Source organism: Xenopus laevis, chromosome 1L (genome assembly GCF_017654675.1).
Source record: "Xenopus laevis strain J_2021 chromosome 1L, Xenopus_laevis_v10.1, whole genome shotgun sequence".
NCBI lineage: Eukaryota > Metazoa > Chordata > Amphibia > Anura > Pipidae > Xenopus > Xenopus laevis.
In genome coordinates this window covers 18,684,405-18,744,559 of record NC_054371.1, presented here as the reverse complement: position 1 = coordinate 18,744,559, position 60,155 = coordinate 18,684,405, and the positions used below count along the sequence as shown (strand labels likewise).

General features: G+C 39.9%; 2 protein-coding genes across 5 annotated transcripts; one reads left to right on the top strand and one right to left on the bottom strand.

The window, feature by feature from the left end:
- The first annotated feature begins 4,707 nt into the window (after positions 1-4,707).
- rmnd5a.L (required for meiotic nuclear division 5 homolog A L homeolog) lies at positions 4,708-19,440 on the top strand. Of its 2 annotated transcripts, none has more exon segments than NM_001092807.1 (9): positions 4,708-5,093; positions 9,993-10,135; positions 12,198-12,332; positions 13,189-13,289; positions 14,246-14,412; positions 15,529-15,694; positions 15,775-15,877; positions 16,833-16,987; positions 18,664-19,440. In NM_001092807.1, coding segments are annotated over 9 exon segments (1,176 nt in total). In that variant the 5' UTR covers positions 4,708-4,951; the 3' UTR covers positions 18,728-19,440.
- A 6,365-nt stretch (positions 19,441-25,805) lies between these two features.
- Positions 25,806-57,076, bottom strand: cd8a.L (CD8a molecule L homeolog). Of its 3 annotated transcripts, XM_018252655.2 has the most exons (7): positions 56,959-57,076; positions 56,132-56,258; positions 53,502-53,858; positions 46,522-46,623; positions 37,657-37,773; positions 27,800-27,833; positions 25,806-26,178 (listed from the first exon to the last, which is right to left on the bottom strand). In XM_018252655.2, exons 2-7 carry the CDS (start codon positions 56,175-56,177, stop codon positions 26,127-26,129), a joined length of 708 nt encoding a protein of 235 aa, XP_018108144.1. In that variant the 5' UTR covers positions 56,178-56,258; positions 56,959-57,076; the 3' UTR covers positions 25,806-26,126.
- Between the last annotated feature and the right edge of the window lie 3,079 nt (positions 57,077-60,155).

Genomic DNA, 60,155 nt, shown 5'->3' with positions numbered 1-60,155 from the left:
ATTATTTCCCAGTGTTGATAAATGAGGCTGCACCTCACATGTTCTGATTCACAAAACAGCAGCCTGAAGTTTCAGATAGTTGTTCAAATAGCCTGTATCAGAGTAAAATAAAATTGCCCAAACAAAACGAAATAAGTTTTGGTTCTACTGCAATAAAACTGCCTCTAAATAACTTTCCCTTCCATTTTGGGGTTTATTACCCGATATTAAAAGTGGAACATTGTAACAAGTTATTTAATGCATGTAGTTATATTGTACAACGCAGCAGACCAGGTTGGCATTTTTTAAATGTATGTTAATGATAATTGTTACGGGCCAGTATTTTACTGGTATGGCTGGTAAAAATGAAGCTTGATGCCAATGTAATTTATAGGGTAAAAAGGCAAAAATATAGGAAGGTTGATCTTTTTTTCCAGAAAAGTTAACAACCCTAATCTATCGATCAATGTTTTGTCCAAGGAAAACCTGCTCAACCTGATTCTGGGGAAGAAAAAAAAACATCTCAGGGCAAAAATGTCGGCTTTGGCCACACCTTGACCATACCTCTCAACATATGAGTTATCAAATGAAGCAAAATTAGACCACGCCCATTTAAACGAGAAACAGCCCGGGTAGACCCCCCTCCCTCCTAGCCTAGCTGCCAGCACTTTCCCCCACCTGGGGCATTGGGTTTTTTTGGTAAAGGGTTTGTTTCTCCTTTAAGCTGGAAAAAACTACCGACCTATCGACCATCCTCCCATGTTCTTACAAATCCCCACCCTTTTTTGGGTCAGTCATGCAGAACTGTCCTGCAAAAAATGAGGCCATTGGCAGGGAGGCCTTGACAACACCTTATTATGCCTAACTGTACCCACTGCCCAGTTATGTCTGACCTCCTCCAGGGGTATGAATATAGGCGACTGCCAGAAAATACAGAAGAATTGACATGTCTGGGGATGGCACTTACATAAATTTATTTCAAAGTGCTGCATTATTTTTCAGTGCTACAACATCCTGAAATCAATACCCAACTGTGTACATGGCAACAGAATTTGGGCTGCTACTAATTATTCCCCAATGGTACTTGCAGCAGCGTAGCTTTCTGAAGTGCTTTTTAGACTGTCAGGTCTGAAGGCTAGGGTGAGGCTTCAGATAAATGCTTTTTTTTGTTGCTCTAGATACCCCTGGAATTATAAATAAATAAAATATTTATCTATGCCCAAGGATCAGTGTCCACAAGAGGAAAGACGTCCCATAGAATTTACAATTAAATGTGGGTTCCACACGTTCCACATAGCTTTAGGACAATGACACATGTATGTATATTTTATTTGTATAGCACTGTACAGCAAAACAATAAATTAGTAGTAACAAACAAGGGGTCATTGAAATAAAAAGTAACAATAAGTGCATGATTAGAAATACAATTCACATAAATATAAAATATAATTACAATACAGATTAAGTGCTCAGTGTGAAGGAAACAAAAGGCTAGAGGACCCTACCCCGTAGGGCTTACAGTCTAAATGGGAGGGTAACATACAGACACAATTCAGAGCTGCAGGTTACAGTTTGTTACACTGTTATATAAGTGCCAGTTCTCAGTTCAGGTGTTATCCAGGTGCTCCCAGAGGTAGTCTTTGAGTTTATTTTAAAAACACTGAAGGAGGATTCTCTCCTGAGTGATTCAGGAATGGCATTCCAAATATAAGGAGTCGGAAGAGAGAAGGGTTTGATACAGGAAACAGTAGCAGTAGTGGGGGGTACAACCAAGCAGTTGCTCTGAGAGGAGCGGAGGTTTCAGCCAGGAACATATAGAGAGACAAGAGATGAGATGTAGTTAGGTGCAGAGAAATTAAGGGCTTTGAAGGTTATGAGGAGGAGTTTATAAGTTATTCTTTGTTTTATAGGAAGCCATGATAAGGACTTCAGCAGCGGAGAGGCCTGTACCCTTTTGGATGAGAGGAGGATAATTCTGGCCGTGTTTAATACAGACTGTAGAGGGGAGAGATGGGAGTTAGGGAGGCCAGTTAGTAGAAGGTTACAGTAATCTAGTCTGGATAGGATGAGAGCATGCATGAGCTTCTTGGCTGTTGCAGGTGAAAGGAAGGGACTGATTTTGGCAATATTGCCTAACAAAAAGTGACAGGTTTTGACAGTGGTGTTAATATGATCAGAGAAGGAGAGAGAGGAGTCAAAGATTACCTCCATACAGCGTGCTGAGTTGACAGGATTAATGAGCGGGCCATAAGGCTAAGGCCACACTAGGCGATTTGACTCGCGGCGACTTTTCGCCTAGTGTGGCCTTAGCCTTAATAGAGATAGTAAATAGGGGAGTAGGACCAGGCTTAGGTGGAAATATGATTAGTTCAGTTTTTGTTAGGTTGAGTTTGAGGTGGTGCTGGTTCATCCAATTTGAGATAGCCAGGAGGCAGTTAGAGATTTGAGCCTCTGTTTCAGCTGTTAATGAAGGGGTGGATAAATATATTTGGGTAGCATCAGCATACAGATGATAATTAAAGCCATATGAACGGATGAGATCTCCCAAAGACAGAGTGTACAGGGAGAACAACAGCGGACCAAGTACAGAGCCTTGCAGCACCCCCACATTAAGTGGAACTGGAGATGAGGTTTTGACACATGAGACATTTTATCTCCCACAGTAGCGACAAAACATCCTGTGTTTATTCCCCTTACAGAGATTATACATCATTCACATCAGTCACTGGCCAGTGGTTCATCCATTCATTTGTTTAGCGTATTTTAAGTAGGGCCCTGCTGCATTACACCATGATATTTTTATTATATTTTTTTATTATATCAGTGCAGAATTCTGCTGGAGTAGCACTATTAACTGATGCGTTTTGAAAAAAAACATGTTTTCCGATGACAGGATCCCTTTAAGGCTAAGCCTCCATCACCTACTGTGCCTCCTTGCCCCTAAGCCTATCCCAATCTCACCTTAACACTACAGCCCCCTTTTCGGCTACCCTGTAGGGCAACCTTACTACACCAAAGCTGCGACACTATCTCCCAACCCTACCTGTTGGACGGGCAGGAGGGGAACACTGACTACCTGTGTAGTCACGAGGTATGACTGGTTTCCAGCACTTTCTCTCCTTCTATTTAAAGGCTAAACCCTTTTCCTTAAACTACAATACCCATAATGCCAAGCTTGCTACCCCACTGTCTTTCCTACTCATACCTCAGTCATGACCCTCTCCGCTCCACCTGTCCCAGGGTCACACCACTGGCTTCTTCTTCTGTTCCAAATTGAGTGCTGTTGCGCCCATTGATGCCGGGGAACCCTGGAGCTCCTGCCACCTCCTGACCAGGCAGTATATTCAGGGTTCCCTTTGCCCCAGCATTAATATACACAGCACTCGTGCGCCTAAAGAATCAGGCACAGACGTCACTCTCCCAATTGCAGCCAATTTGTGACAAACTGCAGTTGTGTTAACTTTTGGCAAATTGCTCCAGGCACAGCACAATTGTGTCAAACACATTGCCCATGTACAACTGCAATGATGCCAGAATTCTGGGAAACCATGTAGCGTTATTGAAAAAATAAACATGGCGTAAGGGTGCCAACAGAGTAAAGAGAAATTTAGTATAAGGAGACTCTTTCACAATGCAATATACGGGGGATGAGGCCTCTGGGCTAATAGTAAGACTGCTTCTACTATAATGCAAGATGCGGTCATCAAAACCTTGTATACTTTTATTGTATCCCCCTATTTATGATATTGGCCTCAAGCAGTATTTTTTCAAGCCAGAGTTGCCTAGTGCAGCATTTTACTGGCAGTGATAAACCCTAAATAGGGCTAGAAATGCCATATTTTATATTCTGAACTTATTGAACCAGCCTAAAGATCATTCAGCTTTATAGTTTATATAAGTGAGGAGGTTCCCATCTTGGATTTTGTTAGGAGTGTCAGTGGCACTGCACATGCTCAGTGTGGTTTGAGCAGCTAAGCTTATGGGTCATTGCAAATCATCAAGCTGAAAATGAGGGTTGAACTCCACGAGGCGATTAAGTGTGATGCGCAGCGAGGCGACCAAACGGATACGACAAGTCGGAGGCTGATCTAAGGTTGTAATGATGTTTACTGGCCTCACACATTGGCACCAACACTGAACTCCCCTTTAAACCACATACAAATCTTTCCAGAACGTCAAAACAAGACATTGTCTGAGGTAATCAGGGACACTATAGTGTTTATATTAAAGTACTAAATGTTTTTCATACCGTATCACTATAATGACTATAATTAAAGTATGAGGCAAATTAAGCAAAACAACACGTCACTAGTTTTTAACCATTGCCTTCTGCTTCTTTGCATATTTAGTGCATTTTCCTAGGCCACGCCCAGCAACAACTGCAAAGGACCCGGATGTAAAAAAAAAAAATACTCAGACGCGCAATGATCACTGAGAGCAAGAGGGAAGCTGAAGTGATGTCACGAGTTGGAGCATACCAAACTGATCGGGGGGAAGTCTTGGCAGATAATGTTTAGTGTTTATTGCGACTAATGACAAATGTCGGCATTTAGTAAGCCGGCGAAGGCTAATAATTATTGCATAACCTTGTCAATGAGGAAAACTGACGGGACAGCAAAGCTTGTGGCGATTTGTAGATTACATGATTGTGTTAATCCTCCTGCTGTACAATGTGGTACCGTCTGATAAGAGCAAGTCAACATTGAGCCCCGTTAATAAGAATAAAAACAAGCCGTGACGAGCGAGAGTTGTGAGAGAGTGTGGATTTAGTGAGCCGGGACAAAGCCGACGTCCGACAGGAGGAAAGTACAAGAGCCTGAGAGGGAGAGCCGAAGTAGAGCGCGGGGGCCGTGCGGCCCGAGCCGAGGAGCTGTTACTGCTGCTGTCTGAGGAAGAGGAGGCTGCGGAGCTCCCCCGCCCCGTTACACCGGGCCCCGCTCCCTCCTCCTCGTACCCACCCCCCTTCCCCGCCATGGATCAGTGCGGCACGGTGGAGCGGGAGCTGGAGAAGGTGCTGCACAAGTTCGGGGGGTACGGGCAGCTCTGCGAGCGCAGTTTAGAGGAGCTCATCGACTACGCGGGGGGTCTGAGGAGAGAGATTCTACAGGCTGCCGGTGAGACTCCGACTGAGACCTAGGGAACGTCTGCCAATACTACTAATGTTACCGGCACATTCTCTTCATGCCCCTCCCCCCCATATCTACCCAGAAATGGATCAGTCCTGTGTCTGTTTAGCAATGGCCCTTTATTTGGCTTCTGTCAAAGTAGATACACAGGGAGGCTCACCAGGACCTCCAGCTCTTGCACAATCACTGGAGGGCCCCAAACATCAATGGCCTCAGCTGTCTGGCTTCCTGAGCTGTAGTTTAATGACTGGGGGCAGGCCCGGACTGGCAATCTGTGGGTTCTGGCAAATGCCAGAGGGGCTGCTATAAGGTGCCATAGCAAGTCAGTATTTAGTGGGCTAGTGGGGGGGGTTGTTTGGGCCTCTGTGTGGGCTTATTGGGCCTCTGTGTACCTGAAATGCCAGGGCCTCTTTTAATTCTCAGTCCGGACCTGACTGGGGCCCCCAAATATCAATGGCCTTTAGCTGTCTGGCATCCAGAGCTGTTGTTTAATGACCTGGGGGCCCCAAACCTACACCAATGGCCTTGAGCTGTCTGACTTCCTGAGCTGTAGTTTGACTGGAGGGCCCCAAACCTCAATGGCCTTGAGCTGTCTGGCTTCCAGAGCTGTTGTTTAATGACCTGGGGGCCTCAAACCTACACCAATTACATAAGCTGTCTGACTTTCCGAGCTGTAGTTTAATGACCGGGGAGGGACCAAACCTTTACCAATGGCCTCAGCTGCCTGGCTTTTAGAGCTGTAGTTTATAATGACTGGAGGGCAGCCAGCTGGATGTTTCTTTTTTATGTACATGTTTCCAGTTAGATTTGGGACTTCCATTGTTACTAGGGCCCTTCATCTAAAGCTGCTCAGACACTGGAGGTGGGTGATATTGGGCTGATTGTTGGGCCCAGATCACAACCAAAGTGAAGACCACATTAATGAGACGATGAGGCCTTTGCTCAGACAATGTCCAATCTATATTTTCGGGTAGATATCAGTCGGAGAAGCCTGTTGGAAGGCCCAAGGCAGTGGGTAGAACTCAGTGAAGATACAGTCACCCCCGGGGCATAAAGTCCTAGAGAGAGACAAGCATGTGGCCCCTAAAAGGCCAGTTTTGTGCTTTTTATTGGGTCTTTCAGAGACTTGATTGTAAACAGGATTAGTTGCTCATATGGCAGAGGAACAAGGGAGTATTGAATTATAATTGTGGGACCACTGGCTAAACATGATTCTGAAAGTTGTGCCTACAGAATATGGGGGTAAGTAGTTATGGGAATATGGCTGACGTCAAAATGTTACATTACTCAATAGCATTTCCAAGATTTTAGAGCATTCTTTGTCCTTGTGTAGATGGAATGGGATTTTAAAGGGCTTGAGCTGGGGCGTTTTTATTTATAGACCAGGTGAAAAGTGGTGGTAGCTGAATTGCTATTGACATTTTATGAGTATGTAAAGTTGAAATATTGACAACATTTTAAAAAGTTCAACCAGTTTTTTCAAACACCTTCAGATAAGCATATATATTCTTTATATTGTATACAACAGCTCCATGCAACCAAACATTTGCCTTCTTATTCTCTCCCAGAGACACAGACAGATATACCCAAATACTGGGCATATTCCAGTTTCTGTATAATGGTTGAGTATTTACTATACAGGTATGGGACCTGTTATCCCAATGCTTAGGACCTGGGGTTGTCTGGATAACTGATCGTTACATAATTTGGATCTTCATACCTTAAGTCTACTAGAAAATGATGTGAACATTAAATAATCCCAATAGGCTGGTTTTGCTTCCAATAAGGGTTAATTATATCTTAGTTGGGATCAAGTACAGGCTACTGTTTTATTATTACAGAGAAAAAAGGAAATCATTTAAAAAAAAAAATTGGATTAAATGGAGTCAATGGAAGACAACCTTTCCGTAATTTGAAGCTTTCTGGATAACTGATCCCATACCTGTACTACAATCATCACTCTTGTGCAGCCTCGGACACCAGCAAGAAGCCCGACTGACTTAAGAGGGGGCACAGGGATCACCTTGTTCCACACAAAGGGCTGTTTTAAATACAGGTATGGGATCAGTTTCCGAAAACCAGTTATCCAGAATGTTTCCAATTACGGAAAGGTCGTCTCCCATAGACTCCATTTTATCCAAATAATCCAATTTTTTAAAATGATTTCCTTTTTCTCTGTAATAATAAAACAGCAGCTTGTACTTGATCCCAACTAAGATATAATTAATCCTTATTGGAAGCAGAACCAGCCTATTGGGTTTATTTAATGTTTGTTTACATGATTTTCTAGTAGACTTAAGGTATGAAGATCCAAATTACAGAAAGATCCGTTAGCCGGAAAGCCCCAGGTCCCGAGCATTCTAGATAATAGGTCCCATACCTGTATAAAATTTAAATGCTACACATTATAGATTCAGGTTAAAGGACAAGGTTATCCAACCAGAGACTCATGGGCCAGCTGTGGCTCTCAAAGGGATTTCGATGGTCTGTGGGCTGCTCAAGAGCTTATCACTTTGTTATAATGTGTGGCCTCAAACATGTGGCACCGATATGGGATCTGTTATCCGGAAACCCATTATCCAGAAAGCTCCGAATTACGGAAAGGCCCTCTCCCATAGACTCCATTATAATCAAATAATCCAAATTTTTAAAATTAATTTATTTTTTCTCTGTAATAATAAAACAGTAGCTTGTACTTGATTCCAACAAAGGGTAGGACTACACGGATGTTTTCAGCGCTATCCGACGCGCTCTGGCAAATCACCTGCGACGGAAATCAGGTAAGTGTATGCATTGTCGGATAAAGTCGCAGCGTTGATCCAACGCGACATGACTGTCGGATGCAGATGCAGCGTCGCATCGGATCAACGCTGCGACTTCATCCGACAATGCATTCACTTACCTTATTTCTGTAGCAGGCGATTTGTCGCTGCGTATCGGATCGCCGAAAACGACTGTGTAGTCCTACCCTTAGATATAATTAATCCTTATTGGAAGCAAAACCAGCCTATTGGGTTTATTTAATGTTTACATGATTTTCTAGCAGACTTAAGGTATGAAGATCCAAATTACAGAAATATCTGTTATCTGGAAACCCCCAGGTCAAGTACATTCTGGATAACAGGTCCCATACCCATGCAACCCTCTTCTCCTGACCATTGAATAAACACATCCAGGTCCTTGTTTATCTCCCTCTCTATTTATGGCTTAAACCCTTTAATTTGTTGTTTGTCGCAGGGCTGACCCTCACTATTTATGGCTCTTGGATCTTGAACTAAATGATGACATGCCCATGCTAACACTTCTCTCTCTGTTTATTCAGAGCATAATTTATTCTTTATATTTCTTTATATTTACTTTATCCAAAAACTAAAGCGTGATCACGATGCCCCCCAAATACAGCGCAATTGCCTCCCACAACACAGAACAGTCATTAAAATAAAATGTATTAAACATCCGTAGTTCTCCATGATACATACTTATACACATTTAGCAAAGCCCGGTATTAGAGCTTTATGGTGACTCTCAAATTTGGTGTGGCCGCTTTCAAGAGAGCTCGTACTGCTGCAGTTCTAGATTCATTCCCGTTTGCTAAAATTAGAATATCCTATTGTTTTGTTCTTGTAGGTTAAAGGCCCTGGGTAAATATCTTGGCAGCTGTTCTGTAACACGTCGGTTGTAAGCCATAATAGAATGTACATATGTGATGTTTATGGCAACAGTCTTAGTTAAAGGATAAGTAAATCTTTAAAATATGTGAATGTAAAATTGATGAGGGGGCTATTCTAAGATATTTTGCAATGTACATTCATTATTTATTTTGTTTTTATTCCAAGATATTAAGGGATAGATGTTCTGTCAACATGAATAAACTTAGTTACAACAGCGCCGCCTGCTGGTCAGTTTTCCACCAGTCTGACCACCAAGTAGTCAAGGAAGTTGTCAGGAGAAAGAAAGAGGCTGCTCTGATGTTCTTCTGCTTAGGAAAACAAATTAGAAACCTTTGTCAGATATTTCCTAAGCAGAAGAACATCAGAGCAGCCTCTTTCTTTATTGTTGTAACTAAGTTTATTCATGTTGACAGAACATCTATCCCTTAATATCTTGGAATAAAAACAAAATAAATAATGAATGTACATTGCAAAATATCTTAGAATAGCCCCCCTCATCAATTTTACATTTACTTGTTTTAAAGGTTTACTTATCCTTTAATAAGACGTATTTTTCTACTTTACAGGCCGCTTTTCTAGGAGAGATTTAAAAAATACAATCTCAATAATTTCTCCGAAACATGCTATTCAATAAAAAAATATATATTTTATTCACATCAGTGGTTAAAAAACATGTATAGTAATCCCTCTAACGCCTAACGCGTTTCATGCTTACCCAGCACTTAGTCATAGGCAGAATCGGATTCTGCCTATGACTAAGTGCTGGGTAAGCATGAAAGGCGTTAGAGGGATTACTATACATGTTTTTTAACCACTGATGTGAATAAAATATATATTTTTTTTATTGAATAGCATGTTTCGGAGAAATTATTGAGATTGTGGCTTTACCTCTTTTTGGTCACTAGAGGTCTCCAACATGCTCACTAATAGTATTTACTGTTTCTGCTCCCAATTTGATTGAAATAGAGATTTAAAAAATGTCTGCAAACTCATAATAGAAATCAAATGTAATAAAAGTGTAGTTTTAGCATTATTTACATATTCTTAGACATGGCAGGGTGTTATTACATACAGTATTTGGACTTCCTATCACTGTCATTAGAAGTTAGAGTTTTAGGGTGATGGCAGATGGGACTGAATCTTGTCTGGCATAAGCAGCAAATCCTCCAAAAATATTCGATGCAGTAGAAGGCATTTTTTAAATTTATTTTACTAGAACAAGATGGCGAGTTATCCGGGACATTATCTCTCGTGCTGACACAGTGCTGTAAACGGATAAAAGATACGGTTCAGAAACTGGCGTCTGATCATAAAGACATTCACAGCAGCGTTTCCCGAGTGGGGAAAGCCATTGATAAGGTAAGGGCACTGTGGATTCCTAGAATGGTGTCTTCCCTGGGGCTTGTGGTAACATCACAACTGGCTCTTTAAGATGATTTGGACCAAGTGGTCAGGGCACTCCATAAGGTAAAAAAAAATAAAAAATTGTCTCCAAGGCCCCCCCCCATACAAAAAACATTGGTGCCCCAGAGAATATTTTTTTTAAAAAAAAAACATTGGTGGAAGTGGCCTATAGAGTATTAAAATAATACATTGGTGGCCAGCGGTTTAATAAAGTTAAAAAAAAAAAAATTGTGTTCAGTAGAACTGAACTTGCGGCTTTGGAACTTCAGCTTCATCTCCTTTCGTGGCTTTGGGTCTTTTCACGGCTTTGAGACTTCAGCTTCTTTCGTGGCTTTGGGTCTTTTAGCGGCTTCAGCTCCTTTCATGACTTTGGCTCCTTTCGTGACTTCGGGTCTTTTCACGGCTTCAGGACTTCGACTTCGGCTCCTTTTGTGACTTCGGCTCCTTTTGTGACTTCGGCTCCTTTTGTGACTTCGGCTCCTTTTGTGACTTCGGCTCCTTTTGTGACTTCGGCTCCTTTTGTGACTTCGGCTCCTTTTGTGACTTCGGCTCCTTTTGTGACTTCGGCTCCTTTTGTGACTTTGGCTCCTTTTGTGACTTTGGCTCCTTTTGTGACTTTGGCTCCTTTTGTGACTTTGGCTCCTTTTGTGACTTTGGCTCCTTTTGTGACTTTGGCTCCTTTTGTGACTTTGGCTCCTTTTGTGACTTTGGCTCCTTTTGTGACTTTGGCTCCTTTTGTGACTTTGGCTCCTTTTGTGACTTTGGCTCCTTTGTGCTTGCTCCTTTTGTGACTTTGGCTCCTTTTGTGACGTTGGCTCCTTTTGTGACGTTGGCTCCTTTTGTGACGTTGGCTCCTTTTGTGACGTTGGCTCCTTTTGTGACGTTGGCTCCTTTTGTGACGTTGGCTCCTTTTGTGACGTTGGCTCCTTTTGTGACGTTGGCTCCTTTGTGACGTTGGCTCCTTTTGTGACGTTGGCTCCTTTTGTGACGTTGGCTCCTTTTGTGACGTTGGCTCCTTTTGTGACGTTGGCTCCTTTTGTGACGTTGGCTCCTTTTGTGACGTTGGCTCCTTTTGTGACGTTGGCTCCTTTTGTGACGTTGGCTCCTTTTGTGACGTTGGCTCCTTTTGTGACGTTGGCTCCTTTTGTGACGTTGGCTCCTTTTGTGACGTTGGCTCCTTTTGTGACGTTGGCTCCTTTTGTGACGTTGGCTCCTTTTGTGACGTTGGCTCCTTTTGTGACTTCGGCTCCTTTTGTGACTTCGGCTCCTTTTGTGACTTCGGCTCCTTTTGTGACTTCGGCTCCTTTTGTGACTTCGGCTCCTTTTGTGACTTCGGCTCCTTTTGTGACTTCGGCTCCTTTTGTGACTTCGGCTCCTTTTGTGACTTCGGCTCCTTTTGTGACTTCGGCTCCTTTTGTGACTTCGGCTCCTTTCGTGACTTCAGGTCTTTTCACGGCTTCAGGTCTTTTCACGGCTTCAGGACTTCGACTTCGGCTCCTTTCGTGACTTCGGCTCCTTTCGCGACTTCGGGTCTTTTCACGGCTTCAGGACTTCGACTTCGGCTCCTTTCGCGACTTCGGCTCCTTTCGTGACTTTACCTGCTTTCGTGACTTTGGCTCCTTTTGCGGCTTTAGGACTTCAACTTTCTTGACTTTGGTTCATTTTGCTGCCTCTGGATTTCAACTTCGGCTCCTTTCATGGTTTCGGGACTTTTCACGGCTTCAGGACTTCGACTTTGGCTCCTTTCTTGGTTTCCGGTCTTTTCACGGCTTCGGGACTTCGGCAGGTTTGGCACGGCTTCGGCACTGTCAAGGGGGGCTGGCTATTTTGAAAATTGCAGCTGGGTCCTCCTTTAGACCCGGGCCTGGTACAACATTACCCCTTGTGCCCCCCCTAATGACATCCCTTCCTTTAGCCATGAGCTTTCCAATGCCTTCTGCCAGTACCCTACAAGGGCTAACCCCACTATAAACTATGCTTTCCTCTTATTTTGGTTATTGCATCTTGTGTGTTTCAGAATTTTGATGCTGACATTAGCAGCGTGGGGATTGATGGCTGTTGGCAAACAGACAGCCAGCGAATTCTCAGCGAGGTGATGGTGGAGCACTTCTTCAGACAAGGAATGCTGGATGTGGCTGAGGAACTTTGTCAGGTACACAAAGCAAAACTTACAACCCATGTTTTGCTAATTAAAGGGCCGGTAATACCAGCAAATACAAATGAGGTTTTTTTTTTGTTTTTTTTTTAGAATAGCAACACCTATGGTTTAGGATTAATTTGCCTAATTAAATACTTCTATTTATTAACAGTGAAATAGATTCAGCATATTCATGAAGCAAGATATCACTGAAAACACTGGGAAAATGGTATTTGTTTTCTCTTACCGCCTTGGGGGATTCAAGAACCACAGGTTTAAGCTCCTCCCTCCAGGAGGCAGGACACTGATAGCAAAAAAGCAGGACTCCTCCTTCTCCCTCCTCTATATTCCTCCTGCTTAACTCCCACACTTCAATTTTTCAGTGTCTTGCATCCAAGGAGGAAGGGCTTGGTCTATAGGTGGCCCCACGTAAGTCACCTACAGTCTACAGTCACCTGGGGTGAGACCAAAGTCAGGGCTAATCCTATAATCCAAGGTTAACCCATTGGATGCCTCTTCTGGGGTCTGTAAGACTTGCTCACAAGCTGACCACCCAACAACTATGGCCCTTGACCACAACGAGGGTGCAAATGTATTATGAGCTTTCTAGAGCTGCCATATTTTGTGTAGGATTCTGTGGTCACTTGCACGTTTGGGCTAGCAATAGGGTTGCCACCTTGCTGGTAAAAATGATGGTTGATCCCAATGTTATTAATAGGGAAAAAAGATAAATTATATAGGAAGGACAGATTTTTTTTTTCCAGAAAAGGTGGTAACCCTAGCTAGCATTGGTAGCAGAGTGCTGTAAAAGAGACATGTTTGTAAATATCCTTTTATCTAATATAATGCCGACTCTTTCTTCTTTCTACAGGAAGCCAGCCTTTCTATAGACGCAAGCCAAAAAGAGCCGTTTGTCGAATTAAACAGAATATTAGAGGCTTTAAAGGTCCGAGTACTTCGGCCAGCACTAGAGTGAGTTTTGAGTTGTGTTTTACTGTACAATAGACAGGACTTGTGATTTGGTCTGATATCTATGTTCCTATCCATGTCCTAGAGGTCTTTCTCGGTTACCTTTTTTAATATCGGAAGAAATTTAGGATTTGGCTTTTTTCAACCAGATTTAACTATGTAAAGCAAAACCAACAACGCCACTGGACTTTTCAAAGCATATAATAAATCTGAATCTGTAAGATGACTGCTCTGGTAAAACATCTGTAAAAAATTTTAAAAGCCTTTCTTAGAAAACAAAACAATGTGGAGGGAATTGCTATTCCTTTAAGCAGGAAAGTTCTGACTTAAAGGGTTTCTGTCATGATTTTTATGATGTAGTTTTTATTTCTAAATTACACTTTTAACACTGCAAATAATTCATTCTACAATATAAAATGTCATTCCTGAACCAGCAAGTGTATTTTTTTTAATTTATAATATTTGTGTGTAGGCAGCCATTTCAGGTCATTTTGCCTGGTCATGTTCTTTCAGAAAGAGCCAGCACTTTAGGATTGAACTGCTTTCTGTCAGGCTGTTGTTTCTCCTACTCAATGTAACTGAATGTGTCTCAGTGGGACATGGGTTTTTACTATTGAGTGTTGTTCTTAGATCTACCAGGCAGCTGTTATCTTGTGTTAGGGAGCTACTATCTGGTTACCTTCCCATTGTTCTGTTGTTAGGCTGCTGGGGGGAAAAGGGAGGGGGTGATATCACTCCAACTTGCAGTAAAGAGTGACTGAAGTTAAGCAGAGCACAAGTCACATGACTGGGGGCAGCTGGGAAACTGACAATATATCTAGCCCCATGTCAGATTTCAAAATTAAATATAAAAAAATCTGTTTGCTCTGAGCAGCACTATTGACTGATGCATTTTGAAAAAATTTTTTTTTTCCCCGTGACAGTATCCCTTTAAATGTAATTTTGCTCTTTCACTTTAGGTGGGCCGTATCCAACAGAGAGATGCTGATGGCTCAGAACAGCTCGTTGGAATTCAAACTGCACAGATTATATTTCATTAGTTTATTGATGGGAGGAACAGTCAACCAGCAGGAAGCACTGCAGTATGCCAAAAACTTTCAGCCCTTTGCGGAAAACCATCAAAAAGGTACTCCCAAGCAAATTACTGCATTTCAAACTCATACCTGCATATCATGCACCAGTGCAGAAACCCTTTGCAACCAATAAGATATTTTATTTTAAACAACCAGTGAATGCAAAATTCTATAGTGAATGTTTCAGTGAAGCTACAGATACTAATTTGTAGTTCCTATTTCACTAACATTTAATAACAATTAAAACATGCTGATGATTGGCTTAAAAGGAGAACTAAAGCCTAACTAAAGAAGTAGGTAGAAATGTTCTACATTGTTTTGTGCTTCTTTACCAGCCCAAGGCAACCACAGCCCTTTAGACACAGAAATATATGTGTCTCCAAAGATGCCCCAGTAGCTCCCCATCTTCTTTTCTGCTGATTCACTGCACATGCTCTGTGCTGCTGTCACTTACTGAGCTTAGGGACCCACTCACAATATACAGTACATATAGAATAGAAATGTCACAATATAAGGCTGATTAGTAATTAATACAGATAATTAGTACATGGCATCACAGAAACCAGAATCAGAATTTAATAATCAGCAAACCTGTAGCATCAGCTTATATTACAGGGGAAGCTCATTTTCTGCTGGATAATTAGTGACGAGCCCTAAGCTTAGCTTCTCAACAGCTGCTCAGAGCCCACTGAGCATGTGAGTGTCACAGACACTTTCCAAGATGGTGACCCCCTGTGACAAGTTTGAAGTCCTGGATCATTGCTGCTATTCACAAGCTGAAACTTTAGCCTCGTGCAATAAGTTCAGTATATAAAATATGGCATATTTATTTTTAGGGTTTAGTTCTCCTTTAACTGTTCCAGAGCATTAAATACGAGTTTAGGCAGATGAAGCAATAAGTTCAGTATATAAAATAAGGCATTTTTAGCCACATTCATTTTTGAGTTTAGTTCTCCTTGCAGCAGGCACCTGTATTATGGCATTGCTGCAGTTCCGGAGATACTGTACCTGTGGAACATATATTTCGGCAATATGAAGATATTTTATAGCAGTAAAATAAACTTAGTTTACTATATTGTTCTGATGTATGAGTCTAGGTCTGATGCAGCTTATTTAGTATGAGTCTTTTTAGCTTCTAATGCATACGTGTTATTATATTTCTGTTTTAGATATACAGGTCCTTATGGGAAGCCTTGTGTACCTACGGCAGGGCATCGAGAACTCTCCGTATGTTCATCTTCTGGATGCAAACCAGTGGGCAGATATCTGTGACATCTTTACTCGGGATGCTTGTTCCCTGCTCGGTCTCTCGGTAGAATCACCTCTCAGTGTTAGGTAACCGCACACAGCATTTGCTTCTCTGGACTGTTACTTTTGACTTCAGTTTACTGATTTTCTATGATTTTTCCCTGCAGCTTTTCCGCAGGATGTGTGGCGCTCCCTGCCCTCATTAACATCAAGGCAGTAATAGAACAAAGGCAGTGCACGGGCGTGTGGAACCAGAAAGATGAATTACCTGTGAGTGTCATTTTCTTGTAAAGCTTCAGAGGATTTGCTTACACAGGTTGTATTGTACAGAATACTGTAACCATCAACATGTTGATGTGATCCATTGCGTAGCTGGATGTGTTATCAGAGAAGCTATTGTATTCATTTATATATATATATTTTTTTTTTTTTACAACCCTTCCATATCTGCCTGGTACTGTATAAATTAATATTTCCTGGTTGGCAGTTGGAGGTGGCATTTTGAAGTCAAACCTGAGTTGTCTAAACTTAGATAGGGCAGGTGTAGGAGTTGGCAAGGATCCTACCTATCCTTATGATGTGGCTAAACAGAATCATTTGATAAATATACCTTTTTAAACCTATAGCTGGGCACAAGTGCGGTTAGTTACATGTATCAGGTAGGCCCTGTGCCTATTGAAGTCTAAATGATCTTTTACAAAAGTAGGGTTTCAGCAATAAAACAGGGCAGGATTGTTGTTTATAATGGGCATCAGATAGGATCTATGACAGATGTTCTTTTATAATGATAGCTAGAAACTCAGCCATAAAGCAGGACAGGACTGCTGCTTACACTGAGGATCAGATAGAATCTGCAGCCACTGGGACAGAATGCTCTGTTATACAGATAGCTAGAATCTCAGATGCCATAAAGCAGGGCAGGGCTGCTGCTTACAATGGGGATCAGATAGGATCTGTGCAGCCACTGGGACAGAATGCTCTGTTATACAGATAGCTAGAATCTCAGCTGCCATAAAGCAGGACAGGACTGCTGCTTACAATGGGGATCAGATAGGATCTGTGCAGCCACTGGAACAGAATGCTCTGTTATACAGATAGCTAGAATCTCAGCTGCAATATAGCAGGGTCGCAGCCCCATCGGATGTTGAAGCTGGTTATCTTGTGCCATTTATTTCGAAGCTGAATTTGGCTACAGATGACCAGTATTAATGTTTTTCATTCCTAGATTGAAGTGGACCTTGGCAAAAAATGCTGGTATCATTCAATATTTGCCTGCCCTATACTCCGTCAGCAAACCACAGAGAACAATCCTCCTATGAAACTTGTTTGCGGACACATTATATCCAGAGACGCGCTGAATAAAATGTTTAATGGCAGCAAGTAAGTCTGTTTTTTTATTCTTTCGCAAGATTCACTTTTGTATCTGTTCCTTATTCCAAAGTGGCAATTGGACAAGACAGTAGCAATAGAAATAACTTAAAAAACCTTTAAAAACTTGTATGTTGAATGTATATTGTAAAGCTACTTAGAATTAGGTTTCCGGGGGGGGGAAACAGGAGACCTATGGGATAAAGCTCCTCCTCCAGGAGGCAGAAGACTTGATTGACAGATGAAAGAGGGCGTGCCCCGGCTTTACTCCTAGCACTTCCTCTTTTACCCGAGTTTTACAAGTGTCCTGTCCACAGGAGGATGAACCTGCTGGTAGAGTCCTGCAGCGGGTTGGGTACCGGCGGGTTACCTTCAAAAACCTGTGGAACCCTGCGGGTTTCGGGAGCGGGTATAGACGCGGGTCGGCGGTTTTCTGGGTTTGCGGGTCTTCTCAATAGCGAGTTTTTCTCCTTTTTTTCTGATCACACTTCCAATGATGTCACTTCCAGTTTACGACAGCACTTCCTGTTTTACTCCTTCCCCCCCGATCATGCCAACTAATGACGTCACTTCCGGTTTACAATGACAGCATTTACTGTTTCTTGATGGTTGCGGATGGGGTTGCGGATAAGGTACTTGCGGGTCCAGGTAAGTATGCGGGTTGGGTTCGGACTCAACCTGCTGGTCTCTAGTGAGACCCAACAAAAGGAGGCTTTAGTCAGTGATTAGCACTGACCCCTGGGGTCAGACTTGGGCAGAGTATCCCTGCACCCACACCAGATAACCCCCAACGCGGGAACCCATCAACCGTGCCGGGGCCAAATACTCTACCCACTCAGAGCCACGTCCCACATCTAAACCTATCCCCTGAGGGGGATTATGGACTCTGTCCGGCAACCGCAGAAGATGCTGCTGTAAGCGGGAAATATAGCCTTCCTTTCTCTGTCCTGGCCACCCGCATTCACCCCGTTCGCACTGAGACCTCAACTAATTCCTCCCTAGTCCTCCCCGGCTTGCTGATGAAAACCTTTCTGATGAAAAATATCTACCCAGAATAGAGTCCTGCAGCGGGTCAGGTACCCGTAGGTTACCCGCAAAAACCTGCGGTACCCTGCGGGTAGAAGTTCCGGGTGCGGGTATAGACGCAGGTCATTGGTTCTGCGGGTTGGGCCACGGGTCTTCTCAGTAGCGATATTTACTCCTTTTTTCTGGACACGTCACTTCCGGTTTACAATGACAGCACTTCCTGTTTTTCTCCTTTTTTTCCTGATTACGTCTACTTCCAATGATGTCACTTCCGGTTTACAATGACAACACTTCCTGATTCTTCATGGTCAGCGGGTCCGGGTTGCGGATAAGATACTTGTGGGTCGGGTAGCGGGTCCAAGCGGGTAAGAATACGGGTCCAGGTTGCGGGAACGGGTTCCAAAAAATGGACCCGCACAAGACTTTAACCCGGAATGGCGAGAGAGGGTTCCTCCATCTTCATTTTCCTTGCGCGCTTCCTCGTTGGTGCCTTCATTCACGGTATTCAGCTATAAAAAGCTTTTAAAGCATTTTTTCATTTGCAAGAGATGGTGTTGCCTAGACCAACATAAACCAATTGTATTCTTACAACAGTATCCCTTTACCCCATGTATAATTATATGGTTGTAGTTTAATTTTCTATCCACGTTTTGTGTCCACAGATTAAAATGTCCATATTGTCCCATGGAGCAAAGTCCGGGAGACGCCAAACAAATCTTTTTCTGAAGAATTTAATTCGTTCTGGATTTTGTTGGACTTGTTTAGTATGATTTCCCTGGTGCACTTGAGAATCTCCAGGGAACGCTCTTTATCCTCTCTGTACAAAAAAAAATCACAATTGTTCTAGGTGGTTTCATGGAGATCACACCAGTCCCAACAGCGCAAGGTGAGACTCGCAGCTTTGCCATATTTTGAGCTGCAACTTTTAACGCCCGTTATTTAATCTTGGTCTTTGAATTTGACCGAGCGAGCAGCACCAGCAGTGGTCAAAATGCAGGTTTTTTTTTGGTGAAAGATGTCTTTTTATTGCTGAATCCTCCAAATGTCCCTTTCCCGTACTTATTTCACTTATCCCTTGTTCTAATTGATAATTGTCACTATAGAGAGATGTCGTGAGTTCTATTCCCTCGTATGGTGTGTGTATATAACTATAAAACAAATACTACAGAAAGTATCATAAAAATAATAGCGGATATAGAAGTTACTTGTATTTTTTTGCTAATGGCTTTTTACAAATGGCTAAATTATCCAGAGTTTTCATTCAAAGGTTTTTTTTTCCTCTTGTACTGAACGCAAAAAAAGAAATGTAAATAAATAAACTTACTGTCAAATTTAAAGGAGAGTGAGGGACTGTTTGCTGCTAGGGTTGAAAATGTGCTTTAAATATTGAGAAATGTTTGTCACAAGACTATTCAATAAAAAAAAAAAATTCTACAGTAGGTCTGTGTGGGCAAGGTATGTTTGAGCTCACCAACAACATGGTGACGTCACCGGGTCCCTGCAAGCAAAAGGCAAGCTCATCTCCATTACTTTAAGCTGGTCATACACTAATATATCTCCAAAGGAGTGGATCTTTGCTGGATTTTGCCCCCCCCCCCCCCCCCGCTGAGATGCACTTTATCCAAAAGAAAAATGAAAGTACAGTAGTAAGATAGAAACACTTAAGGATAAGTAAACCTTTAAAATAAGTGAATGTAAAATTAATGAGGGTGCTATTCTAAGCACTATTGCAATTTACATTCATTATTTATTTATTTTTTAATTCCAAGATATTAAGGGTTACATGTAGGGGCAGATTTACATAGGGTCGAATATCTATAACCCTCGATATTCGACTGCCGAATGTAAATCCTTCGACTTCGAATGTCGAATGATTTAACGCAAATAGTTTGATTGAGCGATCAAACGAAAAATCATTCGATCGAGTGGTTAAATCGTTCGATAAGAAGGATTTTAATCCATCGATCGATTTTTCTTCGACCTAAAAAACATTAGAAAGCCTATGGGGACCTTCCCAATAGGTTAACATTGCACTTCGGTAGGTTTTAGGTGGCGAAGTAGGGGGTCAAAGTTTTTTTTTTTTTTTAAAGAGACAGTACTTGGACTATCGAATAGTCGAACGATTTTTAGTTCGAATCATTAGATTCGAAGTAGTAGTCGAAGGTCGAAGTAGCCAAAAAAATCATTCGAAATTCGAAGTTTTTTTTTATTCTATTCCTTCACTTGAGCTAAGTAAATGGACCCCGTAGTGTTTAACATAAATTAATAGCACTACCTGCTGGACCAACCAGTCTGACCACCAAGTAGTCAAGTTTGTTCTTCTAGTTGGTAAAATTTTTTAAACCTTTCTGAAATCTTTCCTAATCAAGAATGTGCCAGTGCATTTAACTTTCTTAGATCTAGAAGGAATGTGCTTTAAAAAGTTGTGTTTCTGGTTACTTTATTGAAAATTCCTGCAAAAACCCTACTAGTCCCACCCATCTGTTCCACTTCTTGCTGCCTCCTCTCCCAGGCTGTGCAGGCATTACGCACACTGCACTGTAGGATAGGAACCAATCAGCAGCTAGGCTGACCTAATAGGGAACTGAAGCCTCACATTGATTGTGTGATTGCAGGGCTGCGATTGGCTAAGACACTCCCACCCCTTATTTGAAACACAGGGACAGTAGCCGATCTATAGTGAGCTCCAATAAAGGGGCGATGATGTCACTTCCGGTTTACAATGACAACTCTTCCTGGTTCTTAAAGAAAATATAATTTTTTGGCCAAAAGTAAAACAAGCACCATATAGTATTCATTATTGCCTACAAAATTAGGGGGGTTTCATTTATCCTGTGTCTCCTTTAAAAAGCTTTTTATCTTAAAAACCTACCCAACCCTTTCTTAAAGCTATCTAATGTATCTGCCAGTGCGACTGATTCAGGGAGAGAATGCCACATCTTCACAGCTCTCACTGTAACAAACCCCTTCCCAATGAAAATGAGCTTCCCCTGTAATATAAGCTGATGCTACAGGTTTGCTGATTATTAAATTCTGATGCTAATTGCACTGGTTTCTGTGCTGCCATGTACTAATTATGTGTATTAATTACTAATCAGCCTTTTATTGTGACATTTCTATTCTATGTGTACTGTATATTGTGAGTGGGTCCCTAAGCTCAGTAAGTGACAGCAGCACAGAGCATGTGCAGTGAATCAGCAGAAAAGAAGATGGGGAGCTACTGGGGCATCTTTGGAGACACAGATCTTTACTGCTAAAGGGCTGTGTTGCCTTGGGCTGGTACAGAAGCACAAAACATCATGTACAACATTTCTACCTACTTCTTTAGTTCTCCTTTAACAAGCCTTCAAATAATTTGCCCACTACAGGGGTGGAGGACATGTCCCAGAAGGCTTGACTACAAATGTCACCAGGCTATCAGGAAAGAGTTTTTTTTTTATTTATTTATTATTATTTTTTGGGAGGGGGATCATTATAAGCCTGAATTTACAGTTTCCTTGCAATTTATATCAACCATTAGATACTGAAATGTCATCCTTATCTCCTGGGATCTGGAATAAATGCACAAGATACTGATTACAGGCTCAGGTACAGTATAAAGTGCAAATAGTGGATCACAACCATGTGCAGCATTAATTCATATACACTTATTGATTCCTTTAGCAATTGGTTCCCTCTTCTATTCAACCAACGGCACCTTATAATGCTAATACTGTATAGAGTTGTCTTTCCTTATTCAACCACCAGATGTCGCTGTTGCATACTGTGTTACATACTGTACTTGCCTTATAGTTTTAGTAGAGGGGCACATTATTTCCCTTTATATAGCACCAACATATCCTGTAGCACTTATTACTGCAATTATAAATCATATCTATCAGTTCCACCCTCAGTGGGGCTCACCTTCTCAATCCCTATCACACGCACACAAACGTTGGTTTTCATCAGGAGAGAATAAGCAGCCTGTGCTTTTGGGGTGCGGAAGGAAACCTCAGTCAGACACAGGGAGAACATACAGGGGGTCATTTATCAACACTGGGCAAATTTGCTCCTGGGCAGTATTATTGCATTTATTGTCTATCCACAGCTGGCTGAAAAAAGGCCAATCTCTGATTGGTTGCTATGGGTTACTGCCCATGTGCTAATGTTCCCAGTGTTGATAAATAAGCCCCATGAACTCTTTGCAGTTATATCCCTGGCCAGAATCGAGCCTACATTCTCAACACTGCATTAGAGAGAGCTGTCCCTATCTATTAGGAATATAACTACCAAATAAGCTGCAATGGGCACAGCTCACACCCTGCTCTCCTATTTAAGCTAATGGCAGCGACCCTTTATCACATGACAAAGCCCTATCTAACAGGAACACTGTCATGCTGTTTAACCGGCCGCATCTTTATTTTTCCAACCACAACTGTAACATTTCACTCCCTCAACCTCATAATACACCCCCCCATACTGTATATTTAAATAGACACAGAGGGCCGTGATGCCTTTCTTCTCAAGTCGATCGTTGACCTCTTTTTACTCTGTCTATTCTGACTTCTATCAAACTCTTCATGTGCTCCTTCCACTATCATGTTCTACCTGCTAAGTACAGTTAAAGGAACAGTAACACCAAAAAATGAAAGTGTTTTAAAGGAACAACACTATAATGTACTGTTGCCCTGCACTGGTAAAACTGGTGTGTCTGCTTCAGAAACACTACTATAGTTTATATAAACAAGCTGCTGTGTAGCCATGGAGGCAGCAATTCAAGCACAGGATATACAGTAGATAACATTAGAAAGTTCTGAGAATTCCCATTGTATACTATAGAGCTGATCTGTTATTTGCTGTGTATCCTGTGCCTTTTCTCCTTTTCCAGCTTTGAATGGCTGCCCCCATGGCTACAGAGCAGCTTGTTTATATAAACTATAGTAGTACTTATATGTTATCTACTGTGTATCCTGCGCTTGAATGGCTGCCCCCATGGCTACACAGCAGCTTGTTTATATAAACTATAGTAGTACTTATCTGTTATCTACTGTGTATCCTGTGCTTGAATGGCTACCCCCATGGCTACACAGCAGCTTGTTTATATAAACTATAGTAGTACTTATCTGTTATCTACTGTGTATCCTGTGCTTGAATGGCTGCCCCCATGGCTACACAGCAGCTTGTTTATATAAACTATAGTAGTACTTATCTGTTATCTACTGTGTGTCCTATGCTTGAATGGCTGCCCCCATGGCTGCACAGCAGTTTGTTTATATAAACTATAGTAGTACTAATCTGTTATCTACTGTGTATCATGTGCTTGAATGGCTGCCCCTTTGCTACACAACAGCTTGTTTATATAAACTATAGTAGTACTTATCTGTTATCTACTGTGTATCCTGTGCTTGAATGGCTGCCCCCATGGCTACACAGCAGCTTGTTTATATAAACTATAGTAGTACTTATCTGTTATCTACTGTGTATCCTGTGCTTGAATGGCTGCCCCCATGGCTACACAGCAGCTTGTTTATATAAACTATAGTAGTACTTATCTGTTATCTACTGTGTGTCCTATGCTTGAATGGCTGCCCCCATGGCTGCACAGCAGTTTGTTTATATAAACTATAGTAGTACTAATCTGTTATCTACTGTGTATCATGTGCTTGAATGGCTGCCCCTTTGCTACACAACAGCTTGTTTATATAAACTATAGTAGTACTTATCATACACAGAGAGGAAGATACAGACAGGGAGGAGACACAATGCTGAATAACATGAGCTTCTGCTTATAGACATGGATTTATTCATCAACAAATGATCCAATTCATGAGGGATTTTCCCCCTTTTTATTACAATTCTATACATTTAAACGTCACATTTCATAACTAATTATGATTGCTTTCCACTGTACACAAAGAAGCCATGCTGTCCAAAATCTCATATTATGTGCAAAGGCTGAAATGAGTCGTATGAGAGTGAAGTAGTCTGTATAACGCAGAGAGATTTCATCCTACAGGGAAAGTGACAGAGCAGGGGTGTCCAAACTTTTTGCAACGAGGGCCAGATTTGGTGAGGTGAAAATGTATGGGGGCCGACCATTCAGCCTGATATCCATTCCGAGGTCGCTAGATTGTGATCAGGATCATTCACTCCTGGAGATGGACACGTACACAGCGTTTAGGAAGTGGAGTCTGATTGGACTAATTCTCTGCGCCTCATTTAGACAAGGAATAGCGTAACCATAGCAGTAATATTTGGGCTCATGATTAGTGAAATGATTGTCTGTACTGCTGCCTGTGTGCTGAAGGAGTTAGCAATGGACACGTACTGGCAAGTAGTGACGCTCCGCTCTGGCATACGTCTTTAGTTGACTGTACTGGCACGTCTGTATGTCTATTGCACCTTCAGCCCTAAAGACGTATGTGATCCTGCCCAATTTGCTGCCCGAGGCGGCCTTAGTTTTTGCCGCCCCCTGCCTCCCCACAGCACTCATCGCCAGACGGGGGGGTCCACGTCGCTAGTGCAGAGAGTGCAATTGCGATCTCTGCACTAGAAGAGTCAAGTTTCTAGGTTGAAACCCGGAAATTTGGCTCTTAGTTACCAGGAGCGGCATTTTTGCCACCCCTGGCAACCAGGGGGGAGCTGCCGTCTGAGGCAAGTGTCTCAACTCGCCTCATTGGTGGAGCGCCCCTGTGTTTCTATTGCTAGAAACGAGAAAAAAGGCTGCTTTCTACAGCTGCTCAAGAGAACCGGCAGTCTTTTAGCAGAGTCAGGGGTGATCCTAGCCTCTCCGCCGCCCCCTCTCCCCCGCACTCACCTTTTTGGAGGGGGTCCAGGGGGATCCACAATACTAGTGCAAAGAGCACAATTGCACTAGAAGAGCCGAATGTCCAATTCAAAAAACGGAAATTCGGTTCTTTTTACAGGAGCAACATTTTTGCCGGCACTGGTAATGGTGGGACACTGCAGACCGAGGTGAGTTTTTCAACTAGTCTCATTAGTTCAGTGCCCCATAGCAGAGGTGGTTGAAAAGGTAGAGGTGTCCAAGCCATGGTAGCCCACTTGCCCAACCCCACTCTGTTATCTGGCCCACTCACTTGTAGCCAAAGGCTTCTGCCCAGTTGTGCCCTAGGGACATGTTTCTGTTGCCCAAGTTCTGGCCCTGCATTGATGCCAGTCAACCCCCATTTAGTGGGTGGATGGGCAGTAGCTTGGTGGACCTGGTTGGAGACTGCAGGGCAGAACTGTGACTACCTACCCACATCCTACTGTGGTTTTATATTATAAACTTGCCAACTACTATCAATTTACAGCTCCAATAAAGCAGGAGCTATTTTATCACTGACTACATGATAAGGTTGATTTTATAAAATACTCCACCTTTAAATGCCTAATCAATTTACTACTGCTACTTCCCCTCCACTCACCGCCCTATACTAACCTCTCTTTAGCTATTGGGCTTAAACCATTGGGAACAAACTGTTAATACAGTCAGGGATTTACAAAGCAGAAAAAAGGTATATATTCCTAAGAAGCCTCTTTATAGTACAGGTATGGGACCTGTTATCGAGAATGTTCAGGACCTGGGCTTTCCGGATAATGGATCTTTCCGTAATTTGGATCTTCATGCCTTAAGTCTACTGGAAAATAAACCCAATAGGCTGGTTTTGCTTCCAATAAGGATTAATTATATCTTAGTTGGGATCAAGTTCAAGCTACTGTTTTATTATTACACAGAAAAAGGAAATCATTTTTAAAAATTTAGAATTATTCTGATAAAATGCATTCTATTGGAGACAGCCCTTTCGTAATTCAGAGCTTTCTGGATAATGGGTTTCTGGGTAACGGATCCCATACCTGTACTTCTATACAAACAGGCTGTTTTTTTTAAATAAACCCCAGTAGAAATGTGTATTAATATCTATAATATTCCATAAGATCATACAGAGCTTATGCAGCACTTGAATAAGATTCCAATTTGGCTGCACAAGGCATTATCTGCTGTATATCATGTTTTATATATATATATCAGCATCTCATTCACAGCATTGCCTGAGCCCAATGGGAAAAGCTGGAAGACATATATTATTATATTTCCAATATCCAATATATCACATTGAGCAATAAGTTGATTCCGTGGCGAGTATCAGACATATCGTGGAGCTGGCTTTGGCTTGCCGTTCTTCTCAGTCTCAGGCCTGGAAACATACAAAGAGAAGCCTGACTAAATACCTGACTAAATATTAATAAGCAACTATTGGAGAGAGACAGGGAATTCCCTCCTCATTAATCTGTTCTACACATATTCATTCTGCTGGAAATTATAACATTACAGGGCATTTATCTCTACGTTGGACAAACCTGTAGCATCATCGGAACATCAGGCTATTACAATGCTCATTAAAACAATTAAAGTTTGATATTCTAATGCATTGGTCCCCTGGCAAAACTGCTGTATTTGCTGCAGAAACACTACTACTATAGTTTATATAAACAAGCTGCTGTATAGCAATGGGGGCAGCCATTCAAATGAGAAAAGGCTCAGGTTACATAGCAGATAAACTCTGTAGAACATAATGGTGTTATCTGTTATCCACTATTTAACATGTGGCATATAGTATTTTTTCAATTTCCGCCATTGCTACACAGCAGTTTGTTTATATAAACTATAGTAGTACTTATCTGTTATCTACTGTGTATCCTGTGCTTGAATGGCTGCCCCCATGGCTACACAGCAGTTTGTTTATATAAACTATAGTAGTACTTATCTGTTATCTACTGTGTATCCTGTGCTTGAATGGCTGTCCCCATGGCTACACAGCAGCTTGTTTATATAAACTATATTAGTACTTATCTGTTATCTACTGTGTATCCTGTGCTTGAATGGCTGCCCCCATGGCTACTCAGTAGCTTGTTTATATAAACTATAGTAGTACTTATCTGTTATCTACTGTGTATCCTGTGCTTGAATGGCTGCCCCCATCGCTACACAGCAGCTTGTTTATACGAACTATAGTAGTACTTATCTGTTATCTACTATGTATCCTGTGCTTGAATGGCTGCCCCCATGGCTACACAGCAGTTTGTTTATATAAACTATAGTAGTACTTATCTGTTATCTACTGTGTATCCTGTGCTTGAATGGCTGCCCCCATGGCTACTCAGTAGCTTGTTTATATAAACTATAGTAGTACTTATCTGTTACCTACTGTGTATCCTGTGCTTGAATGGCTGCCCCCATGGCTACACAGCAGCTTGTTTATATGAACTATAGTAGTACTTATCTGTTATCTACTGTGTATCCTGTGCTTGAATGGCTGCCCCCATGGCTACACAGCAGCTTGTTTATATAAACTATAGTAGTGTTTCTGGAGCAAACACTGCAGGGAAACAGTACACAATAGTTTAATTACTTTAAAACACTTTCATTTTCTGGTGTTACTGTTCCTTTAACCATCTTGCCATTAGTTGTTTGTCCCAAGTTGGTTTCCATTGTGTGGCCATGCTGGGCTATTACTTGTTTTATTACCTGACCCTCGCTTTTCATATCCTGTCTAATAAGCCGCTATAGGTATCGAGTCATTTGTGTCCTAACCATAGCGCTCCCAGGGCTAAGACATAGGGATCTTATGAGGCTCAATTTCTGATATATTTACATTTATGACCCAATTGTTCTTCTTAAAACTTTGTAATTAAGCACAACATGCACAAAGCTTCTGCTGACAACATGGAAGAATCAGTGAATGTGTGTGAGTTCATACAGTACAATGGCCCTAACACATTGGACTATTATAGGGCACTGAGAATGTGGCTACTTACACATGCTTACACCTGCAGCGTCTTGGCCTTCCTCCTAGAATAGATAAGAGCCACATTTAGTGCACACACAACCATGATAACAAATAGCCACAATACTCAAAATACATAATATTCACAATTTTATGGTTAAACCGTGGGAACTCTGCCAAGTCAGCGTCACACTGAGCGTCCCCTGTTGTAATCGCTGGACTGATCTGCCGCCGGCATGTTCATATCTTGATGGAGTTAGGGATACACAGGATATATTTAGGGGTGCATGGACAGAAGAGGGGACCAACTGATGTCATTTAATTTGAGATAAGGGCTAAATCTGGCCATAGACACAAAGACACTATCGTAGCGAAACAAAGAATTGTATGATTTTGGATCGTGTGTGGAGTGTCCCGACATTTTTCGTACCATGGCGATTGGTCATTCAGTTGATCGGACTGGTTAAAAGCTTTATATTGGCTAATGATAATATCTCTGCATGTATTGCTTATCTGATGATATCAGTGGGAGACTGTCACTGCTGTTTGTTGGTTATAACTTTCCTACGATTGATGTTTGTCAATTAATGGCCTAAGCATCGTGTGATTTGTTCTCTTTACAACTTTATAATTATGAAGATCCAAATTATGGAAAGATCCGGAAAATGCCAGATCCAGAGCATTCTGGATAACAGGTCCCATCCCTGCATGTGTATATATATTTGTATAAAATTTTTTAGACTGTCTCATTTACTATAGGTCATTGGTGTAACTAGATATAACTGGGCCCCACAGGAAATTTTTTTCCAGGCCCCCCAAAATGTTTATTGAAATTGTATATGAATAGGACCTCACAGGGCCCCTATACCTCCTGGGCCCCCCTGAAGCTGCTTGGTCTGCTTTCTCTGTAGTTACTCCCTTGCTACAGGTGGTACATCAAGATGATTTGGTGTGAACTGAGCCTCCAAATATATTGGAGTTTGGAATATGGATTTAAGCCCTGCGAGAAGCACTTAGGGCAAGGCCAGACGTGGCGTTATTGCGCCGTTTTTACATTGCGTTTTTAAAAAAGAACGGCCAGGCGTAAATACGCATAAACTGTACTTTCACTGAAACTAATGGAAAACGCACTATTGGAGCTTGCAAGCTGAAATCCGCCACAGGACGCCAGTATTGGCGTTTTTTAGCAGAAACGCCAATACGTCAAGAAACTACAAAATCAGTAGACTCTATGGGATCTGCACGTTTGAAACCACACTTTACGTAAATACGCAGCGTATTTTAAATATGAGAAGTGCATGTTGGGAAAAGAATCCTACGTGCTGAAAAACGCATGAAAAACGGTCGCATGTGGTTTCAGTAGCGTATTTACGCCTGGCTGTTATTTTATAAAAACGCAACATAAAAACGCCACGCCTGGCCTTGCCCTTAGGGGCAAATTTATCAAGGGTCGAATTTCGAATTTGAAAAACTTTGAAATTTGAATTCAAAAAGACCAACTGAAATTAAATAAAACATTTTTTTGGCCGAATAGGTCCGTTTTCAATTGAATTAGAATCGTACGATTCAAAGTTTTTCCCAAAAAAAATCTTTGATTTTTCAGTCCACCAATTGACTCCAAATAGGTTCTAGGAGGTCCCCCATAGGCTAAAACAGCAATTCGGCAGGTTTTAGATGGCGAATGGTCGAAGTTGAATTTTAAAGAGACAGTATATGATACATTTCCAAATTCAATTTTTCTAATTTTTTTTAAAATTCAAATCGAATTTGGACTATTCTCCAGTCGAAGTACACAAAAATTACCTAGAAATTCGAATTTTTTAAGTTGAATTTTCACTTCGACCTTTGATAAATTTGCCCCTTATAGTTGAATTTACTTGTGGAAAACCTCAAACGTTATTATCTCACTCAAAAAGTGAGATAATCCAAATTTTTAAAAATGATTTAATTTTTCTGTGTAATAATAAAACAGTCGCTTGTACTTGATCCCAACTAAGATATAATTAATCCTTATTGGAAGCAAAACCAGCCTATTGGGTGCATTTAATGTTTATATGATTTTCTAGTAGATTTAAGGTTTAAAGATCAAATATCCGGACAACCCCAGGTCCCAAGCATTCTGGATAACAGGTCCCATACCTGGTTGTATTTTTTGTATATAACCAGTACGTTGAATGTAAACACCCTTCTATTGTACAACACTGCGGAATATGTTGGTGCTTTATAAATATAATAATATCTGAAAATATGATGTTTAATAAAAAAAAAATCTTTATTGCTGACAAGTGTTATTTTGATTCATTGCACTTAGTTTTTTTATTAAAATACATTTCTGACGAGGGGAACTTTACCTGTGACATTTTCAAGTTTAGTGCAGTTTATTATTAAATTTCTACCCATAAAGAACATTTATTTTCTTTAACATGGTAATTTCAGAACAACAGCTGAAACTAAATTCAGAAATGAAGAAATTCCTAATCGTCAAACAAAAGGAAAGCAGGACCATTGCTTTGGGAACGTTTGGATATACACACACTGTAATTGTGCACTAATATCAATTTAAATCAGTTTTAGACGTGGAACCAAAATGCCCAGTACAATGGATGGTACAGGTTTGGGACCTGTTATACACAATGCTGGAGGTTTTCCGGATAAGAGATCTTTCTGTAATTTGGATCTCCATACTGTTAGCCAACTTAAAAATCATGTAAACATTAAATAAACCCAATAGTCTGGTTTTGCCTCCAATAAGGATTAATTATATCTTAGTTGGGATCAAGTACAAGTTACTGTTTTATTATTAAAAGGAAATCATTTTTAAAAATTTGGATTATTTGATTATAATGGAGTCTATGGGAGACGGCCTTTCCGTAATTTGGAACTTTCTGGATAAAGGGTTTCTGGATAACAGATCCCATACCTGTACTAATGTATAATGAGGTTATTTATAGTAATTAGAAATTTGCTCTCATGTTTTGCCGATATAAATATAACACCCTTTAACACTGTTTTCTTAGTCATAGCAATATTTATTCATTTAAACATCTATTTGCACAGTAATGAAATGACCAAACACATGTATAAAAGCCAACACTATATCCCGTTCCATTATATTCTCTGCATTCGCTGAAAGCTCCTAAGACTGACAATGCCGTTTCGGATAATAATCTCAAATAATGAAATTTGAAAGTGCTGCTCTAAGTGGGTTATTTACTATAATTCGAATATATCTCATATTTTATTTAAAAAAACAAAAAACAACCACCACCAAACTCCCATGCTTAATTTTAGCTTATTTATCAATAAACAAACTTGATTTAATCGGATCGTGGAAAAACTCGATAAAACCGAGTGAAAACCCAAATCACTCAAATTTTAAGGGCTTTTCCCGGATTGCTTGAAGTTTTCTAGCTTTTTTTCTGAATTGCTCGATTTTTCTAGGTTTTGGCCTGAAAACCCTGAAAAAAATCAGATTCTCAGGCTAAATCCAGCGCAGACCACGAAACTGAGATAGGTGCCTCTCCCATTGACTTATACAGGACCTCGACGGTCTGAGATTCTCGGATCATTTTAGAATTAAACATCTCAAATATTGAAATTTGAAAATACTGCTCTAAGTGGGTTATTTACTAAAATACGAATTTATCTCATATTTTATTTTTAAAAAAAACACCACCAAACTCCCATGCTCAATTTTAGCTTATTTATCAATAAACAAACTTGATTTAATCAGATCGTGGAAAAACTCGATAAAACCGAGTGAAAACCCAAATCACTCAAATTTTAAGGGCTTTTCCTGGATTGCTTGAAGTTTTCTAGCTTTTTTTCTGAATTGCTCGATTTTTCTAGGTTTTGGCCTGAAAACCCTGAAAAAATCAGATTCTCAGGCTAAATCCAGCGCAGAGCACGATACTGAGATAGGTGCCTCTCCCATTGACTTATACAGGACCTCGACGGTCTGAGATTCTCGGATCATTTTAGAATTAAACATCTCAAATAATGAAATTTGAAAATACTGCTCTAAGTGGGTTATTTACTAAAATCCGAATTTATCTCATATTTTATTTAAAAAAAAAAAAACCACCACCAAACTCCCATGCCCGATTTTAGCTTATTTATCAATAAACAAACTTGATTTAATCAGATCGTGGAAAAACTCGATAAAACCGAGTGAAAACCCAGATCACTCAAATTTTAAGGGCTTTTCCTGGATTGCTTGAAGTTTTCTAGCTTTTGTTCTGAATTGCTCGAATTTTTCTAGATTTTGCCCTGAAAACCCTGAAAAAGTCAGATTCTCAGGCTAAATCCAGTGCAGACCACAAACTGAGATAGGTGCCTCTCCCATTGACTTATACAGGACCTCGACGGTCTGAGATTCTCGGATCATTTTAGAATTAAACATCTCAAATATTGAAATTTGAAAATACTGCTCTAAGTGGGTTATTTACTAAAATACGAATTTATCTCATATTTTATTTTTAAAAAAAACACCACCAAACTCCCATGCTCAATTTTAGCTTATTTATCAATAAACAAACTTGATTTAATCAGATCGTGGAAAAACTCGATAAAACCGAGTGAAAACCCAAATCACTCAAATTTTAAGGGCTTTTCCTGGATTGCTTGAAGTTTTCTAGCTTTTTTTCTGAATTGCTCGATTTTTCTAGGTTTTGGCCTGAAAACCCTGAAAAAATCAGATTCTCAGGCTAAATCCAGCGCAGAGCACGATACTGAGATAGGTGCCTCTCCCATTGACTTATACAGGACCTCGACGGTCTGAGATTCTCGGATCATTTTAGAATTAAACATCTCAAATAATGAAATTTGAAAATACTGCTCTAAGTGGGTTATTTACTAAAATCCGAATTTATCTCATATTTTATTTAAAAAAAAAAAAACCACCACCAAACTCCCATGCCCGATTTTAGCTTATTTATCAATAAACAAACTTGATTTAATCAGATCGTGGAAAAACTCGATAAAACCGAGTGAAAACCCAGATCACTCAAATTTTAAGGGCTTTTCCTGGATTGCTTGAAATTTTCTAGCTTTTGTTCTGAATTGCTCGAATTTTTCTAGATTTTGCCCTGAAAACCCTGAAAAAGTCAGATTCTCAGGCTAAATCCAGTGCAGACCACAAACTGAGATAGGTGCCTCTCCCATTGACTTATACAGGACCTCGACGGTCTGAGATTCTCGGATCATTTTAGAATTAAACATCTCAAATATTGAAATTTGAAAATACTGCTCTAAGTGGGTTATTTACTAAAATACGAATTTATCTCATATTTTATTTTTAAAAAAAACACCACCAAACTCCCATGCTCAATTTTAGCTTATTTATCAATAAACAAACTTGATTTAATCAGATCGTGGAAAAACTCGATAAAACCGAGTGAAAACCCAAATCACTCAAATTTTAAGGGCTTTTCCTGGATTGCTTGAAGTTTTCTAGCTTTTTTTCTGAATTGCTCGATTTTTCTAGGTTTTGGCCTGAAAACCCTGAAAAAATCAGATTCTCAGGCTAAATCCAGCGCAGAGCACGATACTGAGATAGGTGCCTCTCCCATTGACTTATACAGGACCTCGACGGTCTGAGATTCTCGGATCATTTTAGAATTAAACATCTCAAATAATGAAATTTGAAAATACTGCTCTAAGTGGGTTATTTACTAAAATCCGAATTTATCTCATATTTTATTTAAAAAAAAAAAAACCACCACCAAACTCCCATGCCCGATTTTAGCTTATTTATCAATAAACAAACTTGATTTAATCAGATCGTGGAAAAACTCGATAAAACCGAGTGAAAACCCAGATCACTCAAATTTTAAGGGCTTTTCCTGGATTGCTTGAAGTTTTCTAGCTTTTGTTCTGAATTGCTCGAATTTTTCTAGATTTTGCCCTGAAAACCCTGAAAAAGTCAGATTCTCAGGCTAAATCCAGTGCAGACCACAAACTGAGATAGGTGCCTCTCCCATTGACTTATACAGGACCTCGACAGGTCTGAGAATCTCAGATCATTTTAGAATTAAACATCTCAAATAATGAAATTTGAAGGTACTACTCTAAGTGGGTTATTTACTAAAATCCGAATTTATCTCATATTTTATTTAAAAAAAACCACCACCATTGACTTATACAGGACCTCGACAGGTCTGAGAATCTCAGATCATTTTAGAATTAAACATCTCAAATAATGAAATTTGAAGGTACTACTCTAAGTGGGTTATTTACTAAAATCCGAATTTATCTCATATTTTATTTAAAAAAAACCACTCCCATGCCCGATTTTAGCTTATTTATCAATAAACAAACTTGATTTAATCGGATCATGGAAAAACTCGATAAAACCGAGTGAAAACCAGAATCACTCCGATTTTAAGGGCTTTACCTGGATTGCTTGACTTTTTCTAGCTTTTTTTCTGAATTGCTCGAATTTTTCAAGATTTTGCTATGAAAACCCTGAAAAAGTTGGATTCTCAGGCTAAACCCAGTGCAGACCACGAAACTGAGATAGGCGCCTCTCCCATTGACTTATACAGGACCTCGACGGGTCTGAGATTCTCGGATTCTGGCTTTTTGCAGCATCCGGTATAATAAATCTCAAAAAATTTGAGTTTTTTTTTCCTCTAAATATTTGAGTTTTCTTGTGAAAAGCTAGAATCTTTCAAGATTTTAATTTGTATTTTAATAAAGAACCCCCTAAATCTCACAATTGTCACAATAGAATGTGCATTTGTATTTCATAACCTGATGGTGTGAAAACTCTTGTGAGAATTTCTGTTTTCAGCAAAGTGCAGCCAGATCTGAAGTGTTAACCAGTTTTATATTTAGTTGAAATGCCCCAGCCACAATAGTTTCTCATGTCATTTATAGCCGACGATATATATATTAAAGAAAAAAAAAAAAAAAAAAAAAAATATATATATATATATATATATATATGATTTTGAAATCCAAAAATGATTCTGTCACTGCGGCGGTATCTGTAAAAAGAATATTTTCTAAAAAAAAGTGAATATAAGTATGGGATCCAGGGTCGGACTGGGGGGCCCAGGGCCCACCGGGACTGCTGGTCCAGGGCCCCCCGCCCCCCTACTGCGCCGCTCAACCGCCGCCATGCACATGCGCGAGCAGCGCTTCTCGTTGAGCAAGCGGCAATGCGCATGCGCAAGCGGCAATGCGCATGCGCAAGCGGCGACGCGATGCGCATCGCCGGAAACTTTTTCAAAGTTTTTATAATATTAGAGGTGGTCTGGCCCGGCGGGGGCCCACGAGGGTCGGGGCCCACCGGGTTTTTTCCCGGTGTCCCGCCGGGCCAGTCCGACACTGATGGGATCTGATATCCAGAATGCTCTGGACCTGATGCTTGCAGTATAAGAGATCTTTCCATAATTTGGATCTCCATAGTTTGTCTGTTAAAAATCATTTAAGCATTAACTAAATCTGATAGGATTGTTTTCCCACTAATAAGGATTAATTATATCTTAGTTGGGATCAAGTACAAGCTACTGTTATATTATTACACAGAAAAAGGAAATCATTTTTAAAAATGAGAAATATTTGCTTTAAATGAAGTCAGTGGGAGACGGCCTTCCCGTAATTTGGAGCCTTCCGAATAACGGGTTTCCCGTCAACGGTTTCTAAACGTGTATTGTGACGATCACAGATATTTTCTTTTAGAATATTTGCAATTCTTGGGAGAAACAAAAGAAAACACTTTGTCTACATTAGGCATTTTTGTTACATAAATTGGCAATATTAGACAATGTAACATTTAGGGGCAGATTTATTAAGATTCGGGACTCAAACTCATTGAATTGGGGTTTTTCCCATTCAAGTTTTTTCTTAAATAAAAAACCATTTGAGTTATTGAAGTTAATTCAAGATCACTGGTGGTATAAATAATTTTTGGTTGAATTTCATTGAGTTGACGATGAAGCAGTAGGCAGAATATCATGGTGGGGAAAATACTTTCCTTCATGACCCTAAAATGATAAAAATAGATTATATTCTTATAGGAGTATAATAAAGATGTAGATTTTAGTTACTTCTCAACGTAGAGCCAGAGCAGGGTCTTCCATGGTTGTTTAATTACTGAGGCACCAATTAAATCAGCTCTGGGAAGCCCCCAAAATGCTTAGATCTAACAGGCCTAACGCAGTTTAAAGGACATGTAAACCCCCTCCACAAAAATGTAATCAGTGAACAGTCTTTTTGAAATCTTTAGAAAACTGCCACTCTCGTTGTTAAAAGGTTAACAATAAGGCTGCAGCATCCCCATATCACTTAGAAATCCTTCTCCTCCTCTAACTGCCTCAGCCCCCTTATAGTTTTAAAAATATTTGCCTTTTTCCTCTGACTCTTTCCAGCTTTCAAATGGGGGTCACTGACCCCATCTAAAAACATATGCTCTGTAAGGCTACACATTTAGGGGCAGATTTATCAAGGGTCGAAGTGAATTAGAGGGAATTTTCGAAGTAAAATTTTTTTGGATACTTTGACCATCGAATAGGCTACTACGACCATTCGATAATCGAAGTAATGTCTCTTTAAAAAACTTCAACTTCAATTCTTCGCCAAATTAAACCTGCCGAAGTGCTATGTTAGCCTATGGGGACCTTCTAGAGCATGTTTTTAAATTTTTTGAAGTCGAAGAAAAATCGTTCGATCGATGGATGAAATCCTTCGAATTGTTCGATTCAAAGAATTTCATTGTTCGATCGAACGATTTTACTTAGACCGCAAATGTCCAAATTCGATTTAAAAAAACTTCGACTTTGATATTCGGAGTCGAAGTATTCCAATTCGATGGTCGAATTTCGACGCTTTTTCTACTTCAAAATTCGACCCTCGATAAATATTGTTATTGCTACTTTTTATTACAATTTTTTCTATTCAGACCCTTTCCTATTTCTAATCCAGTCTCTTATTCAAATCAGTCGTGGTTGCTAGGGTGATTTGGATCCTAGTAACAAAAACCACAAATAATAAAAAACGAAAACCAATTGCTAATTGTCTCTAGATACTCATCTCTACATCATGCTAAATTAATTTAAAGGTAAACAACCTCTTTAAAGGTACTGTAGTCAGTAGTGTTGGTGCCGTTATAGTATAACAGTGTCTGCTCCCAAACATGTTGCTGGGACAGGTTTACTGGCCAGAACCTCTTTATAGAAATAAAACAAATAAAAGGATTTGGAACATTCTTCTGTTATTAATTTTATTATTAGTTCAGGAAAAAGTCACTAGTGTAATAAAATCATGCATTGGACGCAACCCTTAATTTCAGTAGAGAAAGAGATTTTTTTTTTCTTTTTATTTAAATACTGGACATATTGTCAAAGTATTCCAAAAGCCAATTAAAGGGGTCGTTCTCCTTTAAATTAAAGTTTAGTATGATGTAGAGAGTGATATTCTGAGACAATTTGCAATTGGTTTTCATGTTTTATTATTTGTGGTTTTTAAGTTATTTAGCTCTCCATTTGGCAATTATTATTAGTATTTCTAGAGTGCCTAAATATTGCGCAGCGCTGATTTTCCCGCAATCTGGTTGCTAGGGTCCAAATTACCCTAACAACCATGCATTGATTTGAATAAGAGGCTGGAATATGAATAGGAGAGGCCTGAATAGAAAGATGAGTAATAAAAAGTAGCAATAACAATACATTTGTAGCCTTACAGAGCATTTTTTTTAGATGGGGTCAGTGACCCCCATTTGAAAGATGGAAAGAGTCAGAAGAAGAAGTCAAATAATTCAAAAACTAAAAAAAAAACAAGACCAGTTGAAAAGTTGCTTACAATTGGCCATTCTATAACATACTAAAAGATAACATAAAAGTGAATCACCCCTGTAATACAGTAGAATTGCAGTTGGTCACTTACTTTTGCAGAGCAATATGGAGGTTGTCAGTAGGGCGAGTAGCAGAAGAGAACACAGTCCCCCCAGAGAGGCCAAAATGTACATTTCACACTGGATTCCCCAATCGTTTGTCACTGGATCTGCAACATGAAAAAGATGGTCAAGTAACGTCTATATACTAACATTCCACAAAGCATTAGGCATTTTTACTTTCATTAGTTATATGTTGATATAATTTAATTTATTTTTTTATTCGATTCTGAAATGCGAAGGAGCATTAACACTATTTGGACTGCCAGAATTAATGTATATGTACATGTACTGTATGGGACCTGCTATCCAAAATGCTCAGGACCTGGGGTTTTCTGGATAATGGATCTTCTCGTCATTTGGATCTTCCTAAATAGCAAATCATATAAACATGAAGTAAACCCAATAGGCTGGTTTTCCTTCCAATAAGGATTTATTATTATATCTTAGTTGGGATCAAGTACAGGTATGGGACCTGTTATGCAGAATGCTCGGGACCTGGGGTTTTCTAAATAACGGATCTTTCTGTAATTTGGATCTTCATACCTTAAAGGGATACTGTCATGGGAAAATTTTTTTTAAATATGAATCAGTTAATAGTGCTGCTCCGGCAGAATTCTGCACTGAAATCCATTTCTCAAAAGAGCAAACAGATTTTTTTTATATTCAATTTCGAAATCTGACATGGGGCTAGACAGTCAATTTCCCAGCTGCCCCCAGTCATGTGACTTGTGCTCTGATAAACTTCAATCACTCTTTACTGCTGTACTGCAAGTTGTGAGTGATATCACCCCCCTCCCTTTTCCCCCCCAGCAGGCAAACAAAAGAACAATGGGAAGGTAACCAGATAACAGCTCCCTAAAGGTGGCCATACACGGAGAGATCTGCTCATTTGGCGATGTCGCCAAACGAGCGGATCTCTCTCCGATATGCCCACTAGGGCCCACGATCAGATCCTAATGATTGGGAACAAGCGGTCGGATCACGGGGCTGCATCAACGTACAGATGCGGCCGCGATCCGACGGGATTTTTTGTCCCATCCGATCGAGATCAGATCTCTATCAGGGAAGCCCGTCGGAGGGCCCAATACACGGGCCAATAAGCTGCCAACTTGATCTGTCGGCAGCCCGTGTATGGCCACCTTAACACAAGATAACAGCCGCCTGGTAGATCTAAGAACAACACTCAATAGTAAAAACCCATGTCCCACTGAGACTCCGTCAGTTACATTGAGAAGGAAAAACAGCAGCCTGCCAGAAAGCATTTCTCTCCTAAAGTGCAGGCACAAGTCACATGACCAGGGGCAGCTGGGAAATTGACAAAATGTCTAGCCCCATGTCTTGAATATAAAAAAATCTGTTTGCTCTTTTGAGAAATGGATTTCAGTGCAGAATTCTGCTGGAGCAGCATTATTAACTGATGTGTTTTGAAAAAAACCTGTTTTCCGATGACAGGATCCCTTTAAGTCTACTAGAAAATCATGTAAACATTAAATAAACCCAATAGTTTTGCCTCTAATTCGGCTTAATTGTATCTTAGGTATCTAAGGTACTGTTTTATTATTACAGAAAAAAAAATGATTTGGATATTTTGGATAAAATTTAGTCTATGGGAGACGGCCTTTCTGTAATTCGGGGCTTTCTGGATAATGGGATTCTGGATAACGGATCCCATATTTGATTCACAGATATATTCCACAGATGGAAAGGAAACCATAGTCTGTCACAGGGAACAGTTCCCCTTAGGCTCACAGTGTACTGCAACTCCCTCCCTCACCTTGTTTTATTGTGAAGTGAAGGATTCTGGGACTTGAAGTCCCTCTGCTTTCCATGGTGGGGGGGCACAGATTCTCTCAAAGCAGAGGAACTTCAAGTCCCAGAATTCATCACTGTGCACTGCAGGCTTCCCCAAGTGTACTACATAATGGGCTCTTCTGACACGGAGGAGGCTTCTCATAGTGGTCTAATGAGTAAAGCTTTGGCTGTATGTGTAAGTCACATGAGGAAATCCCAACAGACTGCACTGGTGGGAGGGTTTCATACACTGAGCCACATCGTTATTTGTAACACAAAACTAGAATCTGCAAATGAGCCAGCAGATGCACTTTGCCAGAAGTAAGAGTTTCAATACAAATTCAGTAAATGTAGGAGGATTTTAACTACCAACATCCATTGCTTTCTACCTCTCTTTCCTACAGTTTAGTGTTCCCTGGACATGCTCGCTTCGTCAGTACTGTAAATCTGATGTATACAGGTATGGGACCCGTTATCCAGAAAGCTCCGAATTACAGAATGGCCGTCTCCCATAGACTCTATTTTATCCAAATATCCCAAATTTAAAAAAATGATTTCTTTTTTCTCTGTAATAATAAAACAGTAACTTGTACTTGATCCCAACTAAGATATAATTAATCCTTATTGGAAGCAAAACCAGTCTATTGGGTTTATTTAATGTTTACATGATTCTCTAGTAGACTTAAAGGAGAAGGAACGCTACAGAGGCATTATATTGCCAATAGATTAGCCACAATAGTGCAAGTTATAACACTATATTTATTCTGTAGAATGCTTTACCATACCTGAGTAAACAGCTCTAGAAGCTCTTTCTGTTTGTTTAGTATAGCAGCTGCCATATTAGCTTGGTGTGACATCACTTCCTGCCTGAGTCTCTCCCTGCTCATTCATAGCTCTGGGTTCAGATTACAGCAGGGAGGGGAGGAGAGAGGGAGAGAGGATAAACTGAGCATGCTCCCGTCAGGGGCAAGGAGGTTTAAGCTGAAAACAGGAAGTCTGATACAGAAGCCCATGAGTACACAATAGAAGGAAAGAAATGCTGTGTTTCTTTTGACAGAGGACTCAGAGCAGCATTAATTTGAGGGTTTACTGGTGTATTTATATAGACCTTTCTGATAAAGCTTACTTAATTTTAGCCTTTCCTTCTCCTTTAAGGTATGAAGATCCAAATTACCGAAAGGCCCATTATGCGGAAAACAGGATGCTTAGAACAATGGTGTATATTTATCAAGAGTGAAGTTAGAGGTTGCCACAGTCCTCTAGAGTGAAATTCCGCCTAACTCTGTTGATTTCTATCGGATTTAGTATGTTATAGAATGGCTAGTTCTAAGCAACTTTTCAATTAGTCTTCATTTTTTCTTTTCATTTTATAGTTTTTTAATTATTGCCTTCTTCTTCTCATTCTTTCCAGCTTTCAAGTGTGTGTGTGTGGGGGGGGTCACTGACCCCATCTAACAAAACAAATGTAAGGCTACAATTTTGTTGTTACTGCTACTTTTTATTACTCCTGTTTCTATTCAGGCCTCTCCTATTTATATTCCAGTCTCTTATTCAAGTCACTCTCAAGTGGCCCTCTGCTCTGAAGGTTGGGTTGCCACCTGTCCGGTTTTGTCCCATTTAGCCCAGTTTTTGAAAGGGCTGTCCAGGTCAAAACTGCCTGCCAAGTTTTCCAAATTAGGATTCCCTATGATTGACGTGGCAATTGGCCAATCGCCACATCCCGGATTGGACTGGGGGGCCCACCGGGACTCCTGTCCCCCCGGACCCGCTACTGTGACGCCGCACATGCGCAAAAGGAGCCACACGCATGCACTAGAGGAGCTGAGCAGCACCGCAAACTGTTTTTTTTTGTAGGGCCAGGAGATCAGGAGACGGTGTCCCACCGGGCCAGTTCGACCCTGGCCAAATCATATCCCTGCCCCTGACCTCACTACCCGCCCCCTATTGCATCACGTCCCCGTCCCCTGCACGGATTCAACCGGGCTAAAAGGTGGCAACCCTATCTAAAGGGCAAAAGTCCTCTGCACTCAACCCATTATCAATATATTTAAGACAGAGACATTTGTACATACTGCTACTGAAAAATTCCTTACCCTTTAAACAAAACAGGGATTGTTTGTTTATATATTGCAATATATTTAAGCTGAACAACTACGTCAAAGTCATCCCATATCTGGCCAGTCCTATGCTCAATTTTTATCTGATTCATTAAGAATTCTACTGCTTCATTATACATTGCTGTGCAGCCTCACGTGTTAGTCTATATATATATCTACTCTTGCTGAACTTATTCCAGTTATATCATTTAAACAACGGGGTTATATATGAAAAAGCAGCAAAATATGTTATTGCTGTGATATACTGTGATGCCAATAAAGTCTATAGCATGTCGAGCTGAGCAGATCCTAATCATACAGTGCCCAAACCACATTGTGCAGCATGAAATATAAATATAGAATCAAACAATGAAGTACAGAGAAATGTGAGATAAAAGGCTCCGTGTGACCCACAGAAAACTAACATTACTCTAGAACATCACAGCCAGCATGAAAGCACCGGACGGCACACTTTATTTCCTTTGTGGTTTAACCTCCCCAGTTCCCTGTTGCTTATTTTGTTGACTATAAAAATACAAGGTGATCGACTATGTAAAAAAGTACAGGTATGGGACCTGTTATCCAGAATGATCGGGACCTGGGGTTTTCCGGATTATGGATCTTTCATTAATTTGGATCTTCATACCTTAAATCTACTAGAAAATTAAGTAAACATGAAATAAACCCAATAGGCTGGTTTTGCCTCCAATAAGGATTAGTTATATCTTAGTTGGGATCAAGTACAAGCTACTGTTTTATTATTACAGAGAAAAAGGAAATATATTATTTATTGTTTTATTGTTTTCTGTAACATTTACATGAAAAAAGATCTAAAAATCTCGAGGTAAAGTAAGACATATATACAACAAAGGAAATCATTTTTAAATGTTTGGATTATTTCGATGCAATGGAGTCTATGGGAAATGGTCTCGGAATACGGAGCTTTCTGGATAATGGCTTTCCGGATAACAGATCCTATACTTGTAATTTATACCTTTATGGGATCCTATTGTGCTAAAAAAAAATTCCATTGATATTTTTATGCATTATTATGCACTTTCAAATAATCCTGGGCACTGTCAGCTACTTTTGTATGGGCTCTAGAATGCTTGGGACCTGCCATTTTCTGGATAAGGGACCTTTCCTTAATTTTAATAACCAAAACTTTAGGCTACTAAAAACAACATTTAAATGTAGACTAATACTACAATGTATGCCATGATATTAATCCATTCACACTGTGGGCCAGATTTATCAAAGGTCAAGGTGAATTTTCGAATGAAAAAAATTCGAATTTCAAGCTATTTTTGTGTAGTTCGACTAGGGAATAGTCCAAATTCAATTCGAATTTGCAAAAAATTCGAATATGAAAATGTATCATAAACTGTCTCTTTAAAAATTCCACTTCAACCAGTCGCCATCTAAAACCTGTCAAATTGCTGTTTTAGCCTATGGGGGACCTCGTAGAACCTACTTGAAGTCAATTGCGGACCTTGAAAAATCGAAAAAAATCGTTTTTTTGGGGGGAAAACTTCTAATCGAATTTGATCAAATGCACTATTCCTTCGATTCGTACGTTTCAAATTCGGCCGAATACGGACCTATTAGATCGAAAACAGACCTATCGACCAAAAAAAACTTCGACTTAATTTCGGTTGGTCTTTTTGAATTCTAATTTTGACGTTTTTTCAATTGAAATTTGACCCTTGATAAATATGCCCCCTAGTGTTAAACTGTTTCCAAATGTAATTTAATCTCATAGATAGTAGGGAACATTTGGATTAGTTTTATATATTCAGGTTCAATATTATATATTTTTAAGTATGGCTATGGTACTTTACTGCTAGACAAGTACATTTTGTGAAATCTGTGATTAAGTTCTGCTAAATAACAGTTAAAATTAATAAAATAATTTGAAACAAAAAACATTTAAACGTGAAATAAACCCAATATGGATTTATACAGCTTAACTACCATCAAGTGCAGGTATGGTATCCGTTATCCAGAAAGCTCCAAATGATCCCATATACGTCATTTAAATCAAATTATTGCAATTTCTAAGATGTATTTCCTTTTTCTCTATAATAATAAAACAGTAACTTTGTACTTGATCCCAACTAAGATATAATTAATCCTTATTGGAAGCAAAACCAGCCTATTGGGTTTATTTAATGTTTACATGATTTTCTAGTAGACTTAAATTATGGAGATCCAAATTATGGAAAGACCCTATATCTGGAAAGCCTCAGATCCAGAGCATTCTGGATACCAGGTCCCATACCTGTACAAGCAGCAGTTACGTAATTAAAGGAAGTCAATAAAAAGGATTTAGTAGTCTGTAATCTGAACGTTTGTTATACAGTAGTTATAGCTGGAACTTCAGCCACAAATAAACTGCCCTGTGTGCCTTTAACTTCCAAAATGACAGTTGCTGCTGCTGAAAGTAATGAATAAGGTGTAAGTAACTTATTACATTTCATTGTGCGGCCACAAATGTGATCATCACTTTTTATCAGCATATTGATAAAAAAATCTACTTCTCCACGTAGGAAAAAAAATCAGTTGATCAGTCCGATTGTTTTACCGTATTCATTTTTACAAATGTTTAAGAGATTTTTTTTTCTCAAAAAAGCAAAATCACAATTTTTTAGCTGCCATTTTTTCAAGTCTTGGAAAAGTTTTGGGGATATATTTATTAACACTGGAGGCGAGCATCACCCGTAGCAACAAATCAGATCTAGCTTTTGTTTTCTAACTTGTTGGTGACTATTCATATCTAATTGCTGATTAGTTGCTTTGGGCAACATGACCAGTGATGTTTGTCTCCAATGTTAATAAATTGCTCCTTGGTCTTGAATAATAAATAGGCCCTGTTATATAACATTATCTTTACTGGTGCTGGAAGGATCGTGGGAGTTTGTCAGGATTTTAGGTATTAATTTATGTATCATAACAATTGCTAAGAAAGTCGTTCTGAAAGCCAATCAGTAATGTAAAAACGTATTTTAAATGATCCTTTAATTGTAGGTCGTTGAGAACTATAACCCGGCACCAGACATGACACACTGGAAATGATTTATGGAGCATAACTGCAGATGTTGCCAAAAACTCTACCAACCTAAAGGGGCCTCATGGGAACAAGTAATTAGTGGGGTAATAACAGGAGTGTCCCTTGATTGGTCAAATCAAAAAAACAGACACCGGCGTCAAAAAACGAGACGCCGGTGCCGTTTCGCAAATTTTTCGCCATTTCATGAATTTTGTGGGAAATTTGTGAATTTTTCGGCAAAGCGGAACGGCGCAAATTCCCCCAACACTAGTCAGGGCTCCCCTGCAAAAGATTCCAACCCCCTAACCTTTATTATTAATATTATTTTTTTTTTCATTTTCATAGTTGTCATTCACATCAGTCCCAATAGAGCTCAAAGGAGAACTAATCCCTAAAAATTAAAATGGCTAAAAATGTCATATTTTATATAGTGAACTTATTGCACGAGGCTAAAGTTTCAGCTTGTCAATAGCAGCAATGATCCAGGACTTCAAACTTGTCACAGGGGGTCACCATCTTGGAAAGTGTCTGTGACACTCACATGCTCAGTGGGCTCTGATTGGCTGTTGAGAAGCTAAGCTTAGGGCTCGTCACTAATTATCCAGCAGAAAATGAGCTTCCCTGGCTGTAATATAAGCTGATGCTACAGGTTTGCTGATTATTAAATTCTGATGCTAATTGCACTGGTTTCTGTGCTGCCATGTAGTAATTATCTGTATTAATGACTAATCAGCCTTATATTGTGACATTTCTATTCTATGTGTACTGTATATTGTGAGTGGCTCCCTAAGCTCAGTAAGTGACAGCAGCACAGAGCATGTGCAGTGAATCAGCAGAAAAGAAGATGGGGAGCTACTGGGGCATCTTTGGAGACTCAGATCTTTACTGCTAAAGGGCTGTGGTTGCCTTGGGCTGGTACAGAAGCACAAAATATAATGTTTACCATTTCTAGCTACTTCTTTAGTTAAGCTTTACTTCTCCTTTAAACATAATATACACTGCTGTCAGTTTCAACAAGAGCCAGTTAAGATACCAGTACATTTTGGGACACTGATAAGAAACTGGAAATAACTTGCAAATAAGAATGTGAATGTACCGTAACTGAATCTGCCCCATATGGAATTGAACCCAGGACCCCGGCCTGTTATGAAAAATTATATCTGGAACGGTCTAAATCCTAAAACGGACGAATGGCTAGTGTCAGAGGGTTGATAGTTGTCACCCCCGCCCTCTATGACGCCATAACGCTGTAGGGCCCAAGGCAGGATGGACTATAAGGGCTAATGGTCAACTGTGGACAATGGTCACTCATATAACTTATACTAGGCCATACCAATAAATGATCTCCACTCTGTTACTTAGATTCCAGAGTGTCAGCATAGTGTCAGCAAGTCTCGTTTGCCCTTTTGCAGAAGTGTTGCTCAATAGTTGTCTGCACCACAATGGCTATGTTTAGCCAATAGCTGATTGCGAGACTGTGGACAGATGGAACCAGAAATCTCTTATGTTGCAAAACTGCACATCTTACAGGAATGTATAAATGTATATGCCAGTAAGTCTCCTCGCCAGACCATGTATGGTATTTCCGTGAACCCCTTGTCACAATTACTGTAAATGCCTTCTGAAAGCTATATAACGCCTGGACCAAGAGGTGGGTCTTTGGTGAGTCCTTGGCTGACATTCTGTGTGTTACTCCAACAGCTTACCCAGACAAAACTGTTATGTTGTATTCTGTATTAATAAATTGCCTGACTATTACTAAAGGTTTTCCTTTACTGAGTTTTGTCTTACACAAGGTCAAAATGGTACTACTAAAAATACCATCAGGCCCTACTAGGCAGCAGAGCAATAGCCTAAATGTGAATATTTCTGTGCATAGTACTGAGTAGAACAATACAGACAATGAAACGTTTCATTACCTGATTTGGACCCATTGCAGCCACACGGATCTTTCTTGTCTGGGTCGGCCATTTTGGTGGTAGTCGTAGGTGGCTTTGTGGTCGTTGGCGCTGGAGTTGTTACTTGAAAAGAGAGCAGAGAACATAAGAATTACTTCAGTTACCTGTTTAGGAGCAAATGAGAGCCTAATATTTCATACAGGGTAACCCTATTCTACTGGGGACACATATAGGGAATGTCCAAATGACCCCAGCAACCATTCATTGATAGGAATAAGAGACTGGAATATGAATAGGAGAGGCCTAAAAAGAAAGATGAGTAATAAAAGATAACAATAAATCTGTAGCATTTGTTTTTAGACTCAAAGCTGAGTCAGAAGAAGAGGCAAATTAGGGCTAATCGAAAAGTTGCTTAAGTTAGCCATTCTATAACGTACTAAAAGTTAACTTAAAGGTGAACCAGGCCTTTAATTGTTCAAACATACATGATTTATCCCTATAATATCCCTTTACTGGACACCGTCATGGGAATTTTTTTTTTTAAAAAAAAAAAACGCATCAGTTGATAGTGCTGCTCCAGCAGAATTCTGCACTGAAATCCGTTTCTCAAAAGAGCAAATGGATTTTTTTATATTTCATTTTGTAATCTGACATGGGGCTAGACATATTGTCAGTTTTCCAGCTACCCCCAGTTATGTGACTTATGCTCTGATAAACTTCAGTCACTCTTTACTGCTGTACTGCAAGTTGGAGTGATATCACTCCCCCCCCCCAGCAGCCTAACAACAGAACAATGGGAAGGTAACCAGATAGCAGCTCCCTAACACAAGATAACAGCTGCCTGGTAGATCTAAGAACAACACTCAATAGTAAAATCCAGGTCCCACTGCATCACATTCAGTTACATTGAGTAGGAGAAACAACAGCCTGTCAGAAAGCAATTCCATCCTAAAGTGCTGGCTCTTTCTGAAAGCACATGCCCAGGAAAATGACCTGAGATGCCTTACACACCAATATTACAAATAAAATAAATACACCTGCTGGTTCAGGAATTACATGTTATATTGTAGAGTGTAAACAGTGTCATTTAGAAATAAAAACTACATCATAAAAATCATGACAGAATCCCTTTCAGGCGACAGTTGTTTAGGTAAGGACCACTGACCAGGCTTGATTTGCTGTTATACAACAGAATTATATATATATATTCCAACTAGAGAAAGACCAGGATACAAGAGCAAGAGAGATTAGAGCATGAGGCTATCACCAGGGCACCAGCAGAATAGTTACATAGTTACATAGTTAAATTGGGTTGAAAAAAGACAAAGTCCATCAAGTTCAACCCCTCCAAATGAAAACCCAGCATCCAAACACACACCCCTCCCTACTTTCACATAAATTCTATATACCCATATCTATACTAACTATAGAGTTTAGTATCACAATAGCCTTTGATATTATGTCTGTCCAAGAAATCATCCAAGTCCCTCTTATAGTCATTAACTGAATCAGCATCACAACATCACCCGGCAGTGCATTCCACAACCTCACTGTCCTGACTGTGAAGAACCCCCTACGTTGCTTCAACTGAAAGTTCTGTTCTTCTAATGTAAAGGTGGGGGCTCTGGTCCAATGGTCCATTTTATGGAAAAATTGATCTCCCTCTAGTGGTCTATAATGTCCTCTAATGTACTTGTAAAGTTGCAACAGTAAAGCATGACGGCAACAAAAGAATATGATGGAGACAATAGTGCAGGATAGTGCTTGATGAAGGGTAGATGGTGACTACTAAGTTTAAACAAGGATTTATAATAGGGGGTCATGGGACAAATACCTTACTATATATCAATCATGGTCTACCACAAGATCTGCTTTATTCCAAGCCCCAAGAGTTGCATGTTAAGTCACCTCTTGGTATATGAAATGAATGTGGAAAAATGATCTTTAAAGGAGAAGGAAAGGCTAAAACTAAGTAAGCTTTATCAGAAAGGTCTATATAAATACACCAGTAAACCCTCAAAGTAATGCTGCTCTGAGTCCTCTGTCAAAAGAAACACAGAATTTCTTTCCTTCTATTGTGTACTCATGGGCTTCTGTATCAGACTTCCTGTTTTCAGCTGAAACCTCCAGGGCTTGAGCATGCTCAGTTTGCTCCTCTCCCCTCCCTCCTCCCATCCCTGCTGTAATCTGAGCTCAGAGCTGTAAGTGAGCAGGGAGAGACTCAGGCAGGAAGTGATGTCACACCAAGGTTATATGGCAGCTTCTATCCTAAACAAACAGAGACAGTGTCTAGAGCTGTTTACTCAGGTATGGAAAAGCATTCTGCAGAATAAATATAGCGTTCTAGCTTGCACTATTGTGGCTAATCTATTGGCAATAAACTGTCTTGGAGCTTTCCTTCTCCTTTAATGTTTATAAAATGTACTTATAGCCCTATGTAATTTTACAACTAGGCTCAGACTAGGTTGTCAGACTTTTGCAGTTCAAACCCAAATTTCAGCCAGACTGACCTTCAGGTTGGGCTTTGTTTGCTAGCAGAGCCAGATCTTTCCATTACTGACAACAGACCACTGTTGTAAATTCAGGGGTTAACATTAGGGGAATCAGACCAAACAGCTGCTGGGAGGTCCAGGATGGTAGAAGGTCCAGTGGGGCCAATGTTCCCTCTAAGTTCTTTCTAAAACCTTTGTTGGCACATTTTTTTTTTAAACCTAAAGCAGAAACGTGATTGAGAAGTGAGGAGAGTAAAGCTGGCCATACATTGGGAGAGCATCGTTTGGCGATGTTGCCAAAGAAGTAGATCTCTTCCCGATAAGTCCACCTTGAGGGGGCCAATTTCGGGCTGATCTGATTATGGGCCTTCAGGCCCAACGATTGGATCACAACAAGAAGAATACATGCAGTCGGAACGAGGGCCGCATTAATGAACCAATGTGGTTCTCGATCCGTCAGGATTTGTAAAGCGTCCGATTGACATCTGGCCAACTTTCAGTCAGATAACGATCAGGGAAGCCCATCAGAGGGCCCCCTACACTGTGTAATAAGCTGCCTGAGTAATCTGTCGGCATCTTATACAGTATCTGTCTGTGTATTGGGGTCTTAAGACTACATTTTGTGTTTCTTTGTGTGCACCACAGTCATGTGCTCTGCCCTTATAGTGTGTGTGCACGGCTTAGGGCTCTTACAGACGAGCGTTTTTCCCTGCGCTCCCCTGCGTTCCGTTTTTCTGCGTTCAGCCGCAGGGGAGCGCAGGAATAGACGCATTACATTTTTACCAATGGGGCTGTACTCACACAGGCGCGTGTAGGCGCCGAACGCAGGAAAAATGCAGCATGTTGCGTCTTAACCTGCGTTCGGCGCCTACACGCGCCTGTGTGAGTACAGCCCCATTGGTAAAAATGTAATGCGTCTATTCCTGCGCTCCCCTGCAGCTGAACGCAGAAAAGCGGAAGGAAGGGGAGCGCAGGGAAAACGCTCGTCTGTAAGTGCCCTAAGAGTTGGCCCATAGCTTATAAGAAATATATGTTAGTGGCACTAAAATGATTTTGCTGTAGGACCCGGTAATTTCTTGTCATATCGCTAGGGGTGGTTTTTATTATGTTCTAATAAAAATGACCAATTCTAAGCAACTTTTCAATTGGTTTTCATTATTCATTTTTTTTTTTGAGTTTTTATAGTTATTTGCCTTTTTCTTCTGAGTTTTTGCAGTTTTCAAATGGGCGTCGCTGACTCCCTTCTAAAAAAAAAATGCTCTGTAAGGCTACAAATGTATTGTTATTGCTACTTGTATTACTGATCCTTCTATTCAGTCCTCTCCTATTTATATTCCAGTCTCTTATTCAAATCAATGCATGGTTGCTAGGGTCATTTGGACCCTAACAACCAGATTGGTTAAGATGCAAATTGAAGAGTAGCCGAATAAAAAGCTAAATAACTCAAAAACCACAAATAATAAAAATGAAAATGTAAATGAAAGAGAAATAAATATATTGAAAAGCAAGTACAGATATGGGACCTGTTATCCAGAATGCTCGGGACCTGAGTTTTCCAGATAACTGATCTTTTTGTAATTTGGAACTCCACACCTTAAGCCTACTTAAAAACCATGTAAACATCAAATAAACCCAATAGGCTGGTTTTGCTTCCAATAAGGATTAATTATATCTTAGTTGGGATCAAGTACAAGTTACTGTTTTATTATTAATGAGAAAAAGGAAATAACGTTTTAAAATTTGGATTATATGGATAAAATGGAGTCTATGGGAGACAGCCTTTGCATAATTTGGAGCTTTCTGGATAATGGGTTTCCATTCCAGATAACAGATCCCACACCTGTCATTTCTACCTTTATGGGATTCTATTGTGCTAAAAAAAAATTCTTGAAGATATTAAGATATTTCTTTTGCATTATTATGCACTTTTAGGTAATTCTGGGCACTGTCAGCTACTTTTGTATAGGAGCTAGAATGCTCTGGGCCTGGAATTTTATAAGGGATCTTTCCATAATTTGGATCACCAAAGTACAAGGTACTGTTTTATTATTAAAGATAAGAAAATAAATCTTTAAACAATTTATTTATTTTTTAAAAATTAGGATTATGTGCATAAAATGGAGTCTATAGGAGGCAACATTTCTGTAATTCAGAGCTTTATGGATAACGGGTTTCTTGATAACGGATCCCATACTTGTACTACTATTTCCTATCTATGAAAGGGGGATCTCCACTAAAAACTGTATAGTGAAATATAATGTATTTCTAACTTTCAAATACACATTAACAAATTATTTTGTAAATTTTGTAATTTAAAGCAGCATCTGTCAGTCTGTTTATATTCTCTGCACTGCTGGTTCTTACTCCTACTGCAGAAGCTGATTAACAGACCTGGAGGAGAACTGACATCAGCTGTATTTGTTGCGAGAGGCAGAAAACAGAAATTAAATGCTGCTTTCAGTTGCTAATAAATTTACAAATAAGTTTAATGCCAATGAATTCGATTACATATTCTTTCTGTGTACAAAAACATCCCCTTTAATTTCCATTTGTAAAAACAAAACAGATTTTGGCTTCCAAAGGTCTAATTTCTATGAGAAAAATTACAAATACGCCTTCTTAGACGTGAACTTGAAGTATAAATAAGTACAAATAAATCTGTACGAATATCAGGGGGCAAAATATTCTGCCGGCAGTTTTCACATTTACCATGTTATTCTGAAAAAATCTGAAAAAATGTAACTGCTAAATTTTTTTTTCCGCAAAACGCAATATTTGCCCCAGTTACCACAGCAAATAAAAAAACAACTGTTTACGTTGCTTGAATATGTTCTTGTACTACAGGTATGGGATCTGTTATCTGCCATTGTCCAGAAAGTTCTACGTTACGGGAAGGCCATCTCTGATAATTTTAATAAAATTATTTACATTTTTAAAAATGATTTCCTTTTTCCCTGTAATAATAAAACAGTAACTTGTACTTGATCCCAAGTAATTTATAATTAATCCTTATTGGAAGAAAAACAATACAATGGAGTTTAATGTTTAAATATATTTTTTAGTTGATGTGGAGGCCGATTCACTAAGGGTCGAATATCGAGGGTTAATTAACCCTCGATATTCGACTAGGAATTAAAATCCTTCGACTTCGAATATCGAAGTCGAAGGATTTAGCGCAGATAGTTCGATCGAACAATCGAAGGATAATTCCTTCGATCGAACGATTAAATCCTTCGAATTGAACGATTTGAAGGATTTAAATCCAACGATCGAAGGAATATCCTTTGATCAAAAAAAGTTAGCCAAGCCTATGGGGACCTTCCCCATAGGCTAACATTGACTTCGGTAGCTTTTAGATGGCGAACTAGGGGGTCGAAGTTTTTTTAAAGAGACAGTACTTCGACTATCGATTGGTCGCATAGTCGAACGATTTTTACTTCGGATCCTTTGATTCGAAGTCGTAGTCGTAGTCGAAGGTCGAAGTAGCCCATTCGATGGTCGAAGTAGCCCAAAAAAAACTTCGAAATTCGACGTTTTTTAACTTCGAATCCTTCACTCGAGCTTGGTGAATCGGCCCCTTAAAGTATGGTGATCCAAATTATGGAAAGACCCTTTATCTGGAAAACCCCAGGTTCCAAACATTCTGGATAACAGGTCCTATACCTGTATAAAACATGTTTCTCCCGAGCAGCCCATTTGCTGTATATCCTTTCTTCATATGGCCTAACACTGATCCTGTTTGCACTTTGAGCTGTGTTGAACAGGTATGGGATCCGTTATCCGCAGACCCATTATCCAGAAAGCTCCGAATTACAGAAAGGCCATCGCCCATAGACTCCATTTTATCCAAATAATATCAATTTAAAAAAACGATTTCCTTTTTCTGTGTAATAATAAAACAGTAGCTTGTACTTGATCCCAACTAAGATATAATTAATCCTTATTGGAGGCAAAACCAGCCTATCTGGGATGTGGGACATTTGCAGAAAAGAGATGACAAACCAGTAGCTCTATAGTCACATCACCCCGGTTGGTTCACCTTTTTAGTATGTTATAGAATGGCCAATTCTATGCAACCTTTCAATCGGTTTTCTTAATTTTTTTTTAATAGTTTTTAATTATATTTTCTTCTGATTCTTTCCGGCTTTCAAATGGGGGGTCACTGACCCCATCTAAAAACAAATGTTCTGTAAAGCTAAACACGTATTGTTATTGCTACTTTTTTATTACTCATCTTTCTATTCACGTCCTCTCCTATTCAAATTCCAGTCTCCAATTAAATCAGTGCATGGTTGCTAGGATAATATAGACCCTAGCAACCGGATTACTGAAACTGCAAAACGGAGAGCTGCAGAATAAAAAGCTAAATAACTCAGAAACCACAAATAATAAAAAATGAAATTCAATTGCAAATGGTCTCAGAACATCCCTCTCTACATCATACGAACAGTTCTTTTAAAGCTGAACAACCCCTTTAAATTTATAGAAAAAGAGAGATCTGTACTGTACCAGCAGGGTAGAATAGTTGTAGCCCGGGACTGATAGAAAGGACGGAGTTGATGTTAATCATACAGTAGTAAGTTCCTTCATCCTTCTCCTGGAATGGGAATATGTCTAGGGTGAATGTGAATGCCCCTTTATTTGCTTTAAAATGCTTAAAGGCATTATCATCGCTGAGCTTCTGCTTGGACACTGAGCTGAGATATAAAATAGACTCGGGAGTTTTTGTGTCTTTCCTTTGGCGGAACCAGAACACGGCATTATCCATTGACTCTTTAGGTCCAGGCTTGCACTCCAGCTTTACTGTCTCTGACTTCTCCTTTGTCAGCGACCCTGAGGTTTGTGTGAGCCCCAGCTGCTGTGTACCTAGAAAAGAGCCACAGATTTATAGCTCAATCATCTTCCAAACACATTATATTTTCAGAAACTGAGAGATATGTAAGGTTTCCGGATTATTAGAAAATGAAGGGACACATTTATAAAACGTAGCTTTATTGGCTGCACAGATATTTTTATACATTCTTACCCTTTATTTATATTGCACTGATATATATATATATATATATATATATATATATATATATATATATATATATATATATGTATTTGACTATATATATATATATATATATATATATATATATATATATATATATATATATACACACATACATACAGAATAACATATAAAGCAATACCTGGGTGTACACCACAGAAAAGTCATATAGAATATAATATAGAGCCTTCCTTTATATGATATTCCATATGACTTTTTTTGCTGTGTGCACCCAGTTATTTTTCCTTAATTATATTATATATATATATAATAATCTGCAGAGTATCTGCACTCTGATGCTAAAGAAGTTTGTATAATTTGGGGTGCACATATACATAAATCTTCAAACCGGCACACCCTTAAAATATCTATGTTTTTATTTTCACTACACTGTATAAGATTCCAACATTTCTGTCCTCATTTGGACCTTTCTCAAGGATAATACAATGTCCTTTTAACAAGCTTTAAATTCCAGTGGTTGCTTGAAATCACACTGTTATTTAAATGTTGAAAAAGGCCCAAATGTCGGATTTATGTTCTAAATAAAATCTATTATTGAAACAAGAGAATTGGAGTGCGGGTCTTTACACTAAATCTGTATATATATATATATATATATATATATATATATATATACACATCAAAATAGCATTATCCACTTCCCAAGCACCACTTGTTTCTGGTACATTATTGGTACTTACCTCTGTCTGCTTCCATACGTGTATATATATATATATATATATAGATATATATAGATATATATATATATATAAATGTTCAAAAAGTACCTTGTGATACGTGGTGGGTGCTCGGTCGAGTTAGAACATATAATCTGAGTGATGATTCAATAAAATTCACTTTGATTGAACTACTTGGAGTGCGGGTCCATTTTGAAGATTGTATATATATATATATATATATATATATATATATATATATATATATATATATATATATATATATCTATATATATATGTGTGTGTGTGTATTGCACTGATATATTTTATACATACTGTATATACCATTGCAACCAGAATGTAATTAAATTAAATGCATTATGTGCAACCCTTGTCTTTTTTTAGCAGGATCTGTTAACCTTGCTCTTTGCCCCTAATTCAAAACAACTATGTTCCGCCACCCCTCCCGTGGGTATCTTAATTTGAAATGGAGCAGAAGTGTCTGATATTAAAGCGTTATTCATTTATTGCAACACCTAAAGAGTATTGAATGTAAGTATCTTGGCAAAAAAGAATGTAGAGATATACTGTATATAGCTATGGAGACAGAGATGCAGTGATGCATAGTTCTGGAAAAAGAGGTGCAGAGATACATAGCTTTGGAGAAAGAGTCACAGAGATACAAAGAGGGGGAAGAGTGGTGGAGCTATGGAGAAAGAGAATGGCAGAGAAGCAGCACTATGGAGAAATAAAGAGATATATTGCTTCTGAGAATTAGGGACAAAGACACAAAACTGTGGATAATGAGTGGCAGAGATATATAGCACTTGATAATGAGTGGCAGAGATATATAGCACTGGATAATGAGTGGCAGAGATATATAGCACTGGATAATGAGGGGCAGAGATATATAGCACTTGATAATGAGTGGCAGAGATATATAGCACTGGATAATGAGTGGCAGAGATATATAGCACTGGATAATGAGGGGCAGAGATATATAGCACTCGATAATGAGGGGCAGAGATATATAGCATTGAATAATGAGGGGCAGAGATATATACGTAGCATTGGATAATGAGGGGCAGAGATATATAGCATTGGATAATGAGGTGCAGAGATATATAGCATTAGATAATGAGGGGCAGAGATATATAGCACTGGATAATGAAGGGCAGAGATAAATAGCACTGGATAATGAGGGGCAGAGATATAAAGCATTGGATAATGAGGGGTAGAGATATATATCATTGGATAATGTGAGGTAGAGAGGCTTAGCTATAGAGAAAGAGGGGAAGAGACACAACATTATGGAGAACATGGGCCAAAAGTTCATTGCTATGGAGAAGCGTCTACACGTCCATGAGGCTGGCCTAGTGACCCGAGTTTGATAACAAATCACCTACCTGTGATCCAGTTACAGAGAAATAGGGCCATGAGGAAGAGTTCCATTGTGTAACACAACTTTAGGGTCTAAGATAACAGCAGTGCAGGTGCAGAAGGTGTTGGTGTCTTCTGGAGGGGGCCGGGGGTCTGTGATGTTTGGAGAGGAAGTGATGTGACTCATTTACTTGGAGTTAATCATAACCATACAGCTCAGGACCTACATTTCAGCAGGTGCCTAAAATAGCAGTGGTATATCTTGGTTTAGGTATCATGAATTTAACTGATAAACTAACGGCCGTTTGAGTGCACCATTGTGCAACACATCTATATATAAACAACAAACAAGCTGCTGCACATTTTATATTTTGAAAAAATGTAAATTGTAAGTATAGTGGAAAGTTGAATTTTAATTCTAAGCTTCTGAATAGAGGAAAATTTGACCTTATCCCACCCGTAACCCATGAGTAATATTTGTCAACATCTGCCCCTACAGTGTAAATCCTGTTCCTTTCATTCCCCCTACCCATTGTCTGGTGTGGCGTGAGCAATAATCCTACAGGTCTATATTGTCGCTAAAGACACAACTGATGAGCGTCTAACACACAACCCCACTCACAAATTTCCTTTTTGTTTTATCAGCCTAACTTCAGTAACTGGTTTCATTCTGCTCTCTCGCCGGGCAGTGATAAATGATACTGATTAAACAATCCAGTGGCACAACAAAAAAGTACCTGCTGCTGTTCTTTGGTGATCCTTCTGCTACACTGTAGGTACCTCAATATTCCTTTAGGCCACCCCTAGATTAACAGCCCCCTCAAACATTTCTTCCACTGATGCACAAACTCACCTCAATACTTGGGACTATCATCAACTTCTCTTCTGTCTCTGTCTCACATGCGCTGATATAGTCCCACACTATAGCCAATGTGACAGACTTCACCCCTTTATAGAAGAAGAGGGAAGAAAATGTAAAAAATATAAATGAAAGAGGAAATAATACTCTGGCCAGTGTGAAAGAAAAACACAGCGGATGGTGGTGAGAGGCCAAGTCACACTTGCAGGGAAACTAGAACAGAAACTAAAACACAAATGTACTAAACAGAATACTGGGTCAGAAATAACATTATGTACAGTATGTTGTAGAAGCACATAGTAAATCAAGGCTTCCTTGAGATTGTTTGTGCTCCAGTGTCCTATGACAGGTGAATGGCAGCAAAGCAGGATAATTCAAGACATAATTTCATTAGTAATTGTGGGTTCACACCAGACGTCAGTTCTTACATTAGAGAAGACTTGGAATGACAAAACCAGTGCAACCGACCCATTCCCGAGTGTGAGAATGGGATCAGTTGGATCATCAACAGTTGTCGATGGAGATTGCTTACAGTACTGTACTCTGAGTATCTGCCAGGCTTCATAGCCCCGTATAATATAGTGACAGAGGTTCTCTTCGTTGACTTATTGTTCCTTCCCAGCTCCCTGGCTCCCCATTCAGTTACCACAACTAAGCTAAGCTTTAGCACTGTAACAGGGGCTGACAAATTATTTATTTGAGAAGATTGAAAGCTCTATGGCAAGCTGGTAAGGTAAAATGCTCCTAATGGTAGAGCTTCATCTCATTAGCTATATGTAACAACCTGTTTGGAGTTGAACCAGGGACATGTTGTTTTTGTGCTGTCTGCATTACCACTGCTCTATGTGACAGCTAAGGAGCAGTAAACTTGGCTTGTTTCACCTGTTCTCAATCTGGCCACAGGTGATCAGTGTAAATCATTAGTCTGGCAATAAACCCCCTACTCTGCACTGACTCCTTGCCCAATGTAGGTCTATTTCCTGATAGTTCCTGGGTGTGATTCTTGTCTGATTTTCTGTTCCTGCCTGTTTTTACCTTGCTGTGTCACTGCCTGAACCAACCCTTGCCTGTTTGACCACTTTTCTGGATCCTGAATTGGTACTGCATTACTCATCGGTTTTGACCCCGGCCTGTTTATCCTGACTATGCTCTTGGTTCCAAATCCTGTACTTCACTGTTTGACTGGTACTGTCCCTGCCTGTTCCATGTCTGTACTTTCTGTTCCCTGTTCTCCTGTATACGTTATGGTTCCCTTGCCTGCCCAGAACTTCCCCCTTGATCCTCTCACATTAACTCCTGGTGGCATCCAAGTAGCGGAGGGCTCCTCCCGAAGCCAAAGGCAGTTGTTAGAGGCAGAAATGTGAGCCAAGACCGGGATCTTGGGGTTTATTCTGGGTTTTGGGATACCACATGTGACACTATAATGGGAACCTATAATTTGATTTTCCCTCTGCTGCCAAGTATTGTGACAGATTTCCTTCTGAAACACAAGTGCCCTCAGCTCCATATTAGTCACTGATCTCACCAGGGGCGCTCCACCAATGAGGCGAGTTGAGACACAAAAATGCCGCTCCTGGTAACTAAGAGCCAAATTTCCGGTTTTCAACCCGGAAATTCGGCTCTTCTGGTGCAGAGAGCGCAATTGCTAGCGTCGTGCAGCGCCCCGACCCCCTCCTGCGCAAAAAATGTGAGTGCCGTGAGGAGGGGTCGGGGCGGCAACAGAAGGCCGCTCAGGCGACATAAAGGCGCGGATCGGCGCTGGATCTCACAGTCATTTTAGAATAAACTCTTTCAAGATTATGGGGGTTATGTTCAGATGCAAGGTTTCCTCTGATTCTAGTAACCTATAGCAGCCAATCAGCATGTGGCATTTAATGGGCTGCAGTTTGAACACAAGCATTTTATTTATTTCTGGGTAACCAGGACCTGGAGCAAACTTTGCATCTGTTAATCTAGTCCCCCTGAAATGAATTGTTCAGTATAAAAATAAAAACTGGGTAAATATATAGCCTGTGTAAAATAAAAAATGTTTTCAATATAGTTAGTTAGACAAAAATGTAATGTATAAAGGTTGGAGTGACTGGATGTTTAACATAATAGCCAGAACACTACTTCCTGCTTTTCAGCTCTTTTGGTTCCACTGATTGGTTACTGCCTGGTAACCAATCTTTTACCAGATCTTTGTTCTCTAAAGGTGGCCATACACGGAGAGATCCGCTCGTTTGACGATGTCGCCAAACGAGCGGATCTCTCTCCGATAAGGTGGGCAATATCGGGCTGATCCGATTGTGGGCCCAATGATCGGATCCTAACGCATGGGAAACGGGCGGTCGGATCGCGGCACCGCATCAATGAACAGGCGCGGCCGCGATCCGACGGGGGGCCCTATACACGGGCCAATAAGCTGCCGACTTGGCCAATATCTATGAACTATGTGTTCGATCTCTTTACTACATTTATTATATTGGCTCACCAAAGGCAACCTGTCTTGGCCAGTATAAGTAACTCGTGTCTTGCCATTTCACCCACTTCTTTTGCACACTTTTCAATCACGCTTGGTTTGTATCCCCTTGTTTAAACCTTTCTTTTAGGCTGTTAGCTGCAAGAGAATAGTCTTTTTTTCAACAGAGGCAATTCTACGCACTCCAATAAATTGGCCCTTTGGTATAACCTTAATCACATCCGGTGCATGATAACTGGAGGCAATGGCATGTAGAATGTTGTTTTTATCTGTATTTTTACAATACAACCCCGTATTAATTTGTCCATTTTCCAACCTTATAGTCACGTCCAAGAAATTGATCATGTGGACCCCAATCTCAGTTGTGAATTTAATAGTGGGGTGTGCTTTGTTTGCAACCTGTATCATTTCATTAAAGATTCTACAGTTCCCTCCCATAGGACCAGTATATCGTCCACAAACCTATAGTACCCCACTATTTGATGGATATATGGGTTGGTCAAAAATAGCCGTTTTTCCAATTTGTGAACAAAAATATTAGCAAATGAGGGATCGACCGCTGCCCCCATTGATGTGCCTTGTTTTTGCCAGTAAAAAGTATCTGCAAATCAAAAGTAATTTCTCTTACGTACAATGTTGAGACAATCCACCAGGAAAAAAATCAATTGGTGTGGGATATCTGTCTGTAGCAAAGCCTCCTCTATAAATGCAATGGCCTCTTCATGTGGGA

What these genes read in the sequence shown, in the direction of transcription:
- rmnd5a.L (XM_018245712.2), top strand. Translation starts at nt 6,314, where the DNA reads ATGATTCTGAAAGTTGTGCCTACAGAATATGGGG. An exon ending in TGTGCCTACAGAATATGGGG is followed by an intron (nt 6,348 to 9,992) that starts GTAAGTAGTTAT and finishes TTATTTTACTAG; the next exon opens with AACAAGATGGCGAGTTATCC. An exon ending in TGCGGAAAACCATCAAAAAG is followed by an intron (nt 14,413 to 15,528) that starts GTACTCCCAAGC and finishes TTTCTGTTTTAG; the next exon opens with ATATACAGGTCCTTATGGGA.
- cd8a.L (XM_018252655.2), bottom strand. Translation starts at nt 56,177, where the DNA reads ATGGAACTCTTCCTCATGGCCCTATTTCTCTGTAACTGGATCACAG. An exon ending in CTGCAATGGGTCCAAATCAG is followed by an intron (nt 37,774 to 46,521) that starts GTAATGAAACGT and finishes TTCATGTTGCAG; the next exon opens with ATCCAGTGACAAACGATTGG. An exon ending in CTCCATATTGCTCTGCAAAA is followed by an intron (nt 27,834 to 37,656) that starts GTAAGTGACCAA and finishes TATCTATTCTAG; the next exon opens with GAGGAAGGCCAAGACGCTGC.